Source organism: Pelobates fuscus, chromosome 9 (assembly GCF_036172605.1).
Source record: "Pelobates fuscus isolate aPelFus1 chromosome 9, aPelFus1.pri, whole genome shotgun sequence".
NCBI classification, from domain to species: Eukaryota; Metazoa; Chordata; class Amphibia; order Anura; family Pelobatidae; genus Pelobates; species Pelobates fuscus.
The window spans coordinates 12,923,492-12,995,580 of NC_086325.1; the positions used below are offsets into that span (position 1 = coordinate 12,923,492).

The 72,089-nt window shown below is 43.1% G+C and overlaps 1 protein-coding gene across 1 annotated transcript; it reads right to left on the minus strand.

Annotated features, from left to right (window-relative positions):
* Positions 1-40,093: 40,093 nt before the first annotated feature.
* On the minus strand, positions 40,094-44,414 carry ZFP36 (ZFP36 ring finger protein). The gene is made up of 2 exons (XM_063431209.1): positions 44,302-44,414; positions 40,094-42,366 (listed from the first exon to the last, which is right to left on the minus strand). Exons 1-2 carry the CDS (start codon positions 44,335-44,337, stop codon positions 41,461-41,463), a joined length of 942 nt encoding a protein of 313 aa, XP_063287279.1. The 5' UTR covers positions 44,338-44,414; the 3' UTR covers positions 40,094-41,460.
* Positions 44,415-72,089: the final 27,675 nt, after the last annotated feature.

A 72,089-nucleotide genomic window follows, 5' to 3' on the forward strand; every position in this document is an offset into this window, starting at 1 on the left:
AGCCTTATCTGGAACCAAATGGCTTTGCACCAGGGTGATGGTGGCTCCTGAGTCTCTGAGCCCCTGCATAGGCTTCCCTTCCAGATATACGGTTTGCCTATGGTGCTGGCGGTTATCCGCCTGTGCCTGCAAGGGGTTAGCCTCATGCAGCACTTCCCACTGTTCCACAGTCGTGACTGGAACGGCAGAGCTGTAGGGAAGTGGTACCTCGTCCTGGTAATGATGTGCTGCTGCTCTCGGTGGTGGTGGTGGGGGCCCTGGTCGGATCCAGGTGTTGCGTTCCCTGGACTGCGGACAATCTCGTTGGTAATGTCCCCACCTCTGGCATCGGTGGCATTGCACAGAAGCAGGTGTGCGGTATCTCGGCTGCGCTGCGGCTGGTGCTGGTGGAGGAAGGGATCTTGGTGGGGGTTGAGGGTTAGGAGAAAATGAATTTACCCCCAGTGGCCGCATGGCCGGTTTGTTACCCACTGTCTTGGTTTGTCTGCGAGCATCCATAAAGTCATCTGCCTTTTTGGCCGCCTCGGTGAGGGTGGTGGGGTTACGGTCCCTCACCCATTCCTGCAGTTCTGAGGATATCCCCTCATAAAACTGCTCCAACAGCAGCATTTGTAATAAGTCCTCCATGGACCTCGCTTTACTCGACTGCATCCACCCAAGGGCTGCCCTTTCTAGTCGGCAAGCCCACTCCGCATGTGAATCTTTGTCCACCTTTTTCAGTTCCCTGAAACGTCTCCGGTATGCCTCTGCTGTTATTGCATACCGGGCCAAGATAATCTCTTTCACCCGGTTATAGTTCCTAATTTCCACATCTGGTACAGTGCGGTAGGCTTCCGCTGCCCTTCCTGACAGCCGTCCCGCTAATATGGGTACCCACTCTTCCCTTGGTATGTTATGCAGTGTACATAGTCTCTCAAAGTCCTGTAGGAAGGCATCTATATCCTCCTCTGCTTCCACATACGTTTTAAACGCTTGGTAGGGAATTTTGGGCTTACCCTCTTGTGCTATAGCTCCTGCGGTACCTCTTTCTGGTGTTTGTGGTCTCCTGTTTCTCTTTACAAATTCCTGCACCTCTGTCATGGTTTTAGAGATGATCTCTGTGGGTGGGTTTTCCCCATAGAAGGCCAGTCTGTATTGTAATTGCCTTTGGAACTCCTCCTGTTCTGTTTCAGGTCTTTGTTCCGTGGCCTGGACCTCCTCTGCTCTGTATTCTGCCATTACTTCGGTGATGAGCGTTGCTTTGGATTTGCTGCTGGCAGAAACACCTTTTGCTTCCAGAAGATCTTTCAAGGTGGTTCTTTTTAGCGTAGAAAGGTCAATCTCCATTAATCCTTGTTCCTCTGTGAGTCTGGATCCCAGCGCTGCCAACCAATGTAGCGGAGGGCTGATTTCTCGCAGCTATTCTCCACTTTAGATCCAAGGAAGGCTCAGGAACAAGTCCTTAGTAAATCCACAGCAGAGTTTCCAGCAGGTAAAACGGTACAGCAATATCCCCACAGCACTCCCAATAACTGGACGACACACAGTTTCAGGAGTAGAACTAGCAATCGTTTATTCCAGGGTTTCTTATAAAGCCTGCTCCCATGCAAGGGAGGGAACTACAACAATTATGATAGTAACCAATAACATTCTTGTTACCTCCCACACATCTCCTCCCCTCAGAGTGGGTCATAATCCCCTTAAGTTGTACAGTAGTTTACCCCAAACTTGGATGTACCTCTAAAATATCATATAGCTTTAATATCAGGGTACCGCTGGGTAGCCCTGATCTGGGTGAATATAATATCCAAAATTCACCCAGATCGGACCAGGGGTTCGGCAGTTACCGGCAAGTGAAGTTTGACCGACCGCACACGAGTTGGTATCCGAAAAGGGTTCCATGAGAATGGGCCCTGCGGTCGGTCTCCGTTCAGTAGTTAAAATAGACATTTACAATTGCCATCCACATTTACATTCGCCTAGATAGTGATTCCCTCATTCGGTACTTTATTACTACCGAATGGGGATTCGTTATGTCTCTCCGTTCGGCAGTTACGGAGCTCTGGAGGTCTCAGCGGTGTTTGGTTGTCTGAGTGTCCGATTTGAGTTCCAGGCACTCGACGACCAAACACCGCTGGGATTTTCATGCGTAAGATGGCCGCCGCCACGTGTACGCATGCCGAATGGCGGCCACCCAGACACAAGGTTAATGCCGGTTAACTTGTGGTTTGGGAAAGAATGTGAGCCTTAATTGCTGGCACACTTCTCTCCGGGGTGGCCCCTCCGTTCGGTAGTTTCCATAAGTATGTAGTACGGATGGAAACTACCGAATAACATATAATTCACATAATAAACAGACGAACAGCAATTTTAACATAGGGAAAAATTATACGGACACAGTCACACAGGCATTTTGCAGGACAGGCTTACTGCATTCCGCTACAACAATAAGATGTAATAATACAATGAGCTTTAATAACACAATAAGCTGTAATAATACACTGAGCTGTAATAATACAAAAATCTGTAACAATACAATGAGCTGTAATAATACAATAATCTGTAATAATACAATGAGCTGTAATAATACACTGAGCTGTAATAACAAAATAAGCTGTAATGATGCAATAGGCTGTATTGAAACAATAAGTTGTAATAATACAATGAGCTGTAATAATACAATAAGCTGTAATGATGCAATAAGCTGTAATAATACAAAAATCTGTAACAATACGAGCTGTAATAATACAATAATCTGTAATAATACACTGAGCTGTAATAACACAATAAGCTGTAATAACACACTGAGCTGTAATAATACACTGAGCTGTAATAACACAATAAGCTGTAATAATACACTGAGCTGTAATAATACACTGAGCTGTAATATTACAAAAATCTGTAACAATACAATGAGCTGTAATAATACAATAATCTGTAATAATACAATGAGCTGTAATAACACAATAAGCTGTAATAATACACTGAGCTGTAATAACACAATAAGCTGTAATAATACAATGAGCTGTAATAACACAATAAGCTGTAATAATACACTGAGCTGTAATAACACAATAAGCTGTAATAATACAATGAGCTGTAATAATACAATAATCTGTAACAATACAATGACCTGTAATAATACACTGAGCTGTAATAATACACTGAGCTTTAATAACACAATAAGCTGTAATAATACACTGAGCTGTAATAATACACTGAGCTGTAATAACACAATAAGCTGTAATAATACACTGAGCTGTAATAATACAAAAATCTGTAATAATACACTGAGCTGTAATAACACAATAAGCTGTAATAATACACTGAGCTGTAATAATACACTGAGCTGCAATAACACAATAAGCTGTAATAATACAAAAATCTGTAATAATACACTGAGCTGTAATAACACAATAAGCTGTAATTGTCAGGGCTCCGCGGGCAGCGGTGAGGGGAGGCTGCAATCCGCTCGCAGCACTCACCCTCGGTCCGTCGCTGCCCGCGGTCCCCCCTCCTCTTACCGTTCGGCGAGCGGCGTCCTCTCCTCTTGACACGCCGCTCGCGTCCTCTCCTCCTCCTCCCCCCAGCGGCAGCATGTCTAACGCTGCACGCTGGGAGCCGGCACCCATATCAGTACGCCAGGGTCACTCACGTGACCCGGCGTTAAAGCGACAGTACAAAAATCACAGTGGGGGGTATAGATACCCCCCACGTGTGTTTGTTAATTCTGATTGGAAGTTATCCAATCAGAATTAAGGATAGGATATTTATACTTACCTTTCCTGCCTCTCAGTGCCCTGTTGTGGTCTTTGCTTTATGTATTGATACTGAACGTGTGCTTTCTGGTTACGTACTCTCTGGCTTGTTATACTGACTTTGTGACTTTCTCCTACCCTTTGACCTCGGCTTGTTTATCGTTATTCTGTTTTCTGGTTCCCCTTACTCGACTATTCTGTGTGTGCTTAGCCCGGCCACTCTAAGGTCCGGTACTGCACACTTTCTGTGTGTGTGTTAGCGTGTTGGGTTCCCCGAATCGTGACATTACAACAGGGCCATAATGGAACCTGCTGACATACCACAGCTCCTAGTTAATCAGGAGGCTAGAATGGATTGCTTGGACCACCGTATGGATCAGTTTGCTCAAGCTTTGCAGACCATACTGGCTCGTACTGCACACCTGCAGCCTGCCGTCCAGGAGGCGGTTGCTGCTGTGCCCGAACCCATTGCCACTCCAGTACCCGTTCCTGCTCATGTAGTCCATATGACACCGCCACAGCGCTATAGTGGTGACCCAGCATTGTGTCGTGGTTTCCTCAATCAAATTGACATCCATTTGGTGATGAATCCACGTTCCTATCCCACCGACAGATCCAAAATTGCCTTTTTGATAAACCACCTGTCCGGGAGAGCTTTAGCATGGGCAAACCCCATGTGGGAAAATATGTCTCCTATGTCCTTTGCAGATTTTTTGTCAGCATTCAAACGCACGTTTGATCAACCCGGTAGGGTTGCCTCTGCTGGCAAAGCTCTGCTTAGGGTTCGACAGGGTAACAGATCTGTAGCGGATTATACTAACGAATTCCGCACTCTAGCTGCTGAAGTGGTTTGGAATAACGACGCCCTCGTAACAGCCTTTCAGGAGGGTTTGGCCGCTTACATACTGGATGAAATAGCATCCAGGGAACTGCCTGTTCTTCTGGATGATGTTATAGACTATGTAATCCTTATTGATAACCGCATTAGAGAGAGGCGTAGTCCAAGACGGCTGGAGACACGGGTGTTACCTGCTCTACCCAGTACTGCATTACTAGCGTTACCCGCTCCTAGGCAACCATCCCCTGAACCCATGCAATTGGGTGCTACGGGGTTAACTGAGGCTGAAAGAACGTATCGTAGAAGGGAGGGGTTATGTCTTTATTGTGGAAAGAGGGGGCACCACTGTAATACATGCCCTAAATTACAGGGAAACTCCAGCACCTAAGGCCTAGAGAGGGGTCGGCCTCGGGTGTTATGACTTTGTCCCCTCATGTGTCCATCTCCAGACCGTTTATTACGGTCTCTCTTTTGGTCAATAAAACCACCATAACAACTAAAGCCTTGATCGATTCAGGTGCGGCTGACAACCTTATGGATGAAACCTTTGCCAGAACCGCAGCCTTGACTTTGATCCAAAAGGCCACACCCTTGGCCGTTGAGGCCATAGATGGTAGACCTTCTATGTAGGGATAGGAGCCGCAGTATATTACTACGGCTCCTTATCCCTACTGTGGTGACTTTGAAAGAAAACATCCATCCAGGAGGGTACATTAACTTGGAGATACGCTGTTTTTATACTTCTTAAGTGTAAGTGCGACCAATAAATTTGTTACATATTATTTTATACGTACTTCACTATATTTGATCTTTTTATTTCATATATCTGGTTGGAAGAACTTACATCTCATCTCATACTCATCAAATACCCCTGAGTGGGTGAAAGGCTTGATTATCTCATTCGTTTGTGAGTGTATTCACATCATATTTATTTTATATCTTTATTACATACTATTTTACGCTATGTTAGCCATTTGATTTATTCACACAGAGCATATGTCTGGAGAATCTACCTAAATACAGGTCATTCTATTATATATTTATACGTATTCTGGGTGATTTCCACTTTTTTTGTATATGTATATATCTTCTTAGGTGGCTGTGAAGTACACCTGGGATCACTTTCAGCTATACGTTCTCTTCATCTCTAGTGTATATACTTTCTTTTCTTGGTTTTACACATAGATGGTAGACCACTTGAGAGACCTCTGGTACCCATGAAACCCAAGATATAGAGATGTCTGTGGGTGCTTTACACAAGGAAAGGTTAACCTTCCAAATAATTGACTCCCCTACTGCTTCCATTGTTCTGGGTTTTCCCTGGTTAGTGAAACACAACCCAGTACTTGATTGGGGTTGTTTAGACATACTCTCCTGGGGGGAATCCTGTCAACGAGACTGTATGGCCCAAGTACGTCCCGTTTGTTTACTTAATGTGCCCACGGCTAAACCGCTTTCTGTTTCTGTCCCTTCTGTGTATGCAGACCTTGCTTTGGTTTTCGAAAAAAGGGAGGCAGATAAGCTACCCCCACACCGTGAGTATGACTGTGCCATAAACCTGTTACTGGGTACTATGCCTCCTAGGGGTAAGGTCTACCCTCTTTCTGAGAAAGAAAACCAGGTCATGGAGGAGTACATACGGGAGGCCTTAAGTAAAGGTTTTATTAGAAGGTCCTCCTCTCCTGCCGGGGCTGGTTTCTTTTTTGTGGCAAAAAAGGAGGGCGATTTGAGACCGTGTATAGACTACAGAGCCCTAAACAATATAACGATTAAAAATGCCTATCCGATCCCCCTCATTACTGAATTGTTTGATCGTGTCAAAGGTTCTAGATATTTTACTAAACTAGACCTCAGGGGGGCTTATAACCTTGTTCGTATCAAGGAGAACGATGAATGGAAAATGGCGTTCAATACGCGTAGTGGGCATTACGAGTATCTGGTCATGCCTTTTGGATTGTGTAATGCTCCTGCCGTTTTTCAGGATCTCATAAACGATGTCCTTAGAGATCTACTGTATGTCTGTGCTGTAGTCTACCTTGATGACATACTTGTATATTCTCCAGATTTGAAGACACATCATACTCATGTTAGAATGGTGCTTAAGAGGTTGTTGCAGAACGGTCTTTATTGTAAATTAGAAAAATGCTTATTCGACCAAACTTCTGTACAATTCCTGGGTTATGTTATTTCTGAACAAGGATTCAGCATGGATCCTTCTAAATTGGAAGCCATATTGTCCTGGCCCCTTCCCCAAGGTCTTAAGGCAATACAGCGATTTATAGGGTTTGCCAATTATTATAGAAAGTTCGTTAAAAACTTCTCATCCATTATTTCCCCTATCACTGAACTGACAAAAAAGGCTTTACACCCCAGGGTTTGGAATCCTAATGCTATTGTGGCCTTCGAAACTCTAAAAAAGGCATTTGCCACTGCCCCTGTGTTACACCATCCTGATCCTTCCCTTCCCTTTGTACTGGAAGTAGACGCCTCTGAATCAGGTATAGGAGCAGTGTTGTCACAAAGACAATCATATAACGAACCCCTCCTTCCCTGTGGTTACTTTTCTAAACGCTTGTCAGAGTCTGAAAAGAATTATGACGTCGGGAACAGGGAATTATTGGCTATAGTGATGGCATTTAAGGAATGGAGGTACTTGTTAGAAGGAGCTAGACACAAGATTCTGGTTATAACCGATCATAAAAATCTATCCTATATCGCAGATGCTAAGAGGTTATCCTCCCGTCAGGCTAGATGGTCTTTATTTCTCTCACGTTTTCAGTACATAATCACATACAGGCCTGGTTATCGAAATGTCAAGGCTGATGCTATCTCCCGCCAGTACGAACCTGTAGATTCTGTTACCTCCACTCCTGAGCCCATTGTACCCACAACTAATATAATAGCTACTACCCGTTTGGTTATCTCGTCTCTTTTTCTTGATGGTATCAAGTCATACCAATCCCAAGCACCCTCTGAGACTCCTATTGGTAAGCTGTACGTGAAAGTAAAAGACAGAAAGAAGTTGTTAACTTTATTTCACACCGTCAAAACGGCTGGTCATCCAGGGGTTACCAAGACTTACAAGGGTCTTTTCCAACAGTTTTGGTGGCCCTCACTCAAAAAAGACGTGGTAGATTATGTGCAGGCTTGCCGTGTCTGTACACAGTGTAAGTCCCCTAATGTTAAACCCCTGGGACTCCTTATGCCCCTATCTGTACCCAAGAAACCGTGGACACACTTATCCATGGACTTTATTGTGGATCTTCCTTCATCTGATGGGCAGACAGTAATTTTGACTGTAACGGATAGGTTCTCCAAAATGGCGCACTTCATTCCGCTTAAGAAGCTACCTTCTGCGCTTCAGTTGGCTCAGGTGTTTGCCAAAGAAGTGTTCCGCTTGCATGGTATACCACAAGATATCGTATCTGACAGGGGCCCTCAGTTTGTCTCTCGGTTTTGGAGAGGCTTTTGTGCTGAGATGGGGGTCTCCTTATCGTTTACTTCCTCCTATCATCCGCAATCTAATGGAGCTGCCGAACGAGCAAATCAGTCTGTGGAGTTGTATTTACGCTGTTTCACGAATGCCCACCAGGACAACTGGTCCCGTCTCCTTCCCTGGGCTGAGTTTGCCAGGAACACTGTGTCTCATTCTTCTACTGGCGTAAGTCCTTTTATGGTGGCTTATGGGTTCCAACCCGCTGTCCTTCCCGGTGTGTTCTCCGACAAGGGAATGCCCGCTTTGGACGAGCACCTCGCCTCCTTACGGAAGATGTGGGATCAGGTCCATGCTGCTCTTTGTCGTGCTGCTGCTACTCAAAAGAGGTTTGCTGATCGTCGTAGGTGTGCGGCTCCTTCTTATGCTCCGGGTGATAGGGTTTGGTTGTCCTCTAGGAATCTCCGCCTTAGGGTTCCCTCGATGAAGTTCGCGCCCAAGTTCCTTGGTCCCTATAAGGTGTTGCGTAGGGTGAATCCTGTATCCTACTCCCTGGCCTTGCCCCCTTCCATGCGCATACCTAACACCTTTCACACCTCCCTTTTGAAGCCCTTGCTCTGTAATCGGTTCTCTGGGTCTCTCAGGCGTTCCGATGCCCTCCGCGCGGTCTCTAGTGACGTATATGAGGTGGCTGCTCTCCTTGATTCTCGTTTCTCTCGAGGTCGGTTGCAGTATCTGGTTGATTGGAAGGGTTATGGCCCGGAGGAGCGATCGTGGGTTTCTGTCTCTGACTTGGACGCGCCCTCTTTGATCCACTCCTTCATGCGCGGTTTCCTTTGGAGCCTTTGGCTTCCCGCCCTCCGGGCGGTCCTCGAGGGGGGGGTTATGTCAGGGCTCCGCGGGCAGCGGTGAGGGGAGGCTGCAATCCGCTTGCAGCACTCACCCTCGGTCCGTCGCTGCCCGCGGTCCCCCCTCCTCTTACCGTTCGGCGAGCGGCGTCCTCTCCTCTTGACATGCCGCTCGCGTCCTCTCCTCCTCCTCCCCCCAGCGGCAGCATGTCTAACGCTGCACGGTGGGAGCCGGCACCCATATCAGTACGCCGGGGTCACTCACGTGACCCGGCGTTAAAGCGACAGTACAAAAATCACAGTGGGGGGTATAGATACCCCCACGTGTGTTTGTTAATTCTGATTGGAAGTTATCCAATCAGAATTAAGGATAGGATATTTATACTTACCTTTCCTGCCTCTCAGTGCCCTGTTGTGTTCTTTGCTTCATGTATTGATACTGAACGTGTGCTTTCTGGTTACGTACTCTCTGGCTTGTTATACTGACTTTGTGACTTTCTCCTACCCTTTGACCTCGGCTTGTTTCTCGTTATTCTGTATTCTGGTTCCCCTTACTTGGCTTATCTCCTGACTATTCTGTGTGTGCTTAGCCCGGCCACTCTAAGGTCCGGTACTGCACACTTTCTGTGTGTGTGTGTGTGTCTGTGTGTGTGTTAGCGTGTTGGGTTCCCCGAATCGTGACAGTAATAATACACTGAGCTGTAATAATACACTGAGCTGTAATAACACAATAAGCTGTAATAATACACTGAGCTGTAATAATACACTGAGCTGTAATAATACACTGAGCTGTAATAACACAATAAGCTGTAATAATACACTGAGCTGTAATAACACAATAAGCTGTAATAATACAAAAATCTGTAATAATACACTGAGCTGCAATTACACAATAAGCTGTAATAATACACTGAGCTGTAATAATACACTGAGCTGTAATAATACAATAATCTGTAATAATACAATGAGCTGTAATGATGCAATAAGCTGTAATAATACAAAAAGCTGTAACAATACAATAAACTGTAATAATACAATAAGCTGTAATAATACAATGAGCTGTAATAATACAATAAGCTGTAATAATACAAAAAGCTGTAACAATACAATGAACTATAATAATACAATAAACTGTAATAATACAATAAGCTGTAATAATACAATGAGCTGTAATAATACAATAAGCTGTAATAATACAATGAGCTGTAATAATACAATAATCTGTAATAATACAATAAACTATAATAATACAATACGCTGTAATGATGCAATAAGCTGTAATGATGCAATAAGCTGTAATAATACAAAAAGCTGTAACAATACAATGAACTGTAATAATACACTGAGCTGTAATAATACAATAATCTGTAATAATACAATGAGCTGTAATAATACAATAAACTATAATAATACAATACACTGTAATGATGCAATAAGCTGTAATAATACAAAAAGCTGTAACAATACAATTAACTGTAATACAATAAGCTGTAATAATACAAAAAGCTGTAACAATACAATGAACTGTAATAATACAATAAGCTGTAATAATACAATGAGTGGTAATAATACAATAAGCTGTAATGATGCAATAAGCTGTAATAATACAAAAAGCTGTAACAATACAATGAACTGTAATAATACAATAATCTGTAATAATACAATGAGCTGTAATAATACAATAAACTATAATAATACAATACGCTGTAATGATGCAATAAGCTGTAATGATGCAATAAGCTGTAATAATACAAAAAGCTGTAACAATACAATGAACTGTAATAATACACTGAGCTGTAATAATACAATAATCTGTAATAATACAATGAGCTGTAATAATACAATAAACTATAATAATACAATACACTGTAATGATGCAATAAGCTGTAATAATACAAAAAGCTGTAACAATACAATGAACTGTAATACAATAAGCTGTAATAATACAAAAAGCTGTAACAATACAATGAACTATAATAATACAATAAGCTGTAATAATACAATGAGTGGTAATAATACAATAAGCTGTAATGATGCAATAAGCTGTAACAATACAAACAGCTGTAACAATACAATGAACTGTAATAATACACAAAGCTGTAATAATACAATAATCTGTAATAATACAATGAGCTGTAATAATACAATAAACTATAATAATACAATACGCTGTAATGATGCAATAAGCTGTAATGATGCAATAAGCTGTAATAATACAAAAAGCTGTAACAATACAATGAACTGTAATAATACACTGAGCTGTAATAATACAATAATCTGTAATAATACAATGAGCTGTAATAATACAATAAACTATAATAATACAATACACTGTAATGATGCAATAAGCTGTAATAATACAAAAAGCTGTAACAATACAATGAACTGTAATACAATAAGCTGTAATAATACAAAAAGCTGTAACAATACAATGAACTATAATAATACAATAAGCTGTAATAATACAATGAGTGGTAATAATACAATAAGCTGTAATGATGCAATAAGCTGTAACAATACAAACAGCTGTAACAATACAATGAACTGTAATAATACACAAAGCTGTAATAATACAATAATCTGTAATAATACAATGAGCTGTAATAATACAATAAACTATAATAATACAATACGCTGTAATGATGCAATAAGCTGTAATGATGCAATAAGCTGTAATAATACAAAAAGCTGTAACAATACAATGAACTGTAATAATACACTGAGCTGTAATAATACAATAATCTGTAATAATACAATGAGCTGTAATAATACAATAAACTATAATAATACAATACACTGTAATGATGCAATAAGCTGTAATAATACAAAAAGCTGTAACAATACAATTAACTGTAATACAATAAGCTGTAATAATACAAAAAGCTGTAACAATACAATGAACTGTAATAATACAATAAGCTGTAATAATACAATGAGTGGTAATAATACAATAAGCTGTAATGATGCAATAAGCTGTAATAATACAAAAAGCTGTAACAATACAATGAACTGTAATAATACACAAAGCTGTAATAATACAATAATCTGTAATAATACAATGAGCTGTAATAATACAATAAACTATAATAATACAATACGCTGTAATGATGCAATAAGCTGTAATGATGCAATAAGCTGTAATAATACAAAAAGCTGTAACAATCCAATGAACTGTAATAATACACTGAGCTGTAATAATACAATAATCTGTAATAATACAATGAGCTGTAATAATACAATAAACTATAATAATACAATACACTGTAATGATGCAATAAGCTGTAATAATACAAAAAGCTGTAACAATACAATGAACTGTAATACAATAAGCTGTAATAATACAAAAAGCTGTAACAATACAATGAACTATAATAATACAATACGCTGTAATAATACAATGAGTGGTAATAATACAATAAGCTGTAATGATGCAATAAGCTGTAATAATACAAAAAGCTGTAACAATACAATGAGCTGTAATAATACAACAAACTGTAACAATACAATGAGCTGTAATAATACAACAAACTGTAACAATATAATGAACTGTAATAATACAATAAGCTGTAATAATACAATGAACTGTAATAATACAATAAGCTGTAATAATACAATTAGCTGTAATAATACAATAAACTGTAACAATACAATGAACTGTAATAATACAATAAGCTGTAATAATACAATGAGTTGTAATAATACAATAAACTGTAGTGGTAATGGTGCTCATAACCATCATAACCATATGCATAACGCCCTTGTCATGATCTATGATGTTTTCTGCTCTGGGCTCTGGTGCCCCAGGAATGGTAGACGGTCAGATTCTTTGATACCGGTAAGATAATTATAAACCACTGGTTAACAATGTTTCACTTTCTCTTCTTAATTTGCATTGTGTGCCCTGTCTGTGCCTTGTCTGAACTTGATTATGGTGCCATTTGCTTAATTTTTAATATAAATTTGAAAGGAAATGAATCATTACATAAAATTGTTAATGGAAGTTATAGGTGATTTTCTTCTGTGGATTTTTGTTTCTATGGTGTAAATTTCAAAGAAGTGACACTTTGGTTTCTTCCTCTACCTGGAAGTCACCCTGATCCGAGCACGGTCCAGGGCTCCGAATCAAACCTGTGAAAATAAAAGGGAAAAACAAAGAAAGAGATGGTGATGGTGGGAGAAGGGAGGCCAGGCTGCTCTCGGGGGGGACAGGGAAGAGAAGCAAGTCCAGACCCCACACTCGCATCAGCCTCAGGCAGCCAGCAAGCCACCCTCCTGTACACAGGATATGCTAAAAGGACAGTGACTGCAAATATAAAAATGATGACATGTCTGTGTGTGTGTCAGTGTGTGTGTGTTTGTGTGTGTGTGTGTGTGTGTGTGTGTCAGTTTGTGTGTGTGTGTATCAGTGTGACAGGGTGAAGGGAGGTGAGTGTGATCAGGGGAGGATTATGTTACAGGATGAGTGTAGCTTGGTTGGGGGGTGAGTATGACAGAATTGGAGGGGTCAATGTGATAGAGTGGGTGTGACAGGATTGGGGGGGTAATGTGATAGTGTGGGTGTGACAGGATTGGGGGGGTAATGTTATAGGGTGAGAGTGGAAGAGCGACGGGAGGTGAGTATTTGATATGAGTGAGTGTGAGTGAGTGTGATAGGATTGGGGGAGTTAATGTTAGTTTGGCAGGGTGAAGGGGGTTGACATTCTGGGGGGGTGACTGTGTGTTTGTGGGGGGGGGTTATACACTCACACACATACAGATAGACTCACTGACAAACATGCAGATACACAGACACACAGTAACACATATAGATAAACAGACACACACTGACATGAATGCAGATACATAGATAGACAGACAAAAAGATACACAGACACACGCTAACACACATACGTATACACAGATACCCATTGTACAGTGCTCCGGAATTTGTTGGCACCTGTGACACACATTCAGATACACAAAATGACACTCATATAGACACAAACACTGACAAACACAGATACACAGAGGAACACACTGACGCACATGCAGATAAACAGATACACATACACATACAGACAGATAAATCCACACAGACAAACAGATACACATACAGACACATAGATACACATACAGACAAACACATAAATACACAGACACACATATAAACAGATAAATACACATACAGACTTAGAGATAAATACATACAAACGCATAAAAACACATATGCACATACAGATACACAGATACATATACAGACAAACCGATACAAATACACAGATAAATACACAAACATGCAGATACACATACAAACAAGCAAATAAATACACAGTCACACAAATACACATACAGACACACAGATAAATCCACAGATACACATTCAGACAAACAGATATACACAAATACATATAAAGACAAACAGATAGTTAATCAGATACACATAAAGACAAACAGATAAATACACAGATACACATACACAAAAAGACACACATGCAAAATGTAAATTTTTACCCTCCTGTTTCCTACCTTTTATGTGCAGGAGGGTAACTTCCTTGGGATCCAGTGGCTGGCTGTTAGGAGTCCCACTCTGCCCCTTCTGCTCCTATTTCCTTCTCCTCCCGCGCGGTCTGTGTTTGCTGAGAGGAAGTGACCTGTGTCACTTCCTCCCAGCGATGTCATCATTAAAGGGGCCTGGTCAAGCTGTTAAAGGGCCACAGCGATGACCGGGCTCATGAATACACATTGCCATCGGCTGGCCCTATGTGCATGGGCCACCAAATGGGCAACCTCAGCGCGTGCTGCGTGGCCTTGCCCCAGTAGTTCATGATGTCTGGTGGGCCACATTTGCGGGCCCAAGGGGCAGCTGCTTTGAGCCTCCCAGAAATAACTGGGCCCGGGGCACCTGCCCCTTTCGCCCCACATTAAAGATGCCACGAGGGACGCCCAAAAACATTAGCCACTGGTTATTGCCATTTTAGTCCAATGTGCATCTCTTGACTGATTTGAAGTAGTGATGGTGCCTGCAGTCTGTATGGGCAGCACTTTGCAATGAAACGCTGTACACGCAGAGTTTAACCCCTTTGCTTCCAGGCGTGTAACTTCACCTGTAGCAGGGCTGGCTAATGTCAATTCTGTGCAACGTTCATTGTAAGAATGGTCAGCTGACACTCTCAACCAATGAATGGTGACGGTTGCGGTTCTACAGAAGGCGGAAGCGTGTTACCGGACCACCCTTGAGCATCGACACCCAGTAAGGATCCAGACAAGGGGAACCGGGCCAGGGTAGTCCCGGCATCATAGCCCTTACATTGGGCTTGGAGTAATTAATCATGAATGTATCATCTCTTCTTAGACTGGATGTTTCACTGGATGACTGTGTTTGCTTACCCCCTCTGCTTGATGGCTGATCTAGGTATCTACTACTCTTTTTTTTGAAGGCACTACTTCCTGTATTTAAACTGTGTCCTCTTAGTCTAGGACTGGCCTCAGACATTGTTAAAGCTCAAGCAGTCTAATGCTATAAATATTAGATTGAATTTCCTTGTTGTTTTTTTTATATATGTAAATCATTTGTTTTGTTAAACCCGACACGGATGGTTTTCCCTGCTAGTTATCTGCTAATGCTGAGTGAGTTAGAGGGAAGTGTTTACTAAACTCTGAATTATCATCAGCTTACAGCAAAATTGCAAGAATTACTCATGCTGAAAATTCCCCGGCTGCGAATTCTCTTAACTGTTTAGGTGCCAGGGAAATGAACGCTTTAAACCCCTAAAATTCCTCTGCATGCCGCGGTGATTTAGGGGCCTAAAAGAGCTTTATAAAAGTAACAGTTTTAAGAGGAATCAGCACTTATAATATATATATATTTAACCCCTTAAGGACCAAACTTCTGGAATAAAAGGGAATCATGACATGTCACACATGTCATGTGTCCTTAAGGGGTTAAATGTGCTATGATGCCGGTAGAGGGTCTTCATGATTGCTTTCTGCTGGGGTACAAAGTGGACAGGAAATGATTTTCACAGAGAACCACTGGATCCAATGCTTGCCTATGAGAAGCAGTGCATGCGCCATGCCTCCCAATCCCTCGCTGTGAGAAGCAGTGCATGCGCCATGCCTCCCAATCCCTCGCTATGAGAAGCAGTGCATGCACCATGCCTCCCAATCCCTCGCTATGAGAAGCAGTGCATGCACCATGCCTCCCAATCCCTCGCTATGAGAAGCAGTGCATGCGCCATGCCTCCCAATCCCTCGCCATGAGAAGCAGTGCATGCACCATGCCTCCCAATCCCTCGCTGTGAGAAGCAGTGCATAAGCCATGCCTCCCAATCCCTCGCTATGAGAAGCAGTGCATGCGCCATACCTCCCAATCTCTCGCTATGAGAAGCAGTGCATGCACCATGCCTCCCAATCCCTCGCTATGAGAAGCAGTGCATGCACCATGCCTCCAAATCCTTCGCTATGAGAAGCAGTGCATGCACCATGCCTCCCAATCCCTCGCTATGAGAAGCAGTGCATGCGCCATGCCTCCCAATCCCTCGCTATGAGAAGCAGTGCATGCGCCATGCCTCCCAATCCCTCGCTATGAGAAGCAGTGCAGGCGCCATGCCTCCCAATCCCTCGCTATGAGAAGCAGTGCATGCGCCATGCCTCCCAATCCCTCGCTATGAGAAGCAGTGCATGCGCCATACCTCCCAATCTCTCGCTATGAGAAGCAGTGCATGCACCATGCCTCCCAATCCCTCGCTATGAGAAGCAGTGCATGCACCATGCCTCCAAATCCTTCGCTATGAGAAGCAGTGCATGCACCATGCCTCCCAATCCCTCGCTATGAGAAGCAGTGCATGCGCCATGCCTCCCAATCCCTCGCTATGAGAAGCAGTGCATGCGCCATACCTCCCAATCTCTCGCTATGAGAAGCAGTGCATGCACCATGCCTCCCAATCCCTCGCTATGAGAAGCAGTGCATGCACCATGCCTCCAAATCCTTCGCTATGAGAAGCAGTGCATGCACCATGCCTCCCAATCCCTCGCTATGAGAAGCAGTGCATGCGCCATGCCTCCCAATCCCTCGCTATGAGAAGCAGTGCATGCGCCATGCCTCCCAATCCCTCGCTATGAGAAGCAGTGCAGGCGCCATGCCTCCCAATCCCTCGCTATGAGAAGCAGTGCATGCACCATGCCTCCAAATCCTTCGCTATGAGAAGCAGTGCATGCACCATGCCTCCCAATCCCTCGCTATGAGAAGCAGTGCATGCGCCATGCCTCCCAATCCCTCGCTATGAGAAGCAGTGCATGCGCCATACCTCCCAATCTCTCGCTATGAGAAGCAGTGCATGCACCATGCCTCCCAATCCCTCGCTATGAGAAGCAGTGCATGCACCATGCCTCCAAATCCTTCGCTATGAGAAGCAGTGCATGCACCATGCCTCCCAATCCCTCGCTATGAGAAGCAGTGCATGCGCCATGCCTCCCAATCCCTCGCTATGAGAAGCAGTGCATGCGCCATGCCTCCCAATCCCTCGCTATGAGAAGCAGTGCAGGCGCCATGCCTCCCAATCCCTCGCTATGAGAAGCAGTGCATGCGCCATGCCTCCCAATCCCTCGCTATGAGAAGCAGTGCATGCGCCATACCTCCCAATCTCTCGCTATGAGAAGCAGTGCATGCACCATGCCTCCCAATCCCTCGCTATGAGAAGCAGTACATGCACCATGCCTCCAAATCCTTCGCTATGAGAAGCAGTGCATGCACCATGCCTCCCAATCCCTCGCTATGAGAAGCAGTGCATGCGCCATGCCTCCCAATCCCTCGCTATGAGAAGCAGTGCATGCGCCATACCTCCCAATCTCTCGCTATGAGAAGCAGTGCATGCACCATGCCTCCCAATCCCTCGCTATGAGAAGCAGTGCATGCACCATGCCTCCAAATCCTTCGCTATGAGAAGCAGTGCATGCACCATGCCTCCCAATCCCTCGCTATGAGAAGCAGTGCATGCGCCATGCCTCCCAATCCCTTGCTATGAGAAGCAGTGCATGCGCCATGCCTCCCAATCCCTCGCTATGAGAAGCAGTGCAGGCGCCATGCCTCCCAATCCCTCGCTATGAGAAGCAGTGCATGCACCATGCCTCCAAATCCTTCGCTATGAGAAGCAGTGCATGCACCATGCCTCCCAATCCCTCGCTATGAGAAGCAGTGCATGCGCCATGCCTCCCAATCCCTCGCTATGAGAAGCAGTGCATGCGCCATACCTCCCAATCTCTCGCTATGAGAAGCAGTGCATGCACCATGCCTCCCAATCCCTCGCTATGAGAAGCAGTGCATGCACCATGCCTCCAAATCCTTCGCTATGAGAAGCAGTGCATGCACCATGCCTCCCAATCCCTCGCTATGAGAAGCAGTGCATGCGCCATGCCTCCCAATCCCTCGCTATGAGAAGCAGTGCATGCGCCATGCCTCCCAATCCCTCGCTATAAGAAACAGCAGTGCATGCGCCATGCCTCCCAATCCCTCGCTATGAGAAGCAGTGCATGCGCCATGCCTCCCAATCCCTCGCTATGAGAAGCAGTGCATGCACCATGCCTCCCAATCCCTCACTATGAGAAGCAGTGCATGCGCCATGCCTCCCAATCCCTCGCTATGAGAAGCAGTGCATGCGCCATGCCTCCCAATCCCTCGCTATGAGAAGCAGTGCAGGCGCCATGCCTCCCAATCCCTCGCTATGAGAAGCATTATATTGCCAGCAGATTATTAGTATTTCCGGCAGAGCCATGGTGAGGGACTGCTTGGTTAGAGGTGGTTTATCTCTTCACTGTACAGATTTTTGGGGGCATGTGGGAGAGATTTTCCAGCACGCCAGCATTTTAATTAAACAAATGTATTAATTTAAAGGCTGGAGTGTACCTTTAAATCGCTCAATCCTCAGACATTCGAATAGCAGATGGATTCCAACTGTTCGTGATGCACGGAATGTGTGTAAATTATGTAACGTGGAAAGGTAGGCGACCTGGATTTGTGTTTTTTTTCTTCTTAATACAAATCATTCTGAAACTTTCCACGTTGCCTGTTTTGTGGAGTTTAGTTGTCACCACATAACAATCCACAGTGTTCGAATAAATTCCCCCAGAAAGTCTTGCATCAGTGCATTAATCCCTGATTTGCCCTCTCTAGCCGGCTCGCTGCAGCGTCACGCGACTGCACTGCATTTCTCAGACCGTGGAATGCACTGGAAATTCTTTGCCCATAAAAGCAGAAATTGGAAGGAGGAAATGAGAGGAAGGAGGATTTTGGAAGAGTGAGCAAAGGAAATGTAACCAGATCTACCAGATATAACTCTGCCTGCCGCACCTCGCAATTACCAGAGTGCTATACAGAGAGCGGGGGGGAGGGGGTCAATCTGTACTGAACAGGGGTGTCTCTGTATTACACACAGAGCAGGGGGTGTCTCTGTATTACACACAGAGCAGGGGGTGTCTCTGTATTACACACAGAGCAGGGGGTGTCTGTATTATACACAGAGCAGGGAGTATCTCTGTATTACACACAGAGCAGGGGGTGTCTCTGTATTACACACAGAGCAGGGAGTGTCTCTGTATTATACACAGAGCAGGGGGTGTCTCTGTATTACACACAGAGCAGGGAGTGTCTCTGTATTATACACAGAGCAGGGGGTGTCTCTGTATTACACACAGAGCAGGGAGTGTCTCTGTATTACACACAGAGCAGGGAGTGTCTCTGTATTATACACAGAGCAGGGGCTGTCTCTGTATTACACACAGAGCAGGGAGTGTCTCTGTATTGCACACAGAGCAGGGAGTGTCTCTGTATTATACACAGAGTAGGGGCTGTCTCTGTATTACACACGGAGCTGGGAGTGTCTCTGTATTACACACAGAGCAGGGAGTGTCTCTGTATTACACACAGAGGAGGAGTGTCTCTGTATTACACACAGAGCAGGGGGTGTATCTGTATTACACACAGAGCAGGGGGTGTCTCTGTATTACACACAGAGCAGGGGGTGTCTCTGTATTATACACAGAGCATGGAGTGTCTCTATTATACACAGAGCAGGGAGTATCTCTGTATTACACACTGAGCAGGGAGTGTCTCTGTATTATACACAGAGCAGGGAGTGTCTCTGTATTACACACTGAGCAGGGAGTGTCTCTGTATTACACACTGAGCAGGGAGTGTCTCTGTATTATACACAGAGTAGGGGCTGTCTCTGTATTACACACGGAGCTGGGAGTGTCTCTGTATTACACACAGAGCAGGGAGTGTCTCTGTATTAGACACAGAGCAGGGAGTGTCTCTGTATTACACACAGAGGAGGAGTGTCTCTGTATTACACACAGAGCAGGGGGTGTATCTGTATTACACACAGAGCAGGGGGTGTCTCTGTATTACACACTGAGCAGGGAGTGTCTCTGTATTAAACACTGAGCAGGGAGTGTCTCAGTATTACACACAGAGCACGGAGTGTCTTTGTATTATACACAGAGCAGGGGGTGTATCTGTATTACACACAGTAGGGGCTGTCTCTGTATTACACACAGAGCAGGGAGTGTCTCTGTATTACACACAGAGCAGGGGGTGTCTCTGTATTATACACAGAACAGGGAGTGTCTCTGTATTATACACAGAGCAGGGAGTGTCTCTGTATTATACACAGAGCAGGGGGTGGATCTGTATTATACACAGAGCAGGGGGTGTCTCTGTATTACACACAGAGCAGAGGGTGTATCTGTATTATACACAGAGCAGGGGGTGGATCTGTATTATACACAGAGCAGGGGGTGTCTCTGTATTACACACAGAGCAGAGGGTGTATCTGTATTATACACAGAGCAGGGAGTGTCTCTGTATTACACACAGAGCAGGGAGTGTCTCTGTATTACACACAGAGCAGGGAGTGTCTCTGTATTACACACAGAGCAGGGGGTGTATCTGTATTACACACAGAGCAGGGAGTGTATCTGTATTACACACAGAGCAGGGAATGTCTCTGTATTACACACAAAGAAGGAGGTGTATCTGTATTATACACAGAGCAAGGGGTGTCTCTCTATTACACACAGAGCAGGGGGTGTCTCTGTATTACACACAGAGCAGGGAGTGTCTCTGTATTACACACAGAGCAGGGGGTGTCTCTGTATTACACACAGAGCAGGGGGTGTCTTTGTATTACACACAGAGCAGGGGGTGTCTTTGTATTACACACAGAGCAGGGGGTGTCTCTGTATTACACACAGAGCAGGGGGTGTCTCTGTATTACACACAGAGCAGGGGGTGTCTCTGTATTGCACACAGAGCAGGGGGTGTATCTGTATTATACACAGAGCAGGGAGTGTCTCTGTATTACACACAGAGCAGGGAGTGTCTCTGTATTATACACAGAGCAGGGGGTGGATCTGTATTATACACAGAGCAGGGGGTGTCTCTGTATTACACACAGAGCAGGGGGTGTATCTGTATTACACACAGAGCAGGGAATGTCTCTGTATTACACACAGAGAAGGAGGTGTATCTGTATTATACACAGAGCAAGGGGTGTCTCTCTATTACACACAGAGCAGGGAGTGTCTCTGTATTATACACAGAGCAGGGAGTATCTCTGTATTACACACTGAGCAGGGAGTGTCTCTGTATTATACACAGAGTAGGGGCTGTCTCTGTATTACACACGGAGCTGGGAGTGTCTCTGTATTACAGACAGAGCAGGGAGTGTCTCTGTATTACACACAGAGCAGGGAGTGTCTCTGTATTACACACAGAGCAGGGAGTGTCTCTGTATTACACACAGAGCAGGGGGTGAATCTGTATTACACACAGAGCAGGGGGTGAATCTGTATTACACACAGAGCAGGGGGTGAATCTGTATTACACACAGAGCAGGGGGTGAATCTGTATTACACACAGAGCAGGGGGTGTCTCTGTATTACACACAGAGCAGGGGGTGTCTCTGTATTACACACAGAGCAGGGGGTGTCTCTGTATTACACACAGAGCAGGGGGTGTCTCTGTATTACACACAGAGCAGGGGGTGTCTCTGTATTACACACAGAGCAGGGAGTGTCTCTGTATTACACACTGAGCAGGGAGTGTCTTTGTACAGGGAGTGCATAATTATTAGGCAAATGAGTATTTTGACCACATCATCCTCTTTATGCATGTTGTCTTACTCCAAGCTGTATAGGCTCGAAAGCCTACTACCAATTAAGCATATTAGGTGATGTGCATCTCTGTAATGAAAAGGGGTGTGGTCTAATGACATCAACACCCTATATCAGGTGTGCATAATTATTAGGCAACTTCCTTTCCTTTGGCAAAATGGGTCAAGAGAAGGACTTGACAGGCTCAGAAAAGTCAAAAATAGTGAGATATCTTGCAGAGGGATGCAGCACTCTTAAAATTGCAAATCTTCTGAAGCGTGATCATCGAACAATCAAGCGTTTCATTCAAAATAGTCAACAGGGTCGCAAGAAGCGTGTGGAAAAACCAAGGCGCAAAATAACTGCCCATGAACTGAGAAAAGTCAAGCATGCAGCTGCCAAGATGCCACTTGCCACCAGTTTGGCCATATTTCAGAGCTGCAACATCACTGGAGTGCCCAAAAGCACAAGGTGTGCAATCCTCAGAGACATGGCCAAGGTAAGAAAGGCTGAAAGACGACCACCACTGAACAAGACACACAAGCTGAAACGTCAAGACTGGGCCAAGAAATATCTCAAGACTGATTTTTCTAAGGTTTAATGGACTGATGAAATGAGAGTGAGTCTTGATGGGCCAGATGGATGGGCCCGTGGCTGGATTGGTAAAGGGCAGAGAGCTCCAGTCCGACTCAGACGCCAGCAAGGTGGAGGTGGAGTACTGGTTTGGGCTGGTATCATCAAAGATGAGCTTGTGGGGCCTTTTCGGGTTGAGGATGGAGTCAAGCTCAACTCCCAGTCCTACTGCCAGTTTCTGGAAGACACCTTCTTCAAGCAGTGGTACAGGAAGAAGTCTGCATCCTTCAAGAAAAACATGATTTTCATGCAGGACAATGCTCCATCACACGCGTCCAAGTACTCCACAGCGTGGCTGGCAAGAAAGGGTATAAAAGAAGAAAATCTAATGACATGGCCTCCTTGTTCACCTGATCTGAACCCCATTGAGAACCTGTGGTCCATCATCAAATGTGAGATTTACAAGGAGGGAAAACAGTACACCTCTCTGAACAGTGTCTGGGAGGCTGTGGTTGCTGCTGCACGCAATGTTGATGGTGAACAGATCAAAACACTGACAGAATCCATGGATGGCAGGCTTTTGAGTGTCCTTGCAAAGAAAGATGGCTATATTGGTCACTGATTTGTTTTTGTTTTGTTTTTGAATGTCAGAAATGTATATTTGTGAATGTTGAGATGTTATATTGGTTTCACTGGTAAAAAATAAATAATTGAAATGGGTATATATTTGTTTTTTGTTAAGTTGCCTAATAATTATGCACAGTAATAGTCACCTGCACACACAGATATCCCCCTAAAATAGCTAAAACTAAAAACTACTTCCAAAAATATTCAGCTTTGATATTAATGAGTTTTTTGGGTTCATTGAGAACATGGTTGTTGTTCAATAATAAAATTAATCCTCAAAAATACAACTTGCCTAATAATTCTGCACTCCCTGTATTATACACAGAGCAAGGGCTGTCTCTGTATTACACACAGAGGAGGGAGTGTCTCTGTATTACACACATTACACACAGAGCAGGGGGTGTATCTGTATTACACACAGAGCAGGGGGTGTATCTGTATTACACACAGAGCAGGGGGTGTCTCTGTATTACACACCTAGCAGGGGGTGTCTCTGTATTACACACAGAGCAGGGGGTGTCTCTGTATTACACACAGAGCAGGGGGTGTCTCTGTATTACACACAGAGCAGTGAGTGTCTCTGTATTACACACAGAGCAGGGGGTGTCTCTGTATTACACACAGAGCAGTGAGTGTCTCTGTATTACACACAGAGCAGGGGGTGTATCTGTATTACACACAGAGCAGGGAGTGTCTCTGTATTACACACAGAGCAGGGGGTGTCTCTGTATTACACACAGAGCAGGGGTGTCTCTGTATTACACACAGAGCAGGGGTGTCTCTGTATTACACACAGAGCAGGGGTGTCTCTGTATTACACACAGAGCAGGGGGTGTCCCTGTATTACACACAGAGCAGGGGGTGTATCTGTTCTATACAGAGAGCAGGGGTGATCTTTTTGTACTATATAGAAATCAGAAGGGTCTATCCCTCTATTACACACGGAGCAGGAGTGTCTCTGAATTATTTCAATACTCAGTACTCTAATAGTCAGCAATATTATCGATAGAACTAAAAGCCAGCCGAGAGTATTATCGATACTCAGTACTAACAGCCGGCAGAGAGTATTATCGATACTCAGTACTAACAGCCGGCAGAGAGTATTATAGATACTCAGTACTAACAGCTAGCAGAGAGTATTATCGATACTCAGTACTAACAGCTAGCAGAGAGTATTATCGATACTCAGTACTAACAGCCGGCAGAGCGTATTATTGATACTCAGTACTAACAGCTAGCAGAGATTATTATAGATACTCAGTACTAACAGACGGCAGAGAGTGTTATCGATACTCAGTACTAACAGCCAGCAGAGAGTATTATCGATACTAAGTACTAACAGCCGGCAGAGAGTATTATAGATACTCAGTACTAACAGCCGGCAGAGAGTATTATAGATACTCAGTACTAACAGCCGGCAGAGAGTATTATAGATACTCAGTACTAACAGACGGCAGAGAGTGTTATCGATACTCAGTACTAACAGCCAGCAGAGAGTATTATCGATACTAAGTACTAACAGCCGGCAGAGAGTATTATAGATACTCAGTACTAACAGCCGGCAGAGAGTATTATAGATACTCAGTACTAACAGCCGGCAGAGAGTATTATAGATACTCAGTACTAACAGCCGGCAGAGAGTATTATTGATACTCAGTACTAACAGCCGGCAGAGATTATTATAGATACTCAGTACTAACAGCCGGCAGAGAGTGTTATCGATACTCAGTACTAACAGCCAGCAGAGAGTATTATCGATACTAAGTACTAACAGCCGGCAGAGAGTATTATAGATACTCAGTACTAACAGCCGGCAGAGAGTATTATCGATACTCAGTACTAACAGCCGGCAGAGAGTATTATAGATACTCAGTACTAACAGACGGCAGAGAGTGTTATCGATACTCAGTACTAACAGCCAGCAGAGAGTATTATCGATACTCAGTACTAACAGCCGGCAGAGAGTATTATAGATACTCAGTACTAACAGCCGGCAGAGAGTATTATAGATACTCAGTACTAACAGCCGGCAGAGAGTATTATCGATACTCAGTACTAACAGCCGGCAGAGAGTATTATAGATACTCAGTACTAACAGCCGGCAGAGAGTATTATAGATACTCAGTACTAACAGACGGCAGAGAGTGTTATCGATACTCAGTACTAACAGCCAGCAGAGAGTATTATCGATACTCAGTACTAACAGCCGGCAGAGAGTATTATAGATACTCAGTACTAACAGCCGGCAGAGAGTATTATAGATACTCAGTACTAACAGCCGGCAGAGAGTATTATCGATACTCAGTACTAACAGCCGGCAGAGAGTATTATCGATACTCAGTACTAACAGCCGGCAGAGAGTATTATAGATACTCAGTACTAACAGCCGGCAGAGAGTATTATAGATACTTAGTACTAATAGCCAGCAAAGAGTATTATCGATACTCAGTACTAACAGCCGGCAGAGAGTATTATAGATACTCAGTACTAACAGCTAGCAGAGAGTATTATCGATACTGAGTACTAACAGCCGGCAGAAAGTATTATTGATACTCAGTACTAACAGCCAGCAGAGAGTATTATAGATACTGAGTACTAACAGCCAGCAGAAAGTATTATTGATACTCAGTACTAACAGCCAGCAGAGAGTATTATCGATACTCATTACTAACAGCCAGCAGAGAGTATTATCCATACTTAGTACTAACAGCCGGCAGAGTATTATCGATACTCAGTACTAACAGCCAGCAGAGAGTATTATCGATACGCAGTACTAACAGCCAGCAGAGAGTATTATCGATATTTAGCACTAACAGCCGGCAGAGAGTATTATCGATACTCAGTACTAACAGCCAGCAGAGAGTATTATCGGTACTCAGTACTAACAGCCAGCAGAGAGTATTATAGATACTCAGTACTAACAGCCGGCAGAGAGTATTATTAATACTCAGTACTAACAGCCAGCAGAGAGTATTATCAATACTCAGTACTAACAGCCGGCAGAGAGTATTATCGGTACTCAGTACTAACAGCCAGCAGAGAGTATTATAGATACTCAGTACTAACAGCCGGCAGAGAGTATTATTGATACTCAGTACTAACAGCCAGCAGAGAGTATTATCGGTACTCAGTACTAACAGCCAGCAGAGAGTATTATAGATACTCAGTACTAACAGCCGGCAGAGAGTATTATTAATACACAGTACTAATAGCCAGCAAAGAGTATTATCGATACTGAGTACTAACAGCCAGCAGAGAGTATTATCGATACTCAGTACTAACAGCCGGCAGAGAGTATTATCGATACTCAGTACTAACAGCCGGAGGAGAGTATTATCGGTACTCAGTACTAACAGCCGGAGGAGAGTATTATCGGTACTCAGTACTAACAGCCAGCAGAGAGTATTATAGATACTCAGTACTAACAGCCAGCAGAGAGTATTATTAATACACAGTACTAATAGCCAGCAAAGAGTATTATCGATACTCAGTACTAACAGCCGGCAGAGAGTATTATCGATACTCAGTACTAACAGCCGGCAGAGAGTATTATCGATACTCAGTACTAACAGCCGGCAGAGAGTATTATCGGTACTCAGTACTAACAGCCAGCAGAGTGTATTATAGATACTTAGTACTAACAGCCGGCAGAGAGTATTATTAATAATCAGTACTAATAGCCAGCAAAGAGTATTATCGATACTAAGTACTAACAGCCGGCAGAGAGTATTATCGGTACTCAGTACTAACAGCCAGCAGAGTGTATTATAGATACTTAGTACTAACAGCCGGCAGAGAGTATTATTAATACTCAGTACTAATAGCCAGCAAAGAGTATTATCGATACTCAGTACTAACAGCCAGCAGAGAGTATTATAGATACTCAGTACTAACAGCCAGCAGAGAGTATTATCGATACTCAGTACTAACAGCCGGCAGAGAGTATTATCGATACTCAGTACTAACAGCCGGCAGAGAGTATTATCGGTACTCAGTACTAACAGCCTGCAGAGAGTATTATAGATACTCAGTACTAACAGCCGGCAGAGAGTATTATTAATACTCAGTACTAATAGCCAGCAAAGAGTATTATCGATACTCAGTACTAGCAGCCAGCAGAGAGTATTATTGATACTCAGTACTAATAGCCGTCAGAGAGTATTATAGATACTCAGTACTAACAGCCGGCAGAGAGTATTATCGATACTCAGTACTAACAGCCGGCAGAGAGTATTATCGGTACTCAGTACTAACAGCCAGCAGAGAGTATTATCGATACTCAGTACTAACAGCCAGCAGAGAGTATTATCGATACTCAGTACTAACAGCCGGCGAGAGTATTATCGATACTCAGTACTAACAGCCGGCAGAGAGTATTATAGATACTCAGTACTAACAGCCAGCAGAGAGTATTATCGATACTCAGTACTAACAGCCGGCAGAGAGTATTATTGATACTCAGTACTAACAGCCGGCAGAGAGTATTATCGATACTCAGTACTAACACCCAGCAGAGAGTATTATCGGTACTCAGTACTAACAGCCGGCAGAGAGTATTATCGATACTCAGTACTAACACCCAGCAGAGAGTATTATCGGTACTCAGTACTAACAGCCGGCAGAGAGTATTATCGATACTCAGTACAAACAGCCGGCAGAGAGTATTATAGATACTCAGTACTAACAGCCAGCAGAGAGTATTATCGATACTCGGTACTAACAGCCGGCAGAGAGTATTATTGATACTCAGTACTAACAGCCGGCAGAGAGTATTATCGATACTCAGTACTAACAGCCAGCAGAGAGTATTATAGATACTCAGTACTAACAGCCGGCAGAGAGTATTATTAATACTCAGTACTAATAGCCAGCAAAGAGTATTATCGATACTCAGTACTAACAGCCAGCAGAGAGTATTATTGATACTCAGTACTAACAGCCGGCAGAGCGTATTATCGATACTCAGTACTAACAGCCGGCAGAGAGTATTATCGATACTCAGTACTAACACCCAGCAGAGAGTATTATCGGTACTCAGTACTAACAGCCGGCAGAGAGTATTATCGATACTCAGTACTAACACCCAGCAGAGAGTATTATCGATACTTAGCACTAACAGCCGACAGAGAGTATTATCGATACTCAGTACTAACAGCCAGCAGAGAGTATTATAGATACTTAGTACTAACAGCCGGCAGAGAGTATTATCGATACTCAGTACTAACAGCCGGCAGAGAGTATTATCGATACTCAGTACTAACAGCCGGCAGAGAGTATTATCGATACTCAGTACTAACAGCCAGCAGAGAGTATTATCGGTACTCAGTACTAACAGCCGTCAGAGAGTATTATTAATACACAGTACTAATAGCCAGCAAAGAGTATTATCGATACTCAGTACTAACAGCCAGCAGAGAGTATTATCGATACTCAGTACTAACAGCCGGCAGAGAGTATTATCGATACTCAGTACTAACAGCCGGCAGAGAGTATTATCGGTACTCAGTACTAACAGCCAGCAGAGAGTATTATAGATACTTAGTACTAACAGCCGGCAGAGAGTATTATTAATACTCAGTACTAATAGCCAGCAGAGAGTATTATAGATACTCAGTACTAACAGCCGTCAGAGAGTATTATCGATACTCAGTACTAACAGCCGTCAGAGAGTATTATCGATACTCAGTACTAACAGCCGTCAGAGAGTATTATCGATACTCAGTACTAACAGCAAGCAGAGAGTATTATCGATACTTAGCACTAACAGCCGGCAGAGAGTATTATCGATACTCAGTACTAACAGCCAGCAGAGAGTATTATCGGTACTCAGTACTAACAGCCAGCAGAGAGTATTATAGATACTCAGTACTAACAGCCAGCAGAGAGTATTATCGATACTCAGTACTAACAGCCAGCAGAGAGTATTATAGATACTCAGTACTAACAGCCGGCAGAGAGTATTATTAATACTCAGTACTAACAGCCAGCAGAGAGTATTATCGATATTCAGTACTAACAGCCAGCAGAGAGTATTATTGATACTCAGTACTAATAGCCGTCAGAGAGTATTATAGATACTCAGTACTAACAGCCGTCAGAGAGTATTATCGACACTCAGTACTAACAGCCGGCAGAGAGTATTATCGGTACTCAGTACTAACAGCCAGCAGAGAGTATTATCGATACTCAGTACTAACAGCCGGCAGAGAGTATTATCGATACTCAGTACTAACAGCCAGCAGAGAGTATTATCGATACTCAGTACTAACAGCCAGCAGAGAGTATTATCGATACTCAGTACTAACAGCCGGCAGAGAGTATTATAGATGCTCAGTACTAACAGCCAGCAGAGAGTATTATCGATACTCAGTACTAACAGCCGGCAGAGAGTATTATCGATACTCAGTACTAACACCCAGCAGAGAGTATTATCGGTACTCAGTACTAACAGCCGGCAGAGAGTATTATCGATACTCAGTACTAACAGCCGGCAGAGAGTATTATAGATACTCAGTACTAACAGCCGGCAGAGAGTATTATAGATACTCAGTACTAACAGCCGGCAGAGAGTATTATAGATACTCAGTACTAACAGCCAGCAGAGAGTATTATTGATACTCAGTACTAACAGCCGGCAGAGAGTATTATCGGTACTCAGTACTAACAGCCAGCAGAGAGTATTATAGATACTCAGTACTAACAGCCGGCAGAGAGTATTATTGATACTCAGTACTAACAGCCAGCAGAGAGTATTATCGGTACTCAGTACTAACAGCCAGCAGAGAGTATTATAGATACTCAGTACTAACAGCCGGCAGAGAGTATTATTAATACTCAGTACTAATAGCCAGCAAAGAGTATTATCGATACTCAGTACTAACAGCCAGCAGAGAGTATTATAGATACTCAGTACTAACAGCCAGCAGAGAGTATTATCGATACTCAGTACTAACAGCCGGCAGAGAGTATTATCGATACTCAGTACTAACAGCCGGCAGAGAGTATTATCGATACTCAGTACTAACAGCCGGCAGAGAGTATTATCGATACTCAGTACTAACAGCCGGCAGAGAGTATTATAGATACTCAGTACTAACAGCCGGCAGAGAGTATTATCGATACTCAGTACTAACAGCCGGCAGAGAGTATTATCGATACTCAGTACTAACAGCCGGCAGAGAGTATTATTGATACTCAGTACTAACAGCCGGCAGAGAGTATTATCGATACTCAGTACTAACAGCCGGCAGAGAGTATTATCGATACTTAGCACTAACAGCCGGCAGAGAGTATTATCGATACTCAGTACTAACAGCCGGCAGAGAGTATTATCGATACTCAGTACTAACAGCCGGCAGAGAGTATTATCGATACTCAGTACTAACAGCCGGCAGAGAGTATTATTGATACTCAGTACTAACAGCCGGCAGAGAGTATTATTGATACTCAGTACTAACAGCCGGCAGAGAGTATTATTGATACTCAGTACTAACAGCCGGCAGAGAGTATTATCGATACTCAGTACTAACAGCCGGCAGAGAGTATTATCGATACTCAGTACTAACAGCCGGCAGAGAGTATTATTGATACTCAGTACTAACAGCCGGCAGAGAGTATTATCGATACTCAGTACTAACAGCCGGCAGAGAGTATTATCGATACTCAGTACTAACAGCCGGCAGAGAGTATTATCGATACTCAGTACTAACAGCCGGCAGAGAGTATTATCGATACTCAGTACTAACAGCCGGCAGAGAGTATTATCGATACTCAGTACTAACAGCCGGCAGAGAGTATTATCGATACTCAGTACTAACAGCCGGCAGAGAGTATTATCGATACTCAGTACTAACAGCCGGCAGAGAGTATTATCGATACTCAGTACTAACAGCCGGCAGAGAGTATTATCGATACTCAGTACTAACAGCCGGCAGAGAGTATTATCGATACTCAGTACTAACAGCCGGCAGAGAGTATTATCGATACTCAGTACTAACAGCCGGCAGAGAGTATTATCGATACTCAGTACTAACAGCCGGCAGAGAGTATTATTGATACTCAGTACTAACAGCCGGCAGAGAGTATTATCGATACTCAGTACTAACAGCCGGCAGAGAGTATTATTGATACTCAGTACTAACAGCCGGCAGAGAGTATTATTGATACTCAGTACTAACAGCCGGCAGAGAGTATTATTGATACTCAGTACTAACAGCCGGCAGAGAGTATTATCGATACTTAGCACTAACAGCCGGCAGAGAGTATTATCGATACTCAGTACTAACAGCCGGCAGAGAGTATTATCGATACTCAGTACTAACAGCCGGCAGAGAGTATTATTGATACTCAGTACTAACAGCCGGCAGAGAGTATTATCGATACTCAGTACTAACAGCCGGCAGAGAGTATTATCGTTACTTAGCACTAACAGCCGGCAGAGAGTATTATCGATACTCAGTACTAACAGCCGGCAGAGAGTATTATCGATACTCAGTACTAACAGCCGGCAGAGAGTATTATCGATACTCAGTACTAACAGCCGGCAGAGAGTATTATCGATACTCAGTACTAACAGCCGGCAGAGAGTATTATTGATACTCAGTACTAACAGCCAGCAGAGAGTATTATAGATACTCAGTACTAACAGCCGGCAGAGAGTATTATCGATACTCAGTACTAACAGCCGGCAGAGAGTATTATCGATACTCAGTACTAACAGCCGGCAGAGAGGGCCATGGCCAGGGCTGAGGCTAGTTCTGAGGGTATTTCTCGTAGTAATAGGGACATGTTTTGCCTTTAAGCTGTTTTTCGTTTTCTTGGTGACTTGTGTTCGTGGCACGTTAATCTGTCACGGTTAGTGTCCTCACTGAGAGGACTGGTGGAACAGGTCCAGCTGATGATGACAAAGCCGCATGTGATGTTTTTGTACCTTGTCACAGTGACTCACTAATGACATGTTCATAGAGGAAGCTCAGAGTGCACTCCCCAGGCCTGTGGGTATGGGGGAGGGGAGGACCGGTCTAGCAGTGACTCTACCCAGATAATCTGCTTATCATATCAGAAACTGAACATACACCCTTTGCTCACTAGATATCATATACCTCACCTCGTACAGGGTGAAACAGAGTGTGTGATTACATATACAACTTCAATACAAGTCCCTACATAATGCTGCTCCCCCTACCTATCCTCCCTAATACACAAGTATGTCCCGTCGAGGCCCCTGGCTGTGCCGAAGACCCACTTCTATCCTCTTTCCGTACTCCCACCTCTAACGCTCGCCTCCAAGACTTCTCCAGGGCTGCACCTCTTCTGTGGAACTCCCTTCACTTCTCCATTAGACTCTCACCCAGTCTCCAATCCTTCAAAAACGTCTTCTTCAGGAAGCATATAATTTAAACTGTTAGCGGGTTTTCAATTATCCCCCCACCCCCCATGACTCCTCTCCTGCAACTGTCAAAAATAACGGAATACTTTTCTAGCAAACTATTTCATTACCCCTACTTATACCTTTTCTGTCACTATGCCCCACTCCCTCTAACATGTAAGCTCACTGAGCAGGGCCTCAATCCCTCTGTTACTGTGTCACTATACCCCACTCCCTCTAACGTGTAAACTCACTGAGCAGGGCCTCAATCCCTCTGTTACTGTGTCACTATACCCCACTCCCTCTAACATGTAAGCTCACTGAGCAGGGCCCTCAATCCCTCTGTTACTGTGTCACTATACCCCACTCCCTCAAACATGTAAGCTCACTGAGCAGGGCCCTCAATCCCTCTGTTACTGTGTCACTATACCCCACTCCCTCTAACATGTAAACTCACTGAGCAGGGCCCTCAATCCCTCTGTTACTGTCACTATACCCCACTCCCTCTAACATGTAAACTCACTGAGCAGGGCCCTCAATCCCTCTGTTACTGTGTCACTATACCCCACTCCCTCTGACATGTAAACTCACTGAGCAGGGCACTCAATCCCTCTGTTACTGTGTCACTATACCCCACTCCCTCTAACATGTAAGCTCACTGAGCAGGGCCTCAATCCCTCTGTTACTGTCACTATACCCCACTCCCTCTAACATGTAAACTCACTGAGCAGGGCCTCAATCCCTCTGTTACTGTGTCACTATACCCCGCTCCCTCTAACATGTAAACTCACTGAGCAGGGCACTCAATCCCTCTGTTACTGTGTCACTATACCCCACTCCCTCTAACATGTAAACTCACTGAGCAGGGCCTCAATCCCTCTGTTACTGTGTCACTATACCCCGCTCCCTCTAACATGTAAACTCACTGAGCAGGGCACTCAATCCCTCTGTTACTGTGTCACTATACCCCACTCCCTCTAACATGTAAGCTCACTGAGCAGGGCCTCAATCCCTCTGTTACTGTCACTATACCCCACTCCCTCTAACATGTAAACTCACTGAGCAGGGCCTCAATCCCTCTGTTACTGTGTCACTATACCCCACTCCCTCTAACATGTAAGCTCACTGTGCAGGGCCTCAATCCCTCTGTTACTGTCACTATACCCCACTCCCTCTAACATGTAAACTCACTGAGCATGGCCCTCAATCCCTCTGTTACTGTGTCACTATACCCCACTCCCTCTGACATGTAATCTCACTGAGCAGGGCCTCAATCCCTCTGTTACTGTGTCACTATACCCCACTCCCTCTAACATGTAAACTCACTGAGCAGGGCCTCAATCCCTCTGTTACTGTGTCACTATACCCCACTCCCTCTAACATGTAAACTCACTGAGCAGGGCCCTCAATCCCTCTGTTACTGTGTCACTATACCCCACTCCCTCTAACATGTAAACTCACTGAGCATGGCCCTCAATCCCTCTGTTACTGTGTCACTATACCCCACTCCCTCTGACATGTAATCTCACTGAGCAGGGCCTCAATCCCTCTGTTACTGTGTCACTATACCCCACTCCCTCTAACATGTAAACTCACTGAGCAGGGCCTCAATCCCTCTGTTACTGTGTCACTATACCCCACTCCCTCTAACATGTAAACTCACTGAGCAGGGCCTCAATCCCTCTGTTACTGTCACTATACCCCACTCCCTCTAACATGTAAACTCACTGAGCAGGGCCTCAATCCCTCTGTTACTGTGTCACTATACCCCACTCCCTCTAACATGTAAGCTCACTGAGCAGGGCCTCAATCCCTCTGTTACTGTGTCACTATACCCCACTCCCTCTAACATGTAAACTCACTGAGCAGGGCCCTCAATCCCTCTGTTACTGTGTCACTATACCCCACTCCCTCTAACATGTAAACTCACTGAGCAGGCCCTCAATCCCTCTGTTACTGTGTCACTATACCCCACTCCCTCTAACATGTAAACTCACTGAGCAGGCCCTCAATCCCTCTGTTACTGTGTCACTATACCCCACTCCCTCTAATATGTAAGCTCACTGAGCAGGGCCTCAATCCCTCTGTTACTGTGTCACTATACCCCACTCCCTCTAACATGTAAGCTCACTGAGCAGGGCCTCAATCCCTCTGTTACTGTGTCACTATACCCCACTCCATCTAACATGTAATCTCACTGAGCAGGGCCCTCAATCCCTCTGTTACTGTGTCACTATACCCCACTCCCTCTAACATGTAAACTCACTGAGCAGGCCCTCAATCCCTCTGTTACTGTGTCACTATACCCCACTCCCTCTAATATGTAAGCTCACTGAGCAGGGCCTCAATCCCTCTGTTACTGTGTCACTATACCCCACTCCCTCTAACATGTAAACTCACTGAGCATGGCCCTCAATCCCTCTGTTACTGTGTCACTATACCCCACTCCCTCTGACATGTAATCTCACTGAGCAGGGCCTCAATCCCTCTGTTACTGTGTCACTATACCCCACTCCCTCTAACATGTAAACTCACTGAGCAGGGCCTCAATCCCCCTGTTACTGTGTCACTATACCCCACTCCCTCTAACATGTAAACTCACTGAGCAGGGCTCTCAATCCCTCTGTTACTGTGTCACTATACCCCACTCCCTCTAACATGTAAACTCACTGAGCAGGGCCTCAATCCCTCTGTTACTGTGTCACTATACCCCACTCCCTCTAACATGTAAACTCACTGAGCAGGGCCTCAATCCCTCTGTTACTGTGTCACTATACCCCACTCCCTCTAACATGTAAACTCACTGAGCAGGCCCTCAATCCCTCTGTTACTGTGTCACTATACCCCACTCCCTCTAACATGTAAACTCACTGAGCGGGGCCCTCAATCCCTCTGTTACTGTGTCACTATACCCCACTCCCTATAACATGTAAACTCACTGAGCAGGGCCCTCAATCCCTCTGTTACTGTGTCACTATACCCCACTCCCTCTAACATGTAAACTCACTGAGCAGGGCCCTCAATCCCTCTGTTACTGTGTCACTATAACCCACTCCCTCTAACATGTAAACTCACTGAGCAGGGCCCCCAATCCCTCTGTTACTGTGTCACTATACCCGACTCTCTCTAACATGTAACCTCACTGAGCAGGGCCCTCAACCCCTCTGTTCCTGTGTGTCTGGTTACAATTACGTGTCTGTTAGTCCACCCATTGCACAGCACTACGGAATTTGCTGGCGCTATATAAATAATAAAATAATAATAATACACACTATATTACCTGTACCACTACAATACACACATTATATTACCTGAACCACTACAATAAACATACTATATTACCTGAACCACTACAGTACACACACTATATTACCTGAACCACTACAATAAACACAATATATTACCTGAGCAACTACAATAAACACACTATCTTACCTGAACCACTACAATACACACACTATGTTACCTGTACCACTACAATAAACACACTATATTACCTGAACCACTACAATACACACACTATATTACCTGAACCACTACAATAAACACAATATATTACCTGAGCCACTACAATAAACACAATATATTACCTGAGCCACTACAATAAACACACTATATTACCTGAACCACTACAATACAATACACACACTATATTACCTGAACCACTACAATAAACACACTATATTACCTGAACCACTACAATACACACACTATATTACCTGAGCCACTACAATAAACACAATATATTACCTGTACCACTACAATAAACACAAAAATTACCTGAACCACTACAATACACACACTATATTACCTGAACCACTACAATACACACACTATATTACCTGTACCACTACAATAAACACAATATGTTACCTAAACCACTACAATACACACACTATATTACCTGAACCACTACAATACACACACTATATTACCTGTGCCACTACAATAAACACACTATATTACATGTACCACTACAATAAACACAACAATTACCTGAACCACTACAATACACACACTATATTACCTGAACCAGTACAATACACACACTATATTACCTGAACCACTACAATACACACACTATATTACCTGTACCACTACAATAAACACAATATGTTACCTAAACCACTACAATACACACACTATATTAACTATCACTACAATACACACCCTATATTAACTATCACTACAATACACACACTATGTTACCTGTACCACTACAATAAACACACTATATTACCTGAGCCACTACAATAAACACACTATATTAACTATCACTACAATACACACACTGTTACCTGTACCACTACAATAAACACACTATATTACCTGAACCACTACAATACACACACTATATTAACTATCACTACAATAAACACACTATATTACCTGAACCACTACAATACACACACTATATTACATGTACCACTACAATAAACACAAAAATTACCTAAACCATTACAATAAACACAATATATTACCTGAGCCACTACAATAAACACACTATATTACCTGTACCACTACAATACACACACTATATTACCTGTACCACTACAATAAACACACTATATTACCTGTACCACTACAATACACACACTATATTACCTGTACCACTACAATAAACACACTATATTACCTGTACCACTACAATACACACACTATATTACCTGTACCACTACAATAAACACAATATATTACCTGTACCACTACAATAAACACAATATGTTACCTAAACCACTACAATACACACACTATATTAACTATCACTACAATAAACACACTATATTACCTGTACCACTACAATAAACACACTAATATTACCCGTACCACTACTACCATTTTACATTTTAGACCAAAGTAGCCCAACTAATAACAGAGCTATTAGGAGTTGAAGTTTTGGAATTTGGCTCTGCTGCCCAAACTTTTGAAAATTCCTTGAATCCTTCAAATGTGATTCCGCATGGTTAAAAATGATTAATACCAGTAACTTTAAGTTTTTAATAGTGAAGCTGGGTCTCTCAATGTTACTTGCCCTCCCCCCTCCCACCGCACCGCCTGCGACTTCTGAACAGTATTTACAATGTGACCCTAAACCTTGTCTCATACAATCTGAACAATATGTGTATTTAGAAAAGATAGCGAGAGAATGGGGGAGGGGAAGGAAACTAGCTAGGGCAGCATACTCTGGAGAAAAGTGAAGAAATGTCAGCAAATGAAAGATTAGATAAGGCAGGGTGTGCGCCGTCATGTGATCTCTGTGGTTTGGTTCTGTGGGTTTAACCCCAGCTCGTCCTCAGTGACGCATGAAACGCACAGAACAATAACAGCCTAAATAGAAACTTCACATTACTTGATAAAGACGCACACGGGATATTTACTAAACTGACAATTGGCTGAAATTCAAAGAGGATTTCACATTAATGCCCTAAATAGATGAATTGGAAATAAATAAAGAAATAATTGGACTTTGAATTCCAGACAATTATCACTTCAGTGAATAAGTCCGTGTGCGTCTTTATCAAGTAATGTGAAATTCTAATTACACAAACAACGCGCAAAGAAAGTGCACATTTTATACCAAATTAGCTCAAGTTGAGGTTTTCCAACTCGATTACTCTTCCAGCTATGCCGTTTTTCGTATTTGGGTATTTAGCGGTTATATCCCTCTCAATTCTTCACAAGATAAGGAGTTAAAATACAGAGACACAAGAAACTTGTTTTCGGCTCAGTCTCAGTAAATACTGATAATTAAAACGACAGCGACTAAACTGGATTAGAGGCTATGATTTGGGCCCAGGGTACGTGGCCATCCACAGAGCTTGCTGTTGTAAAACTGGTTTGTTTTTGGCCACAGGACAATAAATAGGGAAATAATTATTTATAGGGCGGTCTATAAAAAGCAAAGACTTCAATTAATTTGTGATTCTCTTACCCGTGCACACCCAGAGGCGTCTTCCTGGAGTTTTAGGTTCCAATATTGTTTTGTATTAGGGATAAATACAGGTTTACTGCGCATGACCCAAGAACAAACATTTTTAATAAAACCATGGTTGCATCACAGACAAAGTACCTTACAAACAACGTAGAGGGAGTGCCACGATTAGTGGCCAACTTTCTGGAAGACAGAGGCTTGCGGGGGGAATGACAGTTTATACAGGATTACAGAATACGCTCATTTTGCTGATAGGCAGCTGCCTAGGAGAAAATCAGATGTATTAGTTCAGTGAGCAGAGTTTCAGATCTCCAGACCCTGTGTTTGTCAGTGTGCATAGGCGTACTCGATGTGTGTGTCTGTCTCGGCTTCTTGTGTATGGAGATGCAAAAGAGTGGACCATAAGACAACAAATGGGGGGCAATTGGAGGATGGGGGTGATTAGATATGGAGTAATGTAACAACGTGGTAACGATGCGACAATATAAGAAATGTTGCAATATGGTTCTGGATAATTGTTTTGGGAGAAATACAGCAAATATTACACATATATAGGGGGAAAGTGTTAAACAGATATATTCTTTATTTAAATGGTTACTACAACCAAAAAACAGTGCTCCAAGGCCAAAATCACCCTGACACCCGACCCTCCCCAAATAAAAATTGACACTTTCATAAATTAACCTGGTCACACCCCCTGGCAGTCAATCAGACAACCAGTCCTGTAACTTCCTGGTTGTTTCGCTCAGTTGAGATAAACCCAAGAGGCAGCAATTGCCCAGAGCACCTGCCTTGCAAAGACTTCTCATTGAGCTGCATTGGGAAGTCTGTGATTGGACAGCCACAGAAAGTCTGGGCGGGGTTAGAAGGGGAGGGCTTACAAAGGCTGCAGACAAGAGATCTGCAACTTTTGCATACTATTGATAGACAAACCCACAATAAAAATATGCATTATTAAATGTATGGATGTTTTCACTGGGGTATATCTACAAAACTGATATTTTTTTGTTTGGGTACTGGAGTGTCCCTTTAGTCAACATTTTGTGATATCCCTGCTTTAGCACAGTTGAGTCAATCTGTGACTCCATTATATTGATTCAAGAACCTGTGCATAAATCAGGATAATTTGAAATCCAAGCCTGTTGGTGATGTGAGGACAGATTTAAAGAGCACCCGTCTTATTAGAAGTGCTCTCTCCCGTCCTGTGCTAGTAGATTATATAAAGCTTGTGAACAGGTGAAGTCTGGGAGGTGTCATTCGAGATGGGAGCTTTAAAAGGTGATTTTAGTGTATTACCAGAGGGAGTTTACAGCAGTGTTGTAGGGGAGCAGGGGTGGAACATGCAGTGATTATGGTAGAGAGGTGGAATGGCTATAGGTTCACTGGTGACAGTATAAGCTCATCAGGTGAGGGGTAGATGCCTATTTTGTGTATGTCTGAAGAATACCTCATCTGTTTACAAGAAATGTTTGTTAATGTGCATAGAGTTACGACGTAGTCTAGTAACAGCATTGTTACAATTATTCACTAACAGAAGGTGTAGAGACATACAACAGACGATAAAACCACTCCGATGTTATGTAATTTCCTTTATTACAGGAATTTTACCCTGCTGATTACAAATTTAGCTCAAATAACAACAAATATATATTATTTTCAAAATAATACAAAAAGATAAATATATATAAAATTCATTTGGTAAATAAATACAACTTAAATAGATTTATACATAGAGATACACACTGTGATTATACGAATCAAGGTGGCAATCAGTTTCATATTTTTGGGTTTAAATTCCCTGCTATGGACTATATAATATCCAGGCCTGAGATGAGTGTAAGCTCTGAGGGTGTGTCTTATTGACCACCAGAGTTATGAGGCACAATGTGTTAACTCACATGGGAGCACTGCAATAATATTACAAAAGATGTCTAGGGTAAATTATTTTACACAGAGTACAGGGGCTGTATACGTATTACACCGAAAATAGTGAGTGTATCAGTATTATACACAGAGCAGGGTATGCCCATGTAATAAACTGAAAACAAGGGGTTTTGATGTACTATGCAAAGAGCAGGTTGAATATCTGTATAATAAACAGACAAGGAAGTGCGTGTGTATTATAACCAGATCAGGAAGTGTTTATGTATTACACACAGATCAGGAAGTGTTTATGTATTACACACAGATCAGGAAGTGTTTATGTATTATACACAGATCAGGAAGTGTTTATGTATTATTCACTGAGCCTGGTGTTGCAATACAGTTACTCTGTATTAGAGTACGGATAGGTAATACCTTGTAGTGCCTCTGTATTAGTGCACAGTTGTGTAATCGATTCCAGTAATTTTATATTAGTACATTGCTGAATAATACATGACAGTACCTCTGTATTAGAGAATGGCTTGTTAATGCATTGCAGTGCCCCTGAGAGGTTTTTGAGTTTCAGGGATTTAGAAAATTAAGAGCTCAGGTTGTCCACAGCAGGGAAATGTCCCGACCACGTCCAATGACTCAGATCTGGACCAGCCAGCCCTGGAGCATGGGATGGAGGGGCAGAAAATTAATGCTGTACCTTGTTCTGCTACATACTTCAAGATCTTTCCTACTAGGAGAGACCTTTACACAATAGCCTATTCAGCCTGGAGACCTTGTGGTGGTAAATGGATGTTGTCCATGGCTGCTACAGTTATACTGAAGAAAGGTCAGGGAGAACTAATGCTGGTGGGTTTCCACTTCTTCCAAATTCCTTTTAAAGTCCTGAGAAGAACAAGGCACTCTGATCCCTGAGGTCAATGCCCCCATATTGGTGATGGAACGAGTGCCATTGTACTTGTCTAGTAACAGGCAGGAAGGTTACACAAGAAGGGTTGGAGGTGGCCTGGAGGGGCCTGCTGTTTTGGCAGAAGCATGGCACAGCATTTTGGCCTCCACGGCTTTCCCCACATTAAATGGACAGCTTGGCAGAGACCACTCCTCAGTCGGACACTGATAGGCGATTGAATATGGGCAATCTTTTGCTGGTGGGTGGGGGCACCTGGCATTTCATCTCAAAGACTGGTGACTCGGAGCCACTGCTGTAACATTCTGTCTCTGGCAGTGAGCTTGAGGATGGGGAACGGAAGAGAATAGAGTGAGAAAATGGGTCCTGAGTAACGTTCCCAGCACGGGAACAACGGCACGAGCAGCATCTGGAACAAGGCTCAGAGGATTTCAAGGAAGAAACATGGCTTCTGGCCTCAGACGGTGCAGGAGAGAAGAACATTTCAGAAGGAGGAGGGGAGACAGAGGGAGCTCTGGTGAAAGAGGCTGGGTCCGGGAAACCTGGTGGAGTTGGGGAGCGCCTTCTGGTTGGCACACCGGAATAGCTGAGGCTCTGACGTAAAACTTGTTGAGGAGCTCCGTGTTCACTGGGATGATGAATGAAGTTGCAGCGGGACCCATATGGGCAATCTCCATACAAGTAATATTTGTGGCAAAGCTCAGTCTTATATTTAGGGTGACGGTTTGGCTCTCGCAGTTCTATGATACCATGGGCAAACTGGCACTTGGAACCATATTTACAGGTTCCTGTTTCAGAGAAAGTGCGACATAACTCAGTTTTGTAGCGTGGGGAGGGGGCTGGAAGTGAAGTCAGTGCATTATTCAGTGGTGGAAATCCTGGTGGAGGAGGAGGAAGTGCAGACCGGGACCCCTCAATTAAGCTCACAGAACGATCAGATCTGAAGGGTGACCGTGACGTTTCAACGATCCAAGGATCAGGAATGGTCCAACGTTTCTCATCATGGAGGTCGGGGGCACAGGAATGTCTCCGCTGGGGTCCTTGAAAGCTTCTCTCTTTAGGAGTATCAAACTCTTCAGAAAGGCTCAGGTTGTGTAAATTCTGTGGAATTATGAAATATGTTACAATAATGGAGGTAAGCAAAGGAACATAATATATCCCTGGAAAAAGAGATACAATTTGGAAAAATAGCCCTGTAGATAATTCAGAGTCCTGAAACATGTATTACAAGTAATTAGGCACTATAGCACTGCTAGCTATACATATGATGTATGTGAGTGTCACTATGACAGGGGGACTATGAGATAGAGTGACTGTGAGGTGGAAACATACCAAAATACTGGCCTTTGGACAGATTACAGAGACATACAGTGTGAGACAGATTGACAGACAGAGATAAGGAGGGTCTTTTAGTCTGACTGCAATTATACACAATATGTGGAGCTAATTCTTCACAAAAACAATGCTACCCACTGTCTGGACCCCTCATGCACCTCTCCCTAAACTCCTGCTTCTGATTACAGGAAATTTAATATGACAAAGAGAAGAACGAGAAATGTATGTTTTATTTGCACACACTGCCCTCACAAACCCACCTCCACTCAGACTTTGACATCCTCAAACTAGTTCTGACTTTAATTACACTTCCCGTCAACATTCTTAGCACTCCCTCCACTCCATCCCTCACAAACCCCCTCCACTCCATCTTAACACCACCACACTGCCCTCACAATCCATCTCCACTCCATCCCACCACAGCAATGCGCTCACAAACCCCCTCCACTCCATCCCACCACAACCACACTGACCTCACAATCCCCCTCCACTTCATCCAACCACCACCACACTGACCTCACAATCCCCCTCCACTTCATCCAACCACAGCAATGCACTCACAAACCCCCTCCACTCCATCCACCATCACATTGCCCTCAAAACCCTCCTCTACTACATTCCTACCACCACACTGCCCTAACAAACCCCCTCCACACTATCTCATCACCACCACACTGCCTTCACAAATCTCCTCCGCTTCATACCACCATACTGCCCTCACAAACCTCCTTCACTCCATTGCCCCATCATCACATTGCCCTCACAAACCCCCTCCCCTCAAACCCACCACCACACTGCCCTCAAACTCCCTCCACTCCATCCCCCCACCACACTGCCCTCACAAACTCCCTCTACTCTATCCCATCACCACCACTCTACTGCTCTCACAAATCTTCCCATCACCACTTCCGCAAAACTATCGGATATTACTCCAAAACAACCTCTAAAAATCTGTCTCGATAGACAACTCCTAGACTTCTTCTATTCACTCAAGCTTATCTAAACCATTGGACTCTGAAGGAGAGCACTTTAAATCTGTCCCCACGTCACCAACAGCCTTGGATCTCAATACATCCCGATTTATGCACAGGTTCTTGAATCACAATAACTGACTTACAGACAGGCCCATATGAGCTCAAGCAGGGATATCATGAAATACTGGCATGTCGTTCGATCTTTAACTTAAAGAGCACCTATTTAGATTGACTTAAAATCCTCTCCTTCACAAACCCCCTTCTTTTCCCTCTATTTTCCCATCTTCATCTCTCCGTTTCCCCTGCCCCCCTTCTGCCACTTTTCTCCAGTCCTTGTTGTCCCGGTCCTTCCTTGCCCTCCATTATCCTCCCCAGGTCCTGTACTTGCCTGTAGCTCAGTCTTTACCCTTAACCCACTCCCCGAGAGTCCTTGAACCCATGGGTGAGTGTGCGGCCTTACCTCTTGTTCTGTACGGCCACGATAAAAAAATAGATAATTATAATAAAAAACATCTATTCCTAAGGACTAACCGTAAAACAAGATCGATCACAATTAACTGTAAGACACTTTTATTGTTATCTTTGTAGACGTTGCAATCTTTCAATAAATTTACGCTGTAGAAAACTTTCCTTGTAGAGTCGTAACACGTTTCAATTCGCTTCACAGACACATTGTTACGTTTATAAAAGTTCCCCAGAACCCACCATGATCTGCAGCCGAGCTCACCTGGTAGAGTGTGTGGATATCCAACATGGAGGACATATCGACCCAGAAGAGTAGCTCCCTGTGTCACCCTGCGTTCCCCTTGTACAGACTGAGCTGCTCTAAGACTGAGCAATACGCCCTTTATAGCTAAACGTTACCCCTCCCTTCAGGCTGTGGGGCTATGAGGTCATCAAGGAGGGTAAAGTCCAAGAAGGAGGGGAAGGAGTGTTAGCTAATAATTTCACCTGAGGCTGAAAAACAAACCAAGACTCGGCTAAGCCTGGATCAAGAGAAAAGGGGGGGAGGGGGCAGGAGGGAAACTGAGCAGTAACAGAAGGAGAACGAAAACCCCAGAAAGGGAGACAAACAAAGAAAGGGGATAGAAACCGAAAGCAAACAGAGTAATGAAGAAAAGGGGAGGAGTGGGGAGGAAATGGAAAGGGGGCACTTTATACATAGAAAACAACACAAAATAATGTAAGGGGGGGGGGGTGTAGGAAGGGATAGAAAAGAAAAGGGGAGAGAGAGAAGTATAGAAAGCTAAGAGAGGGAGAGAGAAACAGACTAAATCAGCTGCACTTACTGTACCTCCCTCTACTGTAATGTATCCTGTAAAGTGCTGAGTACACCTGTTAGCGCTATATAAATAAAATATACATACACTGTATACCTACTGCACTTACTGTACCTCCCTCTACTGTAATGTAACCTGTAAAGTGCTGAGTACACCTGTTAGCGCCACATAAATAAAATATACATATACTATATACCTACTGCACATACTGTACCTCCCTCTACTGTAATGTAACCTGTAAAGTACTGAGTACACCTGTTAGCACTATATAAATAAAATATACATACACTGTATATCTACTGCACTTACTGTACCTCCCTCTCCTGTAATGTAACCTGTAAAGTGCTGAGTACACCTGCTAGTGCTATATAAATACAATATACATACACTGTATACCTACTGCACTTACTGTACCTCCCTCTACTGTAATGTAACCTGTAAAGTGCTGAGTATACCTGTTAGCGCTATATATTAAAATATACATACACTGTATACCTAATGTACTTACTGTACCTCCCTCTACTGTAATGTAACCTGTAAAGTGCTGAGTACACCTGTTAGTGCTATATAAATAAAATATACATACACTGTATACCTACTGCACTTACTGTACCTCCCTCTACTGTAATATAACCTGTAAAGTGCTGAGTACACCTGTTAGCGCTATATAAATAAAATATACATACACTGTATACCTACTGCACTTACTGTACCTCCCTCTACTGTAATGTAACCTGTAAAGTGCTGAGTACACCTGTTAGTGCTATATAAATAAAATATACATACATTGTATACCTACTGCACTTACTGTAGTGCTAACAGGTTACTGTAATGTAACCTGTTAGCACTATATAAAGTATACATACACTGTATACCTACTGTACCTCCCTCTACTGTAATGTAACCTGTTAGCGCTATATAAATATAATATACATACACTGTATACCTACTGCACTTACTGTACCTCCCTCTACTGTAATATAACCTGTAAAGTGCTGAGTATACCTGTTAGCGCTATATATTAAAATATACATACACTGTATACCTAATGTACTTACTGTACCTCCCTCTACTGTAATATAACCTGTAAAGTGCTGAGTATACCTGTTAGCGCTATATATTAAAATATACATACACTGTATACCTAATGTACTTACTGTACCTCCCTCTACTGTAATGTAACCTGTAAAGTGCTGAGTACACCTGTTAGCACTATATAAATAAAATATACATACACTGTATACCTACTGCACTTACTGTACCTTCCTCTGCTGTAATGTGCTGAGTACATCTGTTAGAGCTATATAAATAAAATATACATACACTGTATACCTCCTGCACTTACAGTACCTCCCTCTACTGTAATGTAACCTGTAAAGTGCTGAGTACACCTGTTAGCGCTATATAAATAAAATATACATACACTGTATACCTACTGCACTTACTGTACCTCCCTCTACTGTAATGTAACCTGTTAGCACTATATAAATAAAATATACCTTTACTGTATATTTACTGCCCTTACTGTACCTCCCTCTCCTGTAATGTACCCTGTAAAGTGCTGAGTACACCCGTTAGTGCTACATTAATAAAATATACATACACTGTATACCTACTGCACTTACTGTACCTCCATTTACTGTAATGTAACCTGTAAAGTGCTGAGTACACCTGTTAGCGCTATATAAATAAAATATACATACACTGTATACCTACTGCACTTACTGTACCTCCATTTACTGTAATGTAATCTGTAAAGTGCTTAGTACACCTGTTAGCGCTATATAAATACAATATACATACACTGTATACCTACTACACCTACTGCACCTCCCTCTACTGTAATGTAACCTGTAAAGTGCTGAGTACACCTGTTAGCGCTATATAAATAAAATATACATACACCGTATACCTACTGCACTTACTGTACCTCCCTCTACTGTAATGTAACCTGTAAAGTGCTGAGTACACCTAGCAAAACAAGTTGTTTGTAGACATGTGCAATTCGTTTCGGTCCGAATATGTATTCGGACGAATTTCGGGAAATTCGGACATTCGGGTACTTCCGAATATCCGAATTGCTGAAGTGCCGAGGTCACGAAGTTCTGAAATTACCGAATTTCCGAAGTGCCGAAGTGTCGAAGTGTCAAAGTGCCGAAGCACAGTATTGCCTAAGTACTAATATACTTACCCAGTGAAAGAAGAACATTTTTACATTGTATACAATTTTAAATAAAAAGTATACAAACATAGCCAGGATTCACCTGTAAGCATTCGCAACACTTACAACAATCAAGTAACATACATTCATATAAAATGTAAGTTACTTGGCCAGTCAATGTAATGACAGGAATGAATAAGTAGATAACTCCCTAATTTCCACGGTATTAGGGAGCTATCTACTAAAAGGCTGAAAGACCTAAATTGGTCTTTCAGACAAATTTATTAATACTAAGTAAAGATTACTTAGTATTAGTAAATTATGCCCCTACTCGCTATACCGCGAGTAGGGGCATGTCTATTAAACATGTGGCTGCTCACTGTAAAAAAATAAATAAATAAAAATATTGCTCCCGGCCTCCACCCCTGAGCAGCGGGTGGGGGCCCTAAATTATAATAAGGGGGGGGGGGGGAAATGATCCCCTTACCTACCCCCCTCACCCTAAAATAATGAGGGGGGGACCTGTAACTAAGAACTTGTAAAAAAATAAAAACGTACCATTCGATGTTTTATTTCTTCTAAAATCTTCTTTTTTCAGCCCCAACAAAGGCCAAACAAAAAACCATAATAACCGACGCAATAAATAATAAAAAAAAAAAACGAGCGCAAAAAATAATAATCCTTCTTCACCCATGGAGGGCTCCGCGCAGACTGAGCTCTGCAGGGCGGGGGAAGGCTTAAAAAGCCTTGCCCCGCCCTGCAATTAGGCTCAGAGCACTCTGATTGGTGGGTTTAAGCCATCCAATTAGAGTGCTCTGACAGGTAAATGAACAGACTGACAGGCAAGTCTCTACATTTACCTGTTACAGCACTCTGGTTGGTTTGAAATCCACCAATCAGAGTGCTCTGTCATTTTACACAGCGTGGGAAAGTTCTTTGTAATTTTCCCACGCTGTGTAATTTGACTCATAACTCTCTGATTGGTTACTTAATCCACCAGAGTTATGAGTCAAATTACACAGCGTGGGAAAATTCCAAAGAACTTTCCCACGCTGTGTAAAATGACAGAGCACTCTGATTGGTGGATTTCAAACCAAAACCAACCAGAGTGCTGTGACAGGTAAATGTAGAGACTTACCTGTCAGTCTCTTCATTTACCTGTCAGAGCACTCTGATTGGATGGCTTAAACCCACCAATCAGAGTGCTCTGAGCCTAATTGCAGGGCGGGGCACGGCTTTATAAGCCTTCCCCCGCCCTGCAGAGCTCAGTCTGCGCGGAGCCCTCCATGGGTGAAGAAGGATTATTATTTTTTTGCGCTCGTTTTTATTTTTTTATTGCGTCGTTTATTATGGTTTTTTATTTGGCCTTTGTTGGGGCTGAAAAAAGAAGATTTTAGAAGAAAGAAAACATCGAATGGTAAGTTTTTTTTTATTGCGTCGGTTATTTTGGATTTTTATTTGGCCTTTTTTGGGGCTGAAAAAAAGATGATTTTAGAAGAAAGAAAACATTGAATGGTAAGTTTTTTTTTTATTGCGTCGGTTATTTTGGATTTTTATTTGGCCTTTTTTGGGGCTGAAAAAAAGATGATTTTAGAATAAAGACAACATCGAATGGTAAGTTATTTTTTTTTCAGGTTCTTAGTTAAAGGTCCCCCCCTCATTATTTTTAGGGTGAGGAGGGTAGGTAGGGGGATCATTTTTTTGGGGGTGGATGGGGTGACTAGGGGTTTGGGGACCCCTAGTCACCTGGGGGGACCTTTTTTTTAGGGCCCCCACCCGCCGCTCAGGTGTGGGGGCCATGGGGGGAGGACACTAGTTCCGAAGTGCTGAAGTGCCGTAGTTCCAAAGTTGCCGAATTTCCGAAGTGTCGAACTGCCGAAGTTCCAAAGTTGCCGAAGTCCCGAAGTGCCGAATTGCCAAAGTCCCGAATTGCGAAAATTCCAAATTTTGGAATGCCGAACCGAACCCAAAATTTTCCCCATGCACATGCCTAGTTGTTTGCACTACTTTACCAAAATATAACAAGTTGCCTTAGTATATAAAAAATCTAAACACAGTTATGGTGTAGTATTTTTAGTTTAAAAAAGGTGAGATTTATAAACACATTAAACTCACACAATCAGACTAATTGTTTTTAGATGATTTTGTAAAGAGTGTATTATCAGTGAGAATATATTCAAAGTGTAGTTAATGTGAAAATAGACATACAGTAAATAGTTTGACACTCGCTGACCTTCAATATGAAATTCATTTTGATTTCCCTTTCGTTTCTTAGTTTAGTAAATAAGCCTGTGAGTGATTTATTGGTTTTATTTTGGTGCTTATTCTCTCGCGATTCACTAGTCTGTATGGCCTATACTGCATGGCGCAAAATCCTATTTGGTTGCATACAGCGTCATTTGAAAAATATAAAAAAATGCAATAAAATAAATCAATATTCGCCCTGTGAGCTCTGGCCGCAGACACTTTTCCCACTCTATACCATCTATTACATGCAATATGAGAAGCAAAGCCATTTTCACTTCATTTGCAAATCTTTCTCGTCATATAATATATTTGCATAATGTATTTTGGTAAATTGGGCTGTAGTGTGCCCCTAATGTGAGGAGTTAGTCAGTTAGCTGGCCCTGCCCAGGAGTGCTTTGGGCTCTCCTTTTGACAGAGAGAAGGGGTGGATTGGTGCCCAGCAGACCACAGTTTTGTAAAAAAAAAATCGGGGTCTGCAAAGCACACCTGGAACCAAGATTTTAAACCAGGTCTGAATGACAGGCTGTTGACAAATAATATATTGGTAAATATATGTTGATTCAAAAAGAACTGTGATTACTATTTCGGAGTCAAGAAGCAATATTTGGACAAGAAATGGTATTTCATCATATTTTGAATTAACAACAAAACAAATTGTGAAATGTCGAACTTTGCATTTTTACCTGTATAATTATGTAACTAGTGAAACAAATCTAGCCCACACACCAAATCTGAGTACCAAGAAATGCGTAACCCAATAGAACCAACAAAATTACGGGAAATGCTCCATATATAGACAACACAACAACATATCCTCATACACATTCATAGAAACATAGAATGTGACAACAGATAAGAACCATTTGGCCCATCTTTTCTGCCCAATTTTCTAAATTCACATTCACACCTAGATACATTCATATTCGGATACATTCATAGCTGGATACATTCATATCTGGATACATCCATTGCTGGATACATTCACACCGGCTACCGTCACACCTAGATATATTCATATTTGGATACATTCATACCGGCTACATTCACACCTAGATACATTCATATCTGGATACATCCATTGCTGGATACATTCCCACCGGCAACATTCACACCGGCTACATTTACACCTAGATACATTCATATCTGGATACATCCATTGCTGGATACATTCACACCGGCTACCGTCACACCTAGATATATTCATATTTGGATACATTCATACCGGCTACATTCACACCTAGATACATTCATATTCGGATACATTCATAGCTGGATACATTCACACCGGCTACCGTCACACCTAGATATATTCATATTTGAATGTATTGGGGTACCCCAAACCCAGATATGTATGTATTGGGGTACCTCAAACCCAGATATGTATGTATTGGGGTACCCCAAACCCAGATATGTATGTATTGGGGTACCCCAAACCCAGATATGAATGTATTGGGGTACCTCAAACCCAGATATGAATGTATTGGGGTACCTCAAACCCAGATATGAATGTATTGGGGTACCTCAAACCCAAATCATTTGTTCAGATAGGAATGTATCTGGGGTTATTTAACCAGTTCTGATGGGAATGTAGCGTGGGTTATTTAACCAGTTCGGATAGACATGTACTGCGGGTTATTTGACCAATTTGGATAGGTATGTATCGGGGGTCATTTAACCAGTTCAGATAGGAATGTATCGGGGGCATGTATCGGGGGTTATTTAACCAGTTCAGATAGGAATGTATAGTGGGGTTATTTAACCAGTTCAGATAGGAATGTATAGTGGGGTTATTTAACCAGTTCAGATAGGAATGTATAGGGGTTTATTTAACCAGTTCCAATGTTATTCTGTGGACCGTCAGTGACTGTTACTGGCCCAGTAACCATCTGTGATATTCATGGCAGCCTGGTCTGGTGGAAGAGGTCCTCAGAGACCCCAGTCATGATTCGGCGTCTGCGTCTGAAGTCCAACAGCGTCCTGTAGTAGTAGAAAGGAAGCTGACCGCGCGGACGTACTCCATTGGAGTACGGTAGCCCCGTCACAGATAACTGCTAACACATTGTTTTAAGGTTGATAAAATGAATGCCATTGAATTGGGTAAAAGTATCTGTAACCTAGAAATTAATTAATTTCATTATATCGTTTACAGTGTATCACAATTTGAGGAGAACAGACATTTTCCGATGGCTAACACGGGGAGAAGATAGAGCCTGCATTCGGGAAATGGAGAGAGCGGAAACCAGAGTAAAACTAGAAGATCATGTCCATGTTTGGTTTGGCAAACCCACAGAGATTGTGTAACTGAAACAAATAGCTTCACGCTCTGATTTCCTGGAATGTCCTATTCCACCTCCTCTACCCAGAAGCCTCATTACGAGGAGAGCAGGACAAACCTGATGAGCTTGCAATTACCGACAATGTTTTTATAATACAAACAATAGGTGTCCTAGTGACAGACAGAACATACAGCTTGTGCAGATACAATATATCTTTACAGTCACCCCTTTCAGCCTCCCAGATACATGTTAACCCCCGATTTCTTGTGCCTGGGTCAGTGCAGGCAGTATGTTTTGGGGTACACTCCTGATATTAAAAACCCTGGATCACAGTAAGCAGTGTATATTGGGGTTTATTGCAAGTATCTACTGTTATTTATCTTCTATATCACGGGTCCCACTGGAAGGCTATGCCAGGTATCTACTACCCTTTCTGTATCTGATTGTTAATATTTACTGCTTCCAGTGTGTTATTTACTATCATTTCAATCAGTTGGTTATGTAATCTTCAGTTAGTAATGGCTACTGAAGTCCAAAGGGGTGTTAAGCTCTACCCCAGAATTGCTGACTCTGACCCAATGAGAGACCATCTACTCTATAAACCTATAGATACACGTAATCAGGAAACAACAACCTCTGTACAGGTCTGAACACGTATGCTTATATAATATGTATGCTTTTATTTAAGGTCCTCCAGGATATGACGACCCAATACTACACCAGCAGGTCAGATATCTCAGGGCAGACTAACCAGGCTTGGGGGATCTATAGCTAAAAAACTAAGTTGTTAAATGTCTTAAAATCCTCATGTGTTTAGTTTGCTCGGTAGGATCTCCAGTCATCAGTAACGGGGAAGGAAACAGCAGATATAATCATGGCAGACAGCATTCGCATTTATGCAACTTATGTATCACTAACACACCACAATTATTACTTCTTGTAAATTGCAACAAAAACAGAGAGGGTGCACTATGGACCTGCCTCCATGGCCCCCAGCCTCAGTCAGTCATCTTTGGCCTTATCGCCACCATTAAGGTTGGTGGAGACACCTCTGCCCCAGTCCCAGCTCACCCTACAGTCATTACCATATGGGTCCTCAACCTGCCACCATGCTCACATGCTACATTTCCTGCATGTGACCCCTGACTTGCTCTCAGGACGCCAAGTCTGCCACATCCACAGACTTGCTGTCTTAGACTCCCCTGATCTGCTTTAACCTTAGCAGTGATTTTTCTGTTTCTGCTTTATTAAGAGACGTCAGCAGTTCATCCAATGTACAGACACTATGGCTTCCTGCACAGCGCAAGTTCCGAGACTCAACACAGGAAGTGGGCACAATGGACCGCAAATATATCATCTGTCATTATAACAGATGGTTACTGGGGCAGTAACAATCACCGACGGTCCACAGAATAACATTTGCCCTGGCCTGGAGAAGTTGTTTTTAAAAGGATCTGAGAGATGAGATCTGGGGAAGCAAATGTATTAATTTCAATGTCACATCTGTTCGTGATTGGTCAGCCAGTGATTCCATGTAGCAAAATAGGGGTCTGCACTCCTAGTTGTACAGGGATGGAGAGCTACTCCACATAGGTCTTCGAGAACAGGGGCTGGCGTGCCCCAAACTATGCTTGCAAAATGCACTTTGATAGGAAGCACAGGCTAAGAAGTGACAATGTTTCAGCCAAGTAAGGCCTTTTTCAAGTCAGGTGATTGTTCAGCCAGTGGTGGAATGACTCATGAAAATGTCTTTTGTTGTAAATATACAAACGTTTAATGATCAGAAAAAAATGGAGTGAAAAAGAGAGAGTAAGGAAAAGTGGCGAGGGATTCATTTGGCACGTTGCAGAAAAAAACTAAAAAATGCCAATGTATAAAGGGCGGAGTCACAGCTTTATACAAAGGAAAATTGTGCATGCGCCCCAAACCAGGACCAACGTTAAAGTGAACATTTCTACAACCTCCATTGTTTCAGTATGGAAGGGAAGAGAACTGAGTTCTGATTGGCTGGTTTCTCATTGTAACATTGCAGCAGGTCCAGACCAGATACATTTTCCTGACATTCTACCATAAAACAGCGAGAGTCATACCCAGCGTGGTGCTAAATCAATTGTATCGGCAAACTGCTGGGATTATCCCAAATATATCTGTGTATGTTCCGATCCGATAGATGCACCAATCTCTTTCTCCTGTCAGTCACGTCCCCGGTGATCTTCTCAGCAGGTGACCCGGTAAAACATGGCGCCAAGCCTCTTATACAGACAGATAATATCAAAAGTAAAACATAATCTACCTTCTGTTTGAATATACAAAAAGATATTAGCATTTCTGGGTTTATCTAACTTTCTAAGCTAAATATGTGAAATGTCTGGGAACACATTGCAGCTGGGTCTGGCATCCAAACCGTTAAACTCTCGGTATGGAATTCCCCCCCACCAAAAGGGTTAAGGTGCCTGGGCGGAGTCACCCCAGGCTGGGTACAAAGTGTAACTGAGTGTTAGTCATCAAGGGGAGGTGTAACTCCCACAATGCACTGCATGTCTGCGCCTCTCCCTCCCTCCCACCATGTGAATGCACAAACAGAACAGGATTACAACACAAAGGACAAGTGTTACACCAGAAAAGCTGGCAGCCAGTCTGCTGCTTACATCACTGTGATGCAATGGAACACCCTTCCCCCGGGAGATAATGCTTTCATGATGCAATGAAGACCCCCATCCAGCAAACTAGCAATCTAATGATATACATGTAGGTACTATCAAACAACTAATGCAAAGAGAGACCCTGAATCCAAGAGCTAACAGTCTAATGATATAAATGTAGGTACTGTCAAACAACTAATGCAAAGAGAGACCCTGAATCCAAGAGCTAACAGTCTAATGATATAAATGTAGGTACTATCAAACAACTAATGCAAAGAGAGACCCTGAATCCAAGAGCTAACAGTCTAATGATATAAATGTAGGTACTATCAAACAACTAATGCAAAGAGAGACCCTGAATCCAAGAGCTAACAGTCTAATGATATAAATGTAGGTACTATCAAACAACTAATGCAAAGAGAGACCCTGTACCCAGAAGCTAACAGTCTAATGATATAATGACAGACCCTGAACCCAAGAGCTAACAGTCTAATGATAGACCCTGAACCCAAGCGCTAACAGTCTAATCATATGAATTAGTACGATTAGAAAGCAGTGTGTAATCTCTGACTCGGAAACACCTCCAGTGGGGGTAAAGCTATGGGAAACCAGGGACCCTCATTCATTGTTAAACTGCTCAAAATGGTTTAAAGGAACACTATAGCCACACAGACCACTTCATTTCAATGAAGTGGTCTCGGAACCATGTGCCCCATCCCCCGTTTTAGCTCTTTTGCTGAAAACACTGCCAATCTGCAAAGTGAGACCATCTGATCGGTGCAGTGCGGCCGAAGGAAAGCATTGGATTGGCTGAGATCATCAATCTCATTAAGAAAGAGCTTCATCGAAGAGGAATAGCAGTTGGCCTGGACCCAGGAGCTTGCAATCTATTAGTCGAATGCAAGAAACCAGGTCATAAGATTTTAAATTCTAATGTCAAATAAGTTTACCCAATCAGTGTACAATCCGATAATACCTGCTATAATCCTGGTTCACAAAGCTTACACTCTACAATATTATTCAAATCTATTGCAATAATTAATTACCCTGTGTGTCCGCTCTATTTTTAGATTGAGAGTTTGCTAGACAGGAAACACGGAGAGGCAACAGTGCAGTATCGATAACACTAGCAGTATCATGTTCAAAGTCCATCTCACATGTTTTCCAATATCGCCTGCCACATTAGTGACAAATCATGTTTATTAAAAGAACAGACATTAAACAGAGCGAAATCCACCAAAACACAACACTATGAATCATTCAGTGAACTGATGAATTATTGTTTGTCGATAAATCATATATCTTTCAGAAGCGTTCTGAGCAATGAAATAGCAGCTATGACGAGGGAGAGAAACTCCAGTTAAGGGGTTGGGGGATCCATGTCCCATGGCTCCTGGAGGGTGGCAACGTTTTGCACCTATGTTCTATGGTGCGTTGCAGAAACAGTCACCCCTTAGATGTTTCCACATTTTAGCATGCTCCATCCAGGAATTAAAATAGATTTTATTCAGATTTTAATGAAGAAATACATGGGCACTTTCTGGTGGTATAAAGAGCCATCTTTGGTTGTGGTTACAGCTGAGGAACGTTTGGGGTGAGTTTCTACCGGTTTTGAAAATGTGTATCCGGTACTGTCGAATGGTTCTTGGGTTGAAATCTGTCCTGTGCGTAAGGTGTGTTGTGTAAGACATAAGGTGAAATTAAAATGTAATTCCCGGTTGTAATTATCAGAAATGTGTGAACCTCCACGGGGGTGTATACTTATGTAACGCACACTCTTGCAAGGCTTGATCCAGACTCACAGAATTTATTATGATGACAAACTAATTACACAGAGAATCGACCTCACGGCGTGAATATTAAACGCGGCATTTTACTTCCTTGTGGACGTTGGTGAAGGCTATAATTAAACGTCCAAATCGTGTCGGAACACATCTCACCCTATCACCCTAACCCTACCGGAGGCATATCTAACCTGTCACTAAAACATCCACAAATTTTTATCCTTTTTAACAGCTGGCCTGATATAATGTTTTGTTATATTTTCAGGGGATTTTATCCTAATTCAGATAAATGGTGATGGGGAATCTCAATGAAAGAGAGCAAAGTGGTTGGTCCACCATGGATTGACATGGCCCCCTGTCACTGGTAATAACCCAATATGGCAGCTTTACATCATACAGTGTGCGGTAAGATGAGAGGACCTGCACAGTTTTCCTGCCTCAACCCTCCATCCTGTCACACAAAGGGACATCGTGGACCCAACACGACTATGGGAAGAACCTCCAAAATTATATATAAAATGTCTAACACCAATTGCACCAAAGATAGATGACAGACACAAGGGCTCAGCGCTAACTGTCAGCAAGGCTTGCACATGTACAAACTACTGCTAAGGCACTCTGAGCAGGTAAAAATGTACAGGAAAGGGGTTTCCATTGCACCTGCGTGGCACTTTAACAATAGGGCACTCTAACAATCCTGTGCTCTAATATTAGGGCACTCTAATAATAGGGCACTCTAACAATCTTGTGCTCTAGCAATATGGCACTAATAATCCTGTGTTCTAACAATATGGCACTCTAATAATCCTGCGTTCTAACAATATGGCACTCTAATAATCCTGCGCTCTAACAATATGGCACTCTAACTATCCTGCACTCTAACAATATGACATTCTAACAATAAGGCACTCTAACTATACTGCTTTCTACCAATGTGACATAACAATGTGGCACTTTAACTATCCCGCGCTCTACCAATATGGCACTCTGACAATGTGGCACTCTAATAATAGGGCACTCTAACAATATGGCACTTTAATAATGTGGTACTCTAACAATATGACACTAACAATGTGGCACTCTAACTATCCTGCACTCTACCAATATGGCACTCTAATAATGAGGCACTGTAACAAAGTGGAGCTCTAATGATCCTGCGCTCTAATAATGAGGCACTGTAACAAAGTGGAGCTCTAATGATCCTGCGCTCTAATAATATGGCACTGTAACAAAGTGGAGCTCTAATGATCCTGCGCTCTAAAAATGCTGTGAATGTGGAGATCTGACAAGGATGCTCAAACAACAATTATTATTTTGAGTGCGCTGTTCAATGGACAGAACGAAATCTATTGATAGTTGTCAGAGAATTATAGTCTAAAGCAAGAGGTAGGGATTGTTTAGTGACTGGGAACAAACTATCAAAAAGGAGAAACAAAGAGAGAGCACACCAACAGACAGGAGAGACATAGGGCACTAAGAGACAGTGTGCACACCAACAGACAGGAGAGACATTGGGCACTAAGAGACAGTGTGCACACCAACAGACAGGAGAGATATAGGGCACTAAGAGACAGCGTGCACACCAACAGACAGGAGAGACATAGGGCACTAAGAGACAGTGTGCACACCAACAGACAGGAGAGACATAGGGCACTAACAGACAGTGTGCACACCAACAGACAGGAGAGACATAGGGCACTAAGAGACAGCGTGCACACCAACAGACAGGAGAGACATAGGACACTAACAGACAGTGTGCACACCAACAGACAGGAGAGACATAGGGCACTAACAGACAGTGTGCACACCAACAGACAGGAGAGACATAGGGCACTAACAGACAGTGTGCACACGAACAGACAGGAGAGACATAGGGCACTAACAGACAGTGTGCACACCAACAGACAGGAGAGACACAGGGCACTAACAGACAGTGTGCACACCAACAGACAGGAGAGACATAGGGCACTAACAGACAGTTGATGGAGAGAGGGTGATTGTTTTAGAGCTGACACTCATTGCTATATATGTAGAGTGTGAGTCACCGTGTTAACTGGAGTTGGCCACTGGGCCAATCACTAACAAGATGTTCATCCTGTATCTCAGTATGATGTCAGTCAATAGCTATGAAGGCACCGGGCCAGTACAAGTTCTTATTGGACCTCAAAGTATTCCCGTTACCGAGGATCAGCCAAACCTTGAGCCTTTACGTATTAATGAATTTCATGAAACTGGCACACTGGGCACTCTGTAATGTGACAACCTAGGGATTTATATTGGTGGGTAAGCACCTACTGTTCCCTGAGTATGTGGGTGAGGGTGCTTGGCCATCGTGTGCCCCACCGCTGTTTATTACCCTTATCTTGGTGCAGCATGCCCTCACCCGCTTATTAATCCTTTATACCGACACGCATGGTTTGAGACAAGACTGGCCACCAGTATTAACAAAGAAAAAATGTATTTCTTTTCAGCTAGGTATGTAGCCATTACAACAAAAACATACTTACCAACTGTCCAAATGGGACCAGACAGTCCTGCTTTAGGGCCACTGCCCCAGAGTGCTGGGTTGCTGTTTCCAAAAGCTCCCCTGCTTTAACACACTTATCCACACATCGATCGGGGTAACCAGTCAATTTAACACATACATGCACAGACTCGTTGTCGCAACAAGTAGCATAACACACATTTACACACTCACTGAGGCTCCACAGCACCCTTCCCCCCACACCCAATATATAATGAGTGATTGATCAGGCTCTCTGGGACCCCTAATAATGACAGAGGCTTATACAATTATCCTACCTCCCTATTAAAGCACTCTGTGTATTGACGGTGAAAGCTATCCGGCACTGAGCCGGTTAATGATCCCTATAAAGCGCTCTGTGCAGTTATCTGGCACAGATTAATGATCTCTATAAAGCGCTCTGTGTAGTTACCCGGCACAGAGAGGGTTAATGATCCCTATTAAGCGCTCTGTGTAGTTATCCGGCACAGAGAGGGTTAATGATCCCTATAAAGCGCTCTGTGTAGTTATCCGGCACAGAGAGGGTTAATGATCCCTATAAAGCGCTGTGTAGTTATCCGGCACAGAGAGGGTTAATGATCCCTATAAAGCGCTCTGTGTAGTTATCCAGCACAGAGAGGGTTAATAATCCCTATAAAGCGCTCTGTGTAGTTACCCGGCACAGAGAGGGTTAATGATCCCTATTAAGCGCTCTGTGTAGTTATCCGGCACAGAGAGGGTTAATGATCCCTATAAAGTGCTCTGTGTAGTTATCCGGCACAGAGAGGGTTAATGATCCCTATAAAGCGCTCTGTGTAGTTATCCAGCACAGAGAGGGTTAATAATCCCTATAAAGCGCTCTGTGTAGTTACCCGGCACAGAGAGGGTTAATGATCCCTATTAAGCGCTCTGTGTAGTTATCCGGCACAGAGAGGGTTAATGATCCCTATAAAGCGCTCTGTGTAGTTATCCGGCACAGAGAGGGTAAATGATCCCTATAAAGCGCTCTGTGTAGTTATCCGGCACAGAGAGGGTTAATGATCCCTATAAAGCGCTCTGTGTAGTTATCCGGCACAGAGAGGGTTAATGATCCCTATAAAGCGCTCTGTGTAGTTATCCGGCACAGAGAGGGTTAATGATCCCTATAAAGCGCTCTGTGTAGTTATCCGGCACAGAGAGGGTTAATGATCCCTATAAAGCGCTGTGTAGTTATCCGGCACAGAGAGGGTTAATGATCCCTATAAAGCGCTCTGTGTAGTTATCCGGCACAGAGAGGGTTAATGATCCCTATTAAGCGCTCTGTGTAGTTATCCGGCACAGAGAGGGTTAATAATCCCTATAAAGCGCTCTGTGCAGTTATCCGGCACAGAGAGGGTTAATGATCCCTATAAAGCACTCTGTGTAGTTATCCGGCACAGAGAGGGTTAATGATCCCTATAAAGCGCTCTGTGCAGTTATCCGGCACAGAGAGGGTTAATGATCTCTATAAAGCGCTCTGTGTAGTTATCCGGCACAGAGAGGGTTAATGATCCCTATAAAGCGCTCTGTGTAGTTATCCGGCACAGAGAGGGTTAATGATCTCTATAAAGCGCTCTGTGCAGTTATCCGGCACAGAGAGGGTTAATGATCCCTATAAAGCGCTCTGTGTAGTTATCCGGCACAGAGAGGGTTAATGATCCCTATAAAGCGCTCTGTGTAGTTATCCGGCACAGAGAGGGTTAATGATCCCTATAAAGCGCTCTGTGTAGTTATCCGGCACAGAGAGGGTTAATGATCCCTATAAAGCGCTCTGTGTAGTTATCCGGCACAGAGAGGGTTAATGATCCCTATAAAGCACTCTGTGTAGTTATCCGGCACAGAGAGGGTTAATGATCCCTATAAAGCGCTCTGTGCAGTTATCCGGCACAGAGAGGGTTAATGATCCCTATAAAGCGCTCTGTGCAGTTATCCGGCACACAGAGGGTTTATGATCCCTATAAAGCGCTCTGTGTAGTTATCCGGCACAGAGAGGGTTAATGATCCCTATAAAGCGCTCTGTGTAGTTATCCGGCACAGAGAGGGTTAATGATCCCTATAAAGCGCTCTGTGCAGTTATCCGGCACACAGAGGGTTAATGATCCCTATAAAGCGCTCTGTGTAGTTATCCGGCACAGAGAGGGTTAATGATCCCTATAAAGCGCTCTGTGTAGTTATCCGGCACAGAGAGGGTTAATGATCCCTATAAAGCGCTCTGTGTAGTTACCCGGCACAGAGAGGGTTAATGATCCCTATAAAGCGCTCTGTGTAGTTACCCGGCACAGAGAGGGTTAATGATCCCTATAAAGCGCTCTGTGTAGTTATCCGGCACAGAGAGGGTTAATGATCCCTATAAAGCGCTCTGTGTAGTTATCCGGCACAGAGAGGGTTAATGATCCCTATAAAGCGCTCTGTGCAGTTATCCGGCACACAGAGGGTTAATGATCCCTATAAAGCGCTCTGTGTAGTTATCCGGCACAGAGAGGGTTAATGATCCCTATAAAGCGCTCTGTGTAGTTATCCGGCACAGAGAGGGTTAATGATCCCTATAAAGCGCTCTGTGTAGTTACCCGGCACAGAGAGGGTTAATGATCCCTATAAAGCGCTCTGTGTAGTTACCCGGCACAGAGAGGGTTAATGATCCCTATAAAGCGCTCTGTGTAGTTATCCGGCACAGAGAGGGTTAATGATCCCTATAAAGCGCTCTGTGTAGTTATCCGGCACAGAGAGGGTTAATGATCCCTATAAAGCGCTCTGTGTATGTGCTGGGCTGGGAGCCTGGGAAGGTCTCTATTAGATTCATGGAAACGTTTAAAAATAAACAGGGACTTTCCCTTCCGCTCAGCGATCACAGGGAGGAATTGCGAACAAATGTGAGGAAAAGGAGGCACTTCCTATAAACCAACACGGACCCAACATGACTTCCAGAAATCAATTCATCCATCCATCCATCCATCCAATCTATCCATCCATCCAATCTATCCATCCATCCATCCAATCTATCCATCCATCCAATCTATCCATCCATCCATCCAATCTATCCATCCATCCATCTACACACTCACATTTTTTTTTAATTCAATCCCCTCCAGCCTCCTTACCTTTGGGAATGCTGGGGTGGATTCTCATTTCCCTGGGGTCCAGTGGGGCTGCTGGGCGGCCGGCCAGTGACTGCAGGCGGCGAGGGAGCACTGATCCTCCTGTTCAGCTCCCTCGTGCGCCGCAGAGTGATGCCAGGAGTCGGAATATGACATCATATTCCAGTTCCCGGCATCACTCTGCGGCGCGCGAGGGAGCTGAGCAGAGAGATCACTAATCAGTGCTCACTCGCCAGCGCCATGCCTGCCCGCATGGATTGTCAGTTAGCCGCCAGACTTTTTTTGCCAACGGTTTAGACACTAATGGCTGTGTGTTGAGTTATTTTGAGGGGACAGCAATTTTACACTGTTATACAGGCTGTACACTGACTACTTTACATTGTAGCAGAGTGTCATTTCTTCAGTGTTGTCAAATGAAAAGATATAATATTTACAAAAATGTGAGGGTGTACTCACTTTTGTGAGATACTGTATCTATCTGTCTATCTATCTAGCTACCCTTTATCTACCTATCTATGTATCTATGTATCTGTCTGTCTGTCTGTCTGTCTGTCTGTCTGTCTGTCTGTCTGTCTGTCTATTAATCATATCTGCTTTACCGTTACCATGTGCATCTTTGAAATGATAAATCCTGGGCCTTTCAGTGGATTTACATATAATGTTTATTATACTGATTATTAATACTTCAGTCCAGCTGGACATCTCTACGATTCAAAAAGAGACAATATGTTGATATTTCAAAACATGGTTTCCTTTATTCCAGATAACCACAGACATGGCCTTTGTCACATTTCCTCTTTAAATTGGGAAATATCGTGACCTTTGCTTACATCGCTAAAGTCACGTTTCCTCTCAGATGCTGTGGAAACTGATCACAAGATCTAAACGCTACACATGGTTAAACACAATATTGGGGACCTCGATCACAGCGACTACAGATAACTTTGACTACAGGTGTAAAAAATATAAATATATAAACACTCACTGCACTAACAAACTGCTTCAACACACATTTACACACTCACCATGCTAACAAACTGCTTCAACACACATTTACACACTCACTGGGCTAACAAACTGCTCTAAAATACATTTACAACTTCACCAGGCTAAGAAACTGCTTCAACACACATTTACACACTCACTGGGCTAACAAACTGCTCTAAAATACATTTACAACTTCACCAGGCTAAGAAACTGCTTTAACACACATTTACACACTCACCGGGCTAACAAACTGCTCTAAAATACATTTACAACTTCACCAGGCTAAGAAACTGCTTTAACACACATTTACACACTCACTGGGCTAACAAACTGCTTTAACACACATTTACACACTCACTGGGCTAACAAACTGCTTTAACACACATTTACACACTCACCGGGCTAACAAACTGCTCTAAAATACATTTACAACTTCACCAGGCTAAGAAACTGCTTTAACACACATTTACACACTCACTGGGCTAACAAACTGCTTTAACACACATTTACACACTCACCGCGCAAACAAACTGCTTTAACACACATTTACACACTCACCAGGCTAAGAAACTGCTCTATAACACATTTACACACTCACCGGGCTAACAAACTGCTTTAATACATATTTACACACTCACCAGGCTAAGAAACTGCTTTAACACACATTTACACACTCACTGGGCTAAGAAACTGCTTTAACACACATTTACACACTCACCGCGCAAACAAACTGCTTTAACACACATTTACACAGTCACCAGGCTAACAAACTGCTTTAATACATATTTACACACTCACCAGGCTAAGAAACTGCTTTAACACACATTTACACACTCACCGGGCTAACAAACTGCTCTAAAACACATTTACAACTTCACCGGGCTAAGAAACTGCTTTAACACACATTTACAACTTCACCGGGCTAAGAAACTGCTTTAACACACATTTGCACACTCACTGGGCTAACAAACTGCTTTATCACACATTTACACATTCACCAGGCTAACAAACTGCTCTAAAACACATTTACAACTTCACCAGGCTAAGAAACTGCTTTAACACACATTTACACATTCACCGGGCTAACAAACTGCTTTAACACACATTTACACAGTCACGGGCTAACACACTGCTTTAACACACATTTACACACTCACCGCGCAAACAAACTGCTTTAATACATATTTACACACTCACCAGGCTAAGAATCTGCTTTAACACACATTTACACACTCACTGGGCTAACAAACTGCTTTAACACACATTTACACATTCACCGGGCTAACAAACTGCTTTAACACACATTTACACAGTCACCAGGCTAAGAAACTGCTCTATAACACATTTACACACTCACCAAGCTAACAAACTGCTTCAACACACATTTACACACTCACCGTGCAAACTGCTTCAACACACATTTACACACTCACCGTGCAAACTGCTTCAACACACATTTACACATTCACCGGGGCTAACAAACTGCTTTAACACACATTTACACACTCACCGGGCTAACAAACTGCTCTAAAACACATTTACACATTCACCAGGCTAACAAACTGCTCTATAACACACATTTACACACTCACTGGGCTAACAAACTGCTCTAAAACACATTTACACATTCACCAGGCTAACAAACTGCTTTAACACACATTTACACACTCACCAGGCTAACAAACTGCTCTAAAACACATTTACAACTTCACCAGGCTAACAAACTGCTTTAACACACATTTACACACTCACTGGGCTAAAACTGCTTTAATACATATTTACACACTCACCGGGGCTAACAAATTGCTCTAAAACACATTTACACACTCACTGGGCTAACAAACTGGTTTAACACACATTTACACATTCACCAGGCTAACAAACTGCTCTATAACACATTTACACACTCACTGGGCTAACAAACTACTCTAAAACACATTTACACACTCACCAGGATAACAAACTGCTTTAGCACACATTTACACACTCACCGGGCTAACAAACTGCTTTAACACACATTTACACACTCACCAGGCTAGCAAACTGCTCTATAACACATTTACAACTTCACCAGGCTAAGAAACTGCTTTAACACACATTTACACACTCACCGGGCTAACAAACTGCTTTAACACACATTTACACACTCACCGCGCTACCAAACTGCTTTAATACACATTTACACACTCACCAGGCTAAGAAACTGCTTTAATACATATTTACACACTCACCAGGCTACGAAACTGCTTTAACACACATTTACATACTCACCAGGCTAACAAACTGCTCTATAACACATTTACACACTCACCAGGCTAAGAAACTGCTTTAACACACATTTACACACTCACTGGGCTAACAAACTGCTTTAACACACATTTACACACTCACTGGGCTAACAAACTGCTTTAACACACATTTACACACTCACTGGGCTAACAAACTGCTTTAATACATATTTACACACTCACCGGGCTAACAAACTGCTCTAAAACACATTTACAACTTCACCAGGCTAACAAACTGCTTTAATACATATTTACACACTCACCAGGCTAAGAAACTGCTTTAGCACACATTTACACACTCACCAGACTAAGAAACTGCTCTATAACACATTTACACACTCACCAGGCTAACAAACTGCTTTAATACATATTTACACACTCACCAGGCTAAGAAACTGCTTTAACACACATTTACACACTCACCGGGCTAACAAACTGCTTCAACACACATTTACACACTCACCAGGCTAACAAACTGCTCTAAAACACATTTACAACTTCACCGCGCAAACAAACTGCTTTAACACACATTTACACACTCACCAGGCTAAGAAACTGCTCTATAACACATTTACAAACTCACCGGGCTAACAAACTGCTTTAACACACATTTACACACTCACTGGGCTAAGAAACTGCTTTAACACACATTTACACACTCACCGCGCAAACAAACTGCTTTAACACACATTTACACAGTCACCAGGCTAACAAACTGCTTTAATACATATTTACACACTCACCAGGCTAAGAAACTGCTTTAACACACATTTACACACTCACCGGGCTAACAAACTGCTCTAAAACACATTTACAACTTCACCGGGCTAAGAAACTGCTTTAACACACATTTACAACTTCACCGGGCTAAGAAACTGCTTTAACACACATTTGCACACTCACTGGGCTAACAAACTGCTTTATCACACATTTACACATTCACCAGGCTAACAAACTGCTCTAAAACACATTTACAACTTCACCAGGCTAAGAAACTGCTTTAACACACATTTACACATTCACCGGGCTAACACACTGCTTTAACACACATTTACACACTCACCGCGCAAACAAACTGCTTTAATACATATTTACACACTCACCAGGCTAAGAATCTGCTTTAACACACATTTACACACTCACTGGGCTAACAAACTGCTTTAACACACATTTACACACTCACTGGGCTAACAAACTGCTTTAATACACATTTACACATTCACCGGGCTAACAAACTGCTTTAACACACATTTACACAGTCACCAGGCTAAGAAACTGCTCTATAACACATTTACACACTCACCAAGCTAACAAACTGCTTCAACACACATTTACACACTCACCGTGCAAACTGCTTCAACACACATTTACACACTCACCGTGCAAACTGCTTCAACACACATTTACACATTCACCGGGGCTAACAAACTGCTTCAACACACATTTACACATTCACCGGGGCTAACAAACTGCTTCAACACACATTTACACATTCACCGGGGCTAACAAACTGCTTTAAGACACATTTACACACTCACCGGGCTAACAAACTGCTCTAAAACACATTTACACATTCACCAGGCTATCAAACTGCTCTATAACACACATTTACACACTCACTGGGCTAACAAACTGCTCTAAAACACATTTACACACTCACCAGGCTAACAAACTGCTCTAAAACACATTTACAACTTCACCAGGCTAACAAACTGCTTTAACACACATTTACACACTCACTGGGCTAAAACTGCTTTAATACATATTTACACACTCACCGGGGCTAACAAATTGCTCTAAAACACATTTACACACTCACTGGGCTAACAAACTGGTTTAACACACATTTACACATTCACCGGGCTAACAAACTGCTTTAACACACATTTACACAGTCACCAGGCTAAGAAACTGCTCTATAACACATTTACACACTCACCAAGCTAACAAACTGCTTCAACACACATTTACACACTCACCGTGCAAACTGCTTCAACACACATTTACACACTCACCGTGCAAACTGCTTCAACACACATTTACACATTCACCGGGGCTAACAAACTGCTTCAACACACATTTACACATTCACCGGGGCTAACAAACTGCTTTAACACACATTTACACACTCACCGGGCTAACAAACTGCTCTAAAACACATTTACACATTCACCAGGCTAACAAACTGCTCTATAACACACATTTACACACTCACTGGGCTAACAAACTGCTCTAAAACACATTTACACACTCACCAGGCTAACAAACTGCTCTAAAACACATTTACAACTTCACCAGGCTAACAAACTGCTTTAACACACATTTACACACTCACTGGGCTAAAACTGCTTTAATACATATTTACACACTCACCGGGGCTAACAAATTGCTCTAAAACACATTTACACACTCACTGGGATAACAAACTGCTTTAGCACACATTTACACACTCACCGGGCTAACAAACTGCTTTAACACACATTTACACACTCACCAGGCTAGCAAACTGCTCTATAACACATTTACAACTTCACCAGGCTAAGAAACTGCTTTAACACACATTTACACACTCACCGGGCTAACAAACTGCTTTAACACACATTTACACACTCACCGCGCTACCAAACTGCTTTAACACATATTTACACACTCACCAGGCTACGAAACTGCTTTAACACACATTTACACACTCACCAGGCTAACAAACTGCTCTATAACACATTTACACACTCACCAGGCTAAGAAACTGCTTTAACACACATTTACACACTCACTGGGCTAACAAACTGCTTTAACACACATTTACACACTCACTGGGCTAACAAACTGCTTTAATACATATTTACACACTCACCGGGCTAAGAAACTGCTCTAAAACACATTTACAACTTCACCAGGCTAACAAACTGCTTTAATACATATTTACACACTCACCAGGCTAAGAAACTGCTTTAGCACACATTTACACACTCACCAGGCTAAGAAACTGCTCTATAACACATTTACACACTCACCAGGCTAACAAACTGCTTTAATACATATTTACACACTCACCAGGCTAAGAAACTGCTTTAATACATATTTACACACTCACCAAGCTAAGAAACTGCTTCAACACACATTTACACACTCACCAGGCTAACAAACTGCTCTAAAACACATTTACAACTTCACCGGGCTAACAAACTGCTCTAAAACACATTTACAACTTCACCAGGCTAAGAAACTGCTTTAACACACATTGACACTCACCGCGCAAACAAACTGCTTTAACACACATTTACACACTCACCAGGCTAACAAACTGCTTTAATACATATTTACACACTCACTGGGCTAACAAACTGCTTTAACACACATTTACACACTCACTGGGCTAACAAACTGCTTTAACACACATTTACACACTCACTGGGCTAACAAACTGCTTTAATACATATTTACACACTCACCAGGCTAAGAAACTGCTTTAGCACACATTTACACACTCACCAGGCTAAGAAACTGCTCTATAACACATTAACACATTCACCGGGCTAACAAACTGCTTTAATACACATTTACACACTCACTGGGCTAACAAACTGCTTTAACACACATTTACACACTCACCGGGCTAACAAACTGCTTCTACACACATTTACACACTCACCGCGCTACCAAACTGCTTCTACACACATTTACACACTCACCGCGCAAACAAACTGCTTTAACACACATTTACACACTCACCAGGCTAAGAAACTGCTTTAATACATATTTACACACTCACCAGGCTAAGAAACTGCTTTAACACACATTTACACACTCACTGGGCCAACAAACTGCTTCAACACACATTTTCACACTCACCGCGCAAACTGCTTTAACACACAATTACACATTCACAGGGCTAACAAACTGCTCTAAAACACATTTACACACTCACCGGGCTAACAAACTGCTTCAACACACATTTTCACACTCACCGCGCAAACTGCTTCAACACACATTTACACACTCACCAGGCTAACAAACTGCTCTAAAACACATTTACAACTTCACCAGGCTAAGAAACTGCTCTATAACACATTTACACACTCACCGGGGCTAACAAACTGCTTTAACACACATTTACACACTCACCGGGCTAACAAACTGCTCTAAAACACATTTACACACTCACTGGGCTAACAAACTGCTTTAATACATATTTACACACTCACCGGGCTAACAAACTGCTCTAAAACACATTTACACACTCACCAGGATAACAAACTGCTTTAACACACATTTACACACTCACCAGGCTAACAAACTGCTCTAAAACACATTTACAACTTCACCAGGCTAAGAAACTGCTCTATAACAGATTTACACACTCACTGGGCTAAAACTGCTTTAATACATATTTACACACTCACCGGGGCTAACAAACTGCTCTAAAACACATTTACACACTCACCATGCTAACAAACTGCTTTAACCCACATTTATACACTCACAGCGCAAACAAACTGCTTTAACACACATTTACACACTTACCAGGCTAAGAAACTGCTCTATAACACATTTACACACTCACCAGGCTAACAAACTACTTTAACACACATTTACACACTCACCAGGCTAACAAACTGCGTTTAGTTGGATCAGGAGTAGAAAGTTCAGGTGATTTAATGAGCGCCGTCTTGAGCTGTTGGAAGGCCTGTTCACACTCTGGGGCCCATACTACTATCTTGGGGAGGTTTTTACGTGTTAGATCCGTGAGAGGTTTAGCTAGGGTGCTGTAATTAGCTACGAATTTCCTGTAGTACCCTGCGGTACCCAGGAATGCGAGGACCTGGGTTTTAGTGCGGGGGGTTGGCCACTTGGTGACTGCCTCTATTTTAGCGGGTTCTGGTTTCTGTAGCAGGCTCCCGACTCTGTGCCCTAAGTATTGAACTTCTGCCATTCCTATATGGCACTTACTGGGCTTTAGGGTCAGTCCGGCCTCCCTAATCCGCTCCTATGTGGGTCAGGTGTTCGGGCCAGGAGCAGCTAAAAATGGCTATATCATCCAAGTAGGCGCAGGCATACTCCTGAAACCCATCCAGTAGCCGATATACCATCCTCTGAAAGTTAGCCGGGGCATTCTTCATCCCGAATGGCATGACCTTAAACTGATACAGGCCAAACGGGGTGACAAATGCCGACTTGTGGATGGCGTCCTCGGCTAATGGAATTTGCCAGTACCCCTAGCACAGATCTATTGTGGTGAGGTACTGGCCTCTGGCCATTTTGTCTAGGAGCTCGTCTATCCGGGGCATAGGGTAGGCGTCTGAGGTGGTTTTATCGTTTGGCCTCCGGTAGTCTACACAGAAACGGGTTGTGCCGTCCCGTTTCGGTACTAGTACTACCGGGGAGGCCCAGGGGCTGTCAGAGTGTTCTATCACCCCTAACTGCATCATTTCCTCAATTTCTTTCCGCATATTTTCTTTAACTGCTTCGTGTATGCGATAGGCGGTTTGGCGAAGGGGGGTCTGGTCTAGGGTTTCAACTTTGTGAGTGGTTAACGGAGTGTACCCAGGTAGGTTGGAAAACGTGGCCCCCTTGTCCTGGATTAGTCTTTGTACCTGGGTTCGCTCCTGGGGGTCTAACCGTTCTAACTGTACTTCTCCCAGGTCTCCGCTCTGGCCCTCTTGGTCTAGGAGATCTGGGAGTGGAAAATTATCATAATCTTCAGTGGCAGGTGCACAGATCGCGGTTACCTCTTCCGTGCGCTCGTGGTATGGCTTGAGCATGTTCACATGGAGCATGCGCTTGCCTCCCGTGCCTGTGACCGCACCGATCACAAAGGTGGTATCACAAACCTGCTCTACCACCTTGTATGGGCCCTGCCAGGAAGCCTGCATCTTGTCCTTGTGGACAGTGTAAATCCATACCTGCCAAGTGACCCTATGTAGAAGGAAAAGTCCCTATTCTGCCCTGTGTCATTGTGTATCAGGGTCTCTGAGGACAGGTGTCAATCCATATCTGCCAAGTGACCCTATGTAGGGGGAACAGTCCCTATTCTGATCTGTGTCATTGTGTATCAGGGTCCCTGAGGATAGGTGTCAATCCATATCTGCCAAGTGACCCTATGTAGGGGGAACAGTCCCTATTCTGCTCTGTGTCAGTGTGTATCAGGGTCCCTGAGGACAGGTGTCAATCCAAATCTGCCAAGTGACCCTATGTAGGGGGAACAGTCACTATTCTGCTCTGTGTCAGTGTGTATCAGGGTCCCTGAGGATAGGTGTCAATCCATATCTGCCAAGTGACCCTATGTAGGGGGAACAGTCCCTATTCTGCTCTGTGTCGGTGCGTATCAGGGTCTCTGAGGACAGGTGTCAATCCATATCCATTGTGATTTAGGAATGTAAGGCGATTTCTGCCCTTTATGGATTAAAACCAGACTCTGCATCAAGTGTGTAATTTTCCATGGGAGTTTTGCCATGGATCCCCCTCCGGCATGCCACAGTCCAGGTGTTAGTCCCCTTGAAACAACTTTTCCATCACTTTTGTGGCCAGAAAGAGTCCCTGTGGGTTTTTAAATTCGCCTGCCCATTGAAGTCAATGGCGGTTTGCGAAAGTTTGCAAACGTTTGCGGAAGTTTGCGTCCGCCGTTCGGGAACCGAAAATTTTGTGTTCGCGACATCACTAGTTACTGACAAAGAACACCCCAATATGTGTTCAGCAACATCTCCCGAGTACAACAGTGCCCCCAATGTACAGGTTTTATGGGCTTTTGCAAACTTACAGGGGTCAAATGTAGGGCTTTCCCCTTTTCCATGTTTGCACATTGAAATTTGCCAGTTTGGTTTGCTGGGCCTATTTTGCCTTTGAGACCGTATAGCAGCCCAGGAATGAAAAATTAACCCCATCATGTCATACCATTTGTAAAAGTAGACAACCCAGGGTATTCAAAATGGGGTATGTCCAGTCTTTTGTAGTAGCCACTCAGCCACAAACGATTGGCAAAGTTAGCGCTCATATTAGATTTTTGCCTTTTTTTTTTTTACACAAAAACTGCACTTTTACTGGTGATTTTACGTTTTTAAACACTCATATTTGTGTTCAGCGAAGTCTCCCGAGTATAACAATAACCCCCATGTACAGGTTTTATGGTGTTTTGAAAAGGTACAGGGTCAATATAGGGCTTGCCGATTTACTGCCAGATTGGTTTGCTGGGTCTGTGTTGCCTTTTGAGACCATATGGTAGCATAGGAATGTGAAA

What these genes read in the sequence shown, in the direction of transcription:
- ZFP36 (XM_063431209.1), bottom strand. Translation starts at nt 44,337, where the DNA reads ATGTCCTCCATGTTGGATATCCACACACTCTACCAG. An exon ending in ATATCCACACACTCTACCAG is followed by an intron (nt 42,367 to 44,301) that starts GTGAGCTCGGCT and finishes ATAATTCCACAG; the next exon opens with AATTTACACAACCTGAGCCT.